The 66,667-nt window shown below is 54.8% G+C and overlaps 2 protein-coding genes and 1 long non-coding RNA gene across 4 annotated transcripts in view; all 3 read left to right on the top strand.

Moving 5' to 3' along the window:
- The first annotated feature begins 8,930 nt into the window (after window positions 1–8,930).
- AKAP17A (A-kinase anchoring protein 17A) lies at window positions 8,931–17,955 on the top strand. The gene is made up of 5 exons (XM_032474420.1): window positions 8,931–9,115; window positions 10,737–11,514; window positions 12,188–12,336; window positions 15,078–15,318; window positions 16,128–17,955. Exons 2-5 carry the CDS (start codon window positions 10,753–10,755, stop codon window positions 17,073–17,075), a joined length of 2,100 nt encoding a protein of 699 aa, XP_032330311.1. The 5' UTR covers window positions 8,931–9,115; window positions 10,737–10,752; the 3' UTR covers window positions 17,076–17,955.
- A 6,104-nt stretch (window positions 17,956–24,059) lies between these two features.
- On the top strand, window positions 24,060–43,825 carry ASMT (acetylserotonin O-methyltransferase). Its single transcript, XM_006192858.2, is given in 9 exon segments — window positions 24,060–24,719; window positions 30,446–30,620; window positions 32,110–32,207; window positions 32,209–32,240; window positions 34,483–34,551; window positions 35,632–35,750; window positions 37,538–37,678; window positions 40,076–40,198; window positions 43,587–43,825. Coding segments are annotated over 9 exon segments (1,038 nt in total). The 5' UTR covers window positions 24,060–24,650; the 3' UTR covers window positions 43,799–43,825.
- Window positions 43,826–60,015: 16,190 nt separating this feature from the next.
- Window positions 60,016–66,667, top strand: part of LOC116661818 — a 55,100-nt gene continuing 48,448 nt past the window's right edge. For both annotated transcript variants that reach the window (XR_004317796.1, XR_004317795.1), the window contains exon 1: window positions 60,016–60,255. This is a non-coding gene — a long non-coding RNA (uncharacterized LOC116661818). The remainder of the gene's footprint in view (window positions 60,256–66,667) is intronic.

Genomic DNA, 66,667 nt, shown 5'->3' with positions numbered 1-66,667 from the left:
CAACCCCGTCTAACCCAAGAAAAACACCAAACACATCCCAAGGGAGGGGCACCCAGCAAAATCCCTGCCCAGCCTCCCTCGGAGCGGACAAGGTCATTACAACCAAGGAAACCCTGAGAAGTGGCCCCAGCCCAGGGGAACCCAAGGAGATTGAAGACTGAATGTCATGTAGGATCCTGGTGTAGGGGGACCCTAAACAGAAAAATGACATTTGGGGGAGGGGAGGAGATTTGAATAAAATACAGACTCTGGTGGATAACAGAGTTCAATGTTGGTCCGTTCATGGTAACGAATGCATCAGAGCAATAGAAGATGCTAATAAGAGGGAAAGTGGGTGCAGTGGGATGATGGGGAGGGTCTGTACTGACTGCACTTCCCTGCTTGCCCTCTGCCCCCCCGGAGCCCTCAGCAGGAGCCGCCAGGACTGGACCTGGAAGTGGGGTCTCCTCTGTGCCCCCAGGTGCAGCTCCTAGCGCTATGGGAGGGCCCTCCCGATGGGCTGTCTCCTCGCCCCCCGTCTTCTCCAAGGGGCTCCCCTAAACCTTCAGCTTCCAGGGCTCGCCCGCTGGAGAAGGGGCCATGGGGCCTCCCCCTGAGTCCCCTGGATCGTAGCTTGCTTTGTGGTTGTGAATGGGTTAATTCTGAGGCACTGTGGGTGTTTGTGGGCCCACCCACAGACAGCGCCCACCCACCCCACTGCGGTTTGGGGTTTTCCTCCAGGGCAGGTGCCGGGCCACCCCTCATCTGATCCCCTGTTGTCAAGGTGAAGACAGAACTTCTCCAAGGGAGGGGCCTCCCTCCTCCTACTCAGACTCCTGGCTCTCCCCATCTCAGCAACTGAGCTCAGGACTCATCTACCTGCCTGTCGTCTGTCTATCTATCTATCTATCTATCTATCTATCTATCTATCTATCCATCCATTCATCCATCCACCCATTTATCTATCCATCCATCCATCTAATTTATCTCTGTCTATCCACCCATCTATCCATCCATCTATCCATCCATCTATCCATCTATCCACCCATCTATCCATCCATCCATCCATCCATTTATCTATCTATCCATCTATCCATCTATCTATCTGTCTGTCTGTCTATCTATCATCTATCTACCTACCTAACCACCTAATCTACATATGCATGCATCTATCAATCAATAGATCATTAATCTAACATATCATCTATTTAAGGTATCAATTTATCAATAGAAAATTGGGGGTGGGGGTGGGAATAAACAGTCTGGGCTCCCAGACTTTTGACACATTGATTGTCAAAAGCATTACTTTGTTGAAACAAAGGGAATGGACGCCCTCTATTCCTGAGGCTACATTTAGTCTTGAGTTATTTTCAGGTATGATTATTTCAGGGTTTTGCAAATATCAACCTTTCCCCACTGACAGTTGCATGTGCAGAGAGAAATAACTGTGTCAAATCCTTTTCGTAAAAAATAATTATTATCAAAGAAAACAGACCCCTGATTTACAGTTTGTGGGATGAGAATATAAGCGCAATTTTTTTTTTCAAAAAAGGTGACTTGAAGGGCATTATTTCTTTAAACAGTTTACATCTTTGATGTCAAACTCTGTATTTTCTATATCGTACTTTGAAAACATATTGTATATATAATAACTATCATGCATAGTATTAATACATTACTATAAACTAATTACAATGTAATTATAACAACACATTGTGTATTTTTATATATTGCACATTTAAATGCCTTTTTTTTTTACTAACCTTTTCATTTTTATGGCCAAAGGTCAATTATTTCGTACCAAATCTTTTCGATTTTAAATTTTAGATCTCAGGGGGAGGGTATAGCTCAGTGATAGAGCACATGCTTAGTATGGACGAAGTTTGGGGTTCAATCCCCAGTATATCCTCCTACTCTTTAAAAAATTTTTTTTATTAAAGTACAATCAGATACAATGTGTCGATTTCTAGTGTACAACACAATGTCCCAGTCATGCATAGACATACATGTAAACATTTTCATATTCTTTTTCATCAAAGGTTATTACAAGATATTGAATAGAGTCCCCTGTGTTGTACAGAACAAATCTGTTTATCTAGTTTTCTCCCACCTATTCCTGCTTTTAATTTGTCTGTTAAGACTTCTTCATGCCTTTGTCTTATTCTTTTTTTAGTTTTTTTTTTCATGGAAGTACTGGGGATTGAACCCAAGACCTCATGCATGCTAAGCATGCACTCTGCCCGTGAGCTATCCCTCCCACCCCCCTACCATTGTCTCGCTCTTGATTTGTCTGATTACTCCAGCCCCGCTGACACCCTGTGCCTCACACTCAGGCAAGAGGTGGTGATCACCGACAGCTTGTTGCAGATCCTCGCAGTGGGTCTACAAAAGGAGGCATGGTCTATGGTGTCTACAGTTGTTCCGAACAATCTCTGCTCATCCTGCAGGGTATCCCAAATTCTCCAGGTCCTCCATGCATTTGCGTCTTTCACAGGCTGCTCTCTGCTCACAGGCAGGTTGGAGGTGGGATGGGTGGGGGACACACGTGCTGTGAAATGTTCAGAGGACCCTGCTCTGCTAACGGGTGTGACCCACAGGGATCGGCCCTCAGCCCCTACAGCAAAAACAGGTAGGGGTCCTCCCACCTCCCAACAGCTCCCTTCCAGAACCGTGCCCCCGTCCCAGGTTTGACCTCTGGCAGACCTGCCAATGGACCCAGAGCAGATGCTGAATTCAAACACCCGATTTGAACTCGGCCAATGAGATGTATAGATAAACAGATTCCTCTTAAGGAATTGGCTTACAAAATAGTGGGGGTTCGAGTCCCAAATCACAGGCTGGAGACCCAAGGGAAGATTATAGGTTGAGTGTGAAGGTTGACAGCTGGCAGAATTGCTTCTTGCTCAAGGAAGGTCAGTCTTTGAGCTTATGGAGTCCTTCAACTGATTGAATGAGGCCCACCCACACTATGGAAGCACAATCTGCTCTTCTAAAAGTCCAACACTTTCAATGTTAATCTCATCCACAAAATGACTTCACAGCAACACCCAGAATAATATATCTGCAGAGATGCAAAGCAAAGGGCAAATGCTATCCCATCCCTAAAAACCCATGGATGACGCCACAATCCCCCTACAGAGAAAAGAGAAGACGAGCCCGTTGGTGAGAAACTTGAGGACGTCCTTTCTGTGAAGGGAGGCACTCTTCCGTATCTCAGCATTGTATCTCTGTCTCCCATTCTGAGGCTGCCCTCTGATCTGATCTTCACGGCGTCTGATTTTTCTACCCTTCGTGTAGGAAATAAGACCTTACCCACCCCCGCCCCCACCCCGATGGCATATCTCGTTAAAATATCAGTTGTGCATCAACAGCTAATGAATTCCTGGAATCTGCACTCCAGGAACCAGCATTTTCTCATCAGAGCTCTGTTTTCAATGAAAACATCCCCCCAGTTGCTTAGCAACAGCACTGATTATCACAGATAAACTATGGAGGTGGGTGGTGGGTCTTCCTACCTGGGTTCCTTCCTCTGGGGCCCATTTGAGTCTTGCGATCTCATTAGTCACAGGGCTGGACGCAGATCGTCCTTGCCACCTCCCCCCCTCCCCAGACCGTTTCCAGTGGGCGGCTTCTGTCTCCCATCATTTACCCCTTAGGTCTCCGTATCTCCAAACGAAAGCTCTGAGATGATTATCATGTCATGTCGTTGGGGAGAGAGGAAGGGAGGGTGGGATTCAAGTCTCCGAGAGAACCGTGAACATAGTACGTGTCCTTCCAAAGACTTAGAAGAGGTGACGTTGGTGCAATTTATTTAAAAAAAAATTACAGCCCTAACCATGCAGATTTGCTGGGGAAGGCACATGGAAATGTTAAGAACACTATTGCAAGGATTTAAAAAATGTTGTTGAGAAATGATGGAGGAGGCACCAAAGCACGAAGAGTCTTTACGCATGTCTACAAAGTGAGAGCCATGCTGAAGATGTAGCCGTTCTGTGCCCAGACTGCGGAGGGCCTCATTAAGCCAACATTCTGCTCCCGAAAACACTGTCTACTGTCTCATGTGATAAGTCACGTAGGCGAGGGGAAGTGGGAGATGAAACACAGTGACATGTAAACCACAGCCTCTACCTGGATGCCGCCAGCAGCTGGTTGTACCGTCCAGCCTCGCCTAGACCCGCCAGAACTTCATTCTCCTGGGGAGCCCGTGGGAGGTCTCTGGGACCTCTCCCATGGAAAGTCCTGCAAGCACAGTCAACCATTCCTTGCTCCCCTGCCTGGGTTTGGCGTAGGGGGTGCCCCTCTGCACCGAGAGGCCAGGTTCCCCTCAACTTCCTGCAGTCCCGCCCTTGAGGCTTCCGCCCTGTTCTCCTGAGGAGACTCCACCCTTGCCCCACCATGGTTTATATCACCTTTTCTCATCTTCCTTCAAAGCATGACCACAAATTGCATCAGTTTGGTGCTTTGTTTTTGTGTAGTGAAGACTTCACCTGACCCAAAGAGAGGTCCGTCTTTGTCCTCTGCTCTTGGGAGGTGACCTCCAGGCCCCTGCAGTGGCCTGCTTCATAGGCATGTCTTTGCTTGGGGGCTTTGGCCACAGGACTGTTAAATGATGTGATTTATGATGGGGACATTGGGACATAACATATTGGTTTCAAACTCCAGGAGAAGATGGAGACTTAAAAATATTACCCTGAACCTCTGGAAGGGGCTGGAGACTAAAGGACAGCCACATGGATACTATGTAGTTGAGTACCAAGAAAAACTGGGTACTGAGGTTCAGGTGAGCTTCTCTGGTGGACAATATTCTGTGCATATTGTCACACATTGATGTGGATGGATGGATGCATGCATGCATGCATGCATTCATGGATGGATGCATGGATGGGTGGATGGATGGATGCATGGATGGGTGGATGGATGCATGCATGGATGGATGGATGGATGATGGATGGATGGATGGGTGGATGGATGAATAGATGGATGGATGGATGGGTGAGTAGATGAATGGATGGATGCATAGATGGGTGGATGATGGATGGATGCATGATGGATGGATGATGGATGGATGCATGGATGGATGGGTGGATGGATGGATGAATAGATGGGTGGATAGATGGAAAAATGGATGGATGCATGAAGGGATGGATGATGGATGGATGAATGGTGGATGGATGCATGGATGGATGGATGGGTGGATGGATGGATGGATAGGTGGATGGATAGATGGATGGATGGATTGGACCCAGTGTCTTCTCCTTCTGCCCTGTATCTGTACCTTCTATATCATGGTTTTTCCTACTCCTAGACTTACCCTGGGCTCCTGACCTTACAGGACAGCTCCATTAAGGCTGCAGGCACCTCGAAGCTAATTCAACCCTACTGGACCCACCTGCCTCCTTCCTACTTCAACCTGCACCTTCTCCTGGTCGGTTTCCCTTCAGTTCATGTCACTGATTTAACCCAGTGGCCAGAGCCTATGACCTCAGGGTCGTTTTTTTCCCACCACCCGTGATGTCTACAATCCAACTGGACACCGTTGATCAAGCTCCAAATCCTCTATCCCACCCTTGTTACCTCTCTCCGTCTTCAACAGGGCTGCAGGCTCCCCGCCCCTCGCTGCTGACCACACAGCCTGAGGTCACCGCTGAATGTCGTATCACCACCACAATGGGGGCAGGTGACACGTCTGTAACATGCGGTCTTCACGTAGCACCGCATCCTGCTGGGTGAGTACTTCTGTGGCTGACTCAGCATAGGGGCTACTTATAACGGCTTACTCGGCACCCTGCATGTGTGCACTGGGGCTGTTTCCAATTTCAGGTCTCACAGTGCCGCCAGAAGCATTAATTGCACATATGCATTTTACACCTGCAGGAACTACACACACACACGTATACATTATATATACATGCTATACATATATATTTCTGCACTATTGCACATACACATTTGTATATTTGTAAGAAATAATTCTATAGGATGAATTAACAATGCTGAGACTACAGATTCAAAGAGAATGTGGGCACATTAAATATGCTAATGAACAGATTTTTGTCAGATTTCTTTTCAAAAATCGGACTGATTTATGCCCCAGGACCAACAGGAGGGGAGAGAGCATTTCCTTCACTGTCTGCACCTCACAGTGTGTCTGTTTCTTTTTGTCATGCTGCTAATGCACAAGAAGTGGCATTAAAACTCCTGGGATAAATGAAGAACTATCTAACAAGTGACTGAATTGCAAAGGGTGGATTTCACAAATAGAGTAAGGTCCATGGGAAACCGAGCTGGTGTCTTTGCTGAGGATGGGTGGCCCCCAGAAGAGCTTGGCTTCAAGAGCAGACCAGATGATTAATATGGGGGGTCTGTCCCAGGTCTCTCTCCCGGCTTCAAGTGGTTAGCTGGCAACCTCAGGTGTCCTCCTTCGGTGTCCCAGGGTGGGTGACAGCCATTGTTCATTAAGGAGGTGGGTGCGCCACCTGGCGGAAAGGAGTCATTTTGAACAAAGTCTTGAGAGGCATGGGTATGTGAGGTGGATGGAGAGAGGGAAGGCTAGATGGGTAGGTGGGTCGATGGGTGGATGTAGAGGTGGGTGAGTGGGTGGCTGGATGGACGAGTGGATGGGCTGGTAGACCGATGGATGGATGGATGGAGAGACAGACAGATGGGGGTGGGTAGAGGGTGAATGGAGGGATGGGTGGGTGGGCAAGGAATGGACACACAGATGGATGGATGGGTGGATGGATGGGTGGGTGGATTGTTGGATGAGTAGACAGATTGGCTGAGGTGGATGGGTGAGTAGACCAATGGGTGAGTGGATGCATGGATGGATGGGTGGGTGGATGGATAGATGAAGAGACAGACAGTTGGGGGTAAAGGAGGAAGGTGAATAAAAGGATGGGTGGGTAGGCAGGTGAATGGACACACAAAAGGATGGGTGGATGCATGCATCAGTGGATAGATGGATGGATGGATGTACTGTTGGATGAGTAGATGGATGGGTCGATGGATGGATGGATGGGTGTGTGAAGTAATGGATGGGTACACAGGTAGATGGATAGATAACCAGGTAGTCAGATGCATGTACACTTATATGCAAACATTTATATGTGTGCATGCATACACTAGGCATTCTTCTTGTAGAAACAGATTAATGAGATCTCTGGACATGGCTCAAAGTGAATGAGATGCCGATACAGAGGGGAGAAAGCATCTAACCTGGGGTGGGGGGCAGTATCCAAATCCAGAGGGAAGCCACAACTGGGATAGCTCTGGGTTCAGAAACAGTCCACCAGCTTGCTGGTCTCAATTCTTGTAGTGCCTCACGGAATGCCTGCACCTGGCATGGACCCAGGTACCCCTGTGTCCACTGTAATTAGTTACATTAAGATGAGGTCACAGTGGACTAGGGTGGGTTTGATCTAAGGTGGCTGGTATCCTTATGGGAAAAAGAGACAGAGAGACAGACACACAGAGAGAGGATGGTCACGTGAAGATGGGGACAGAGATGGCACTGATGCTCTCAGCAACCCAGGGACACCAGAGGTTGCCGGCTGACCACCCGAAGCTGGGAGAGAGGTCTGGGACAGAGCCTTCCTTACAGCCAGCAGAGGGAATGCACCCTGGCCGCACCTTGACTTCAGACTTCTGGTCTCTAGAAAGGTGAGGGGGTACATTTCTGTTGTTTGTCCCCCCCCCCCCACTTGGGGTCATGTGTTAGAGCAGCCTTTAGGAAACAGAGTGATGCTAAGAAAATAGGTGCTTGTTCAAGCACAGAGAGGAAGTCATTTCCTGCAGGGGGGAAAAGAGCACACATTTCTGTGGCTAGGGAGGACTCAGATCCATATGTTCATTCCAGATGTGTTAGTTGTGTGTGGCTCTGTAGCAAAGGACTACGATCTTAGCGGCGTGTCATCTCAGAGTTTTCGTAAGTCAGAGATCCAGATGCAGGCTCACCGGCCTCACCAGGCAGAAGTAAAGCAGTCAGCCATTAAGAAAACCAACATAATATTTTCAGGCAGTGACATGAACTCTGAAGACAATAACAAAAAGCGGTGATGTGAATAAAAAGTGGGGACAGAAGGGAACAGTTAGAGATGTTGGTTCTCAGAGTGCCGTCCCTCGATCAGCTGCACCACCTGAGAACGTGGTAGGCGTTCAAATTCTCAGGCCCCACCCCAGACCCAGGCTGAAGTCAAGCTGCCAAGCTGGCCAGGAGAGGGGGGTTTTCGGAGTGCTCAGGGGTTCAGGGGTTGTTGGAAGAATTCAGTTTCTTGTGTTGGAGCATTAAGACCTTCATCTCCCGGAAGCCATCCGCCAATCCCTGCTGAGGGGTCTTTGCCCCCAGGCAGTGTGGTTCCTCGAGGCAACCAGGCTGTGCCCCCTGCTGCTTCAAATCTCGCTGGCTTCGACACCTGATTAGGTCAGGCCCACCCAGAATAATCTCTCATTTCATTAACTTGAATCAACGGGTTGAGGACTTGAATTACATCTGCAAAATGCTTGCACCTGTGGTCCTGTAATCCTGGGGGTGATATCTCATCTTCTTCCCAGTCTCTATCCACGCTCAACAAGAGTGATATATACAGCCCTGCACATATTACTCCAGGACAAAGAATTGGAGCTACAGATAATAGCTTATGATGAAATTACATTGATATTCGATGTGTGATGCATAATTACAAAAATAATTTAGGCCTAAACACCTGGCCTCTGTCCTAAGTCCGGCGGCCCCGCACTCCGGCCCCAGGTGCAGCCTCTGCTCGGACCTGAACGCAGGAGGAGGCGTGGGGAAGCGGGATGGGCTCGCGCACGCGCAGTGCAAAGCCCGGGCCAGCCTCTTCCCCCACCCACTCGGCCCCGGAAGTCCCGCCTCTGGAGGCGAGGCCAGGGCCGCGAGGAGAAACGGGCAGTCGCCGCGCGGCCGCTTCCGCGGGCCCGGGCGCCGGAAGCGGAAATGCGTCACAGGGGCGGGCTGCGGCGGCGGCGGCGGCGGCGGTGGTGGGTCGCGTCGGGGGCGCCTCCGGCGGACGGTGGCGGCGCCGGGCTGGGAGGCCGCGCCTGCCGGGGTCGTCGGTGCCCCGCTGAGAGCTGGGGCCAGGGCGGCGGCGGCCTGGGACTCAGGCGGAGCCCCGCGCCGGTGAGCGCCGCCCGCAACCGCCCCCCCTCCGCGAGCCGGGCCGGGCCGGCCGGGCGGGGGTCTCGGGGGCGGGGACCCGGGGCAGGGGTGTTGAGGGCCGGGGTCTGCGGGGTCTCGGGAACGGGCACCGGGGGCGGGGAACCCAGGGTTCGGGGGCGTGCGGGAGGCCGGTGGCGGGGCCGTCGGGGCCCGGGCGCCTGGGGTCGGGGTATCGAGGGTCGGGGGCTGCGAGGAGGTGGGGACCGGGACTGGGGTGACGGGTACCGAGGGCGGGGGTCTCCGGGAGTCTTGAGGGCGAGGACACAGGGGCAGGGGGCGGGGGTCCCCAGGGGCTGGGAGACGAGCTAGGGGCGACTGGGGTTACGGGGGGGTTCCCAGCGGGCCACGGGTACCGGGGGGCAGGGGCGGTGCCAGAGAGGCGGACGCGACAGAGGTTGGGGGTAACGAGGCTGTACCGGGGGGACCAAGGTTAATGGGGGTGTACGGGGGTATCGAGACGACCCCCGGGGGGCGTCTGGGGAGAGGGTAGGCCGGAGCTGGGGGCGGCGCAGCTGCAGGGAGTGGAGGTACTGGCGGCGGCGGCCAGGAGTACCAGGGCAGCAGCGGGCTGGGGGTCATGCCCCCGGTACAGGGGCAGCCAGGGTTCCTGGCAGGCAGTGGGGGTGCCAGGTTTCTGGCTCAAGCACCCCCCGTGGACCTCCGGGTCCTGGGGGAGGCTTCTGGTCTCAGCCCAGGTCAGAGCCCCTCTCCTAGCTGCCCAGTGCCCCAGACCTGCCCAGGTGACTCTTCCCACCAACTGGGGCCCGCCCCCCACGCTCCCACCACCTTGGGGCTCCTTCCCGAGCTGGGCAGGCAGCCTCTGAGAGCTCGCTGGTGGGCGGACAGATAGCCGAGGCCACCACCTGTATTGTTTGCGTTTCCCTGGGCTCATCGCTGGGGCCTGGCTTTCCGGAAGTAGCCACTTGTCAGGCCAGTAAGGAAGACGCGGTTGAGGCATAGGGTGCGGACTGCTCCCAGCCCCCGGCTTCGGAAGGGCCCTCTCCCTTTTTCTGCATAATCTGGGCAACGAGAGGATGTGTCTGCCCACAGCAAGGATGTTGAAGTGGATGGTCCTTCGCTGTTTTCTCAGCCTGAAACTTCCTGTTTCTTCAGGGGAAACACAAGGGCTCTTTCTCCCCCACAGACCGTCCCAGAAGCGTGTTCTGGGCCGTCCCTTCCCCAGCAGGTTGTCTGCACCTTCTGGTGGAGGTTGCCAGTGGAGCTGGCCCGTGCCTGGTACACCCAGGGCAGGGAGCTTCCTGCTCCCCAGACCCTGGGAGAGCTGCTTCTACTGTTGGGGGTAGGTCAGTGTCGATGGGGGCTTTGGGCAGTCAGCCGATCCTAACAGATTTTGTCAGTCTAGTTGGTTTTTTCCGCGCTTTCCTGTAATCTGACAAAAGCACTGACATCTCAGGGTATGAGGGCCTTTCGTGAGGTAGAGACCAATGCCTCTGACCTGGCAGAGGAGACCACTGGCTTCCCTTCTCTGGGTCCACAGTGCCAGCCAGCCCGGGGCCGCCTCTCCCCAGCTGGTCTCGGGGTGGCTCTGACGGCTGTGGGTGTCTGTGTGTGTCTGTTCCAGGCCCAAGGTCCCGGCTATGGCCGCGGCTACCATCGTCCACGACACGTCTGAGGCAGTGGAGCTGTGCCCTTCCTACGGCCTGTACCTGAAGCCCATCACGAAGATGACCATCAGTGTGGCACTCCCGCAGCTGAAGCAGCCGGGCAAGTCCATCTCCAACTGGGAGGTGATGGAGCGGCTCAAGGGCATGGTGCACAACCACCAGTTCTCCACGCTGCGCATCTCCAAGAGCACCATGGACTTCATCCGCTTCGAGGGCGAGGTGGAGAACAAGAGCCTGGTGAAGTCCTTCCTGGCCTGCCTGGACGGCAAGACCATCAAGCTGAGCGGCTTCTCCGACATCCTCAAGGTGCGTGCCGCCGAGTTCAAGGTCGACTTCCCCACCCGCCACGACTGGGACTCCTTCTTCCGCGACGCCAAGGACATGAACGAGACGCTGCCCGGGGAGCGGCCGGACACCATCCACCTGGAGGGGCTGCCCTGCAAGTGGTTCGCCCTGAAGGAGTCGGGCTCCGAGAAGCCCAGCGAGGAGGTGCTGCTCAAGGTGTTCGAGCGCTTCGGGGAGATCCGCAACGTGGACATCCCCATGCTGGACCCCTACCGCGAGGAGATGACCGGCCGCAACTTCCACACCTTCAGCTTCGGGGGGCACCTGAACTTCGAGGCCTACGTTCAGTACCGCGAGTACGTGGGCTTCATCCAGGCCATGAGCGCCCTGCGCGGCATGAAGCTCATGTACAAGGGGGAGGACGGCAAGGCCGTGGCCTGCAACATTAAGGTGAGGCCCGGCCCCGTGCCCCGGCCCCCAGCCCCGGGGTGGGTGGGGGGTGGTCTCCGCGGATGCAGTCCCTGCATTAGGCCCGGCCCCTGGAGTTCCACGCGCACAGACAGAAAAGCAGGCGGCCCCCACTCCCCTTTTACGAGCTCTGTCTTGGGAAGCGGGGGAGGGGGGGCGGACTTCGTGACGGTTCAGGCGCTGACGGTCGGGGTGCCCCGAAAGGCACTGTGCCGGGCGTCCCAAACGCGTCTGCGAAGCAGTGGGTGTTCCCTTCGTCAGTCCAGGCTCTGACATGTGGCGGTTTCACAGCAACAAGGCAGCCAGCCTGGCTCGGAGGAGGAGCCGGGGCTTTTGTGGCTGGGAAGTCGCAGGCCGGGTGGCAGCTGGCCGGAGGGAACGGTGCCCCCCCCCCCCCATAGCGGGAGGGGGGAAGCTGTCTTGGAAAACGGGAGACTTTGTTTTGGCAGTGAAGGCGAGTTGTGCCTCAGGGAGCGTCTGCACCCCTGCTTGACGGGGGGCTTGCTGGGAGGGGTTCCGGCCTGGCCGCGGAGTGTGACGCCGGCCCCTCGGGGGGAGGGTGTCCCGGGAGCCCGTTCTCTGAAATGAATCTGGGGGGGCCCCCTCTCAGGAGCGCTTTGGGGTCCTCCTATCCTGCCCCGCTTTACCCCTGCAGGTCTCTTTCGATTCGACCAAACACTTGAGCGACGCGTCCATCAAGAAGCGGCAGCTGGAGAGGCAGAAGCTGCAGGAGCTGGAGCAGCAGCGGGAGGAGCAGAAGCGCCGGGAGAAGGAGGCGGAGGAGCGGCAGAGGGCCGAGGAGAGGTACCTGCCGCCCCGCGCGCCTCGCGGTTCCTGCCCGGCGCCCGGGTGCGCGCGCGCGCGTCTGTGTGTCCGGGTGCGCCTGCACGACCGCAGCTGGAGACTCAGCCCACCTGCCCCTCTCCCCGGAGGTCACCTCCTGCCCCCCACGCCGCCCCTGCCTGGTGGCCTGGCCTGGGCCTTGCCCTCCGAGTGTCCCTGGGCGCCGTGCGCGTGTCCTGCTGAATCGGCCACCGAGTCTTGGCTGTTGTGCGGGTTTTTGCGTTTACACCGAAGTTGCTTTAACGACGTGAAGCCGGGAACGCACGACATAGGGCGGGTTTTATAAAGTCATTTAGGAGGACTTCAATGTATCTGCGGTTCAGGCATCAGAAGGCAGACTCGGGCCACGCTGTTGTTTTCTGTGCTGTGAGAGCAGCATGACCCGTGACACCGCCTGGACTTTGGAGAGCAAGGAGCTGCTCCTGTCCCGTCCTGGCCGCCGTCCCGCTCACGTTTCCATCCAGCTTCGTGTCCTGTGTGCGTGTGCGTATGTGTGTCACAGGCTGGGCTTGTGACCTGCGTCTCGCCGAGTGCTGTCTAAATGTGCTGGGTCTGCCCAGGCCCGTTCTTTCCCCTCTTTCTGTGAATCCCTCGGCTGGGTTGACTCAACTCGTGCCCCGACCGTCCAGCTTCTGTTTTGTGTTCCCTTCTTCACCGACATCAGTAATGGGGATGCAGAGCTGTGTCTGCGTTCAGCGGTTTCCTTCTTTGCATCAGAGCCCTATTCCACAGTAGTGGGTCCAGACCACGCTGTCTTCTTGATGCGCCCCGTGTGGCTCCCCTGCTGCCAGGGGTTGGGGGGGGGCATTGGGATGGACAGACGGGTGGTGTGTGGGAGGTTGTGGGCATGGGTCGGGGAGCAGAGGCCCCACAGGAGCCCCAGAGCAGGCAGGCCGTGCCAGGGGGAGTCGGGGCCGGGGTGGCACTGGAGCGGGGTTCAGAACTTACAGAGGACAGTCCTGGCGTCAGCATGGTCCTCTGGGGCAGAACCAGGGAGGGTGGTGGGGGCTCAGGAGCCTGCAAACCCCCCCCCCAGCTCTCATCCCGGATGGGCCTCGTTCTCCACTCTTCCAAGATGAACTGACCGCTGAGCCCCGAGCTGGGGTGCTGAAGCGTCACCCACTGCATTTCTGAAAGCAGCTCTGAGGTCTCACTAAAGGCAGTTTCCTTGACCTTGATGGAACCCTGAGACTCAGGGCAGCTTTCGAGGACAGACGGCAGAATGTGTCCCAGGGAGGCGTGAGGACACGGGCCCACAGCCAGTGGGACGGTGCCTCTGCTGTGGTCACAAGGGTGCAAAGGGCTGTCTGGGACGAGAATGGGGCCGGGATGGTGGACAGGGCTGGGTGGCTGGGCAGGCGACCCCACTGTGGGCCTAAGTGTGAGCCGGGCCTGGGGAGCCAGGGCATCTCTGCCACGGGGGAGGGTGCTTGAGTCCTTTGGTCTTAAAAGGGATCAGAACGTAACCTGCAGCCATCACGTCCTGGACATGGAGAGTCCTGCTCTGGCTGCTTAGAGCGGTGGTCACTCACAAGTCCCTGCGAGGCCGCTCTGACCCACGGCTCCGGAAGGACACCTTCCTCCTCCATGTCAGGGGAGGTGGGGTCCCCCGCTTCCTAGTCCTGGTGCTCCGTGTCTGTGGGGTCTGGCCCCAGGGAGCAGTGTTAGCTCTTCTGCAGATGGTCACCCTCCTGCCCTCACAGGTGGCACCTGTGTGGTGTCCTGCCCAGAGTGGCCTTGCCTCCCCTCTGCCGGCCCCACCAGTTACTTGGCGGCTGCAGGTGTGCTGTACGGACACACCCCTGGGTTTTCAGACTCGCCCTGTCGGTCGGGGTCTTGGTTGCCTTCGGGGCCTGGTTGCGGCCCCCAGAAGGGGTGCTGTGAGGATGCTGCTGGTGGGCGTGGTGTGTTCCCAGCGCGCTCAGTGACTGTGCGTGGGGTTAATGTGACCTTGCAGGGTCGTGTGCTTTCAGGGACCCCTCGACCGGGGGGACACCCCACAGCACACGGGATGGATTTGTGTTCCCATGTGTTGCCTTTTCTCCAGTTTCCTGTGAAAGGGGCTCCCCCAGTCCAGTCTCTCTCGGTTTGCAGGGTGCTTCCAGAACCCTCCTGTGGCTGGGCATGCGGGCTTCATGCGTGTCCGGGGCCCGGGGTTCTGGTGGTGTGAAGGCTGGGGCGGGAGGGGGGTTCTGTCTCCCCCGGGGGGCTCGTTGGAGAAGTTGCCGTCGGAGCTGGACCTGCCTGGCCAGTGAGCTCATGTGCCCGGCGGCCGCCGTGCCAACAGGCGGCCGAGGGACCGCCGGGAAGCCTGCCGGGACCTCTCTGGGCGAGGCCGCTGCAGCCCCCCTCCTCCCGCCCATCCTGCCCCCACCAGCGTGCCCCTGGTTCATACTGGTTCAAACCACCTGAGTTGCGTCCGCGCGCTGGGTCCTTTCTCCAGACTTTCAGGGTGGGGGTCACACTGGGCAGGGCTCTCTCCCGAGAGGCGATGCCCCCTCACCTGGCACTCCCGCCGCACCTGGGTCCTTGGACTCGCCCGAGGTTTGGTGGCGCAGATCGGAGGACGAATCTCGATGCACAAACCTTGGCGCGGCGGCCCTCCCCCGCTCGCCGCGCGGCCCCTTCCATGCACCCGGGCTTTGCGCCCTGGCTCTGGCGCGGCGTCTCTGCCTCACCGAGGCCTGGTGTGTCTCGCGCAGGAAACAGAAGGAGCTGGAGGCGCTGGAGCGCGAGAGGAAGCGGGAGGAGAAGGTGCGCCGGCGGGAGCAGAAGCAGAGGGACCGCGAGCTGCGCCGTAGCCAGAAGAGGCTAGAGAAGCTGCAGGCGGAGGAGCAGAAGAGGCTGCACGAGAAAATCCGGCTGGAGGAGCGGCGGCTGCTGCTGGCCCAGCGCAACCTGCAGTCCATCCGGCTCGTCGCCGAGCTGCTGAGCAGGGCCAAGGTACCGCCGCCCCCGCCCGCCCGCCCGCCGGTGCGCCCGCCGCCCACGGGGACGAGGCTGGCGCAGGGGATGGCGGCGGCAGCGTCCCCGCCTCGCTCCAGGCCTTAGAGCCCTGCTGTGCTCTCAGAGAGCTGGCCGAGCTGGGATTGGGCATCCCCTGCATCCAGGCTGGTTCAGGTGGGAGGCCAGGGCTGAGCTGGGTTGCCGCGCAGGGGATTTAGGCCTTGGGAAGGCAGGGCGCGCCTCGGAGCCCCACCTGGCCGTGCCCTTTCTCTGTGATTTGTCCTTGTCCGCCACTGCGAATCCGACAGGTCTCAGTGGTGCTGTGTGGACGGCCCTCCACGCACCTCCTGGAGGCCCGACCGGTCACTCCTGCGGGCCCGGGGCGCGCGGACTACCTGGCCGGGTGTTCGTGCGTGGGCAGGCCGTGTGCCCGCGGAGTCAGGCGCGGGGCGACTCTAACCTGTTGTCTGATGACAGCTGTGATCAGTCCCGGGGAAGCGGCGTGGCGCGCGCGGAGACGTGTGGCGGCTCAGTTCTTGTTCCGCGGTGAACGGTGAAGACACTGACCCAGGCAGGCCCCCGCCTCCCGCGACAGCGTGCGTCTGCGCCCTAGTCTGCGCCCCGCGTGGGGGCGACCTCCCCGCCTGACGGCAGGGCCGGCCCGCCCGCCCGCGAGGCCTGCCACGTCGCTTTGCCGCGGGTTTCCTTCCGGCTCGGACGCGTGCACGCGCACACGGGCTGCTCGGCGCCCCACCCCGCGCCCGGGCTCGGCTCCCCGCTCAGGCGCGCCCCCCTCTGTCCCGCAGGCGGCGAAGCTGCAGGAGCAGGAGCAGAAGGAGGAGACGCTGCGGCTGCAGCAGCTGGAGGAGCGGCGGAAGCTGCAGGAGGCGGAGCTGCGGCGCGTGGAGGAGGAGAAGGAGCGCGCGCTGGGGCTGCAGCGCAGGGAGCGGGAGCTGCGACAGCGCCTGCTCAGCCTCCTGCTGAGCCAGAAGGCGGACGGCGGCCCGGGCCCCGGCGAGCGCGCCGTCTCCCACGAGCTGCTGCAGCCCGTGCTGGACATCCTGCACACCGTGTCGGCCGGCTGCGCGGGCGCCGCCGCGCTGCATCCCCCAGCCGGCCCGCCGCCCCCCGGCGTCGCCGAGGAGAGTGCGCCGCGGCCCGCTAGCGACGGTGCGGCCCAGAACGTGAATGGGAGCGTCCCCGAGGGGGCCCCGGGCCCGGAGGCCCCGAGTCCGCGCCTCGCGGCCCCTGACGACAGCCCCTCGGAGAAGAGGTGCCCCGGCATCCTGGCCTGCATCCCCGACAACACCCAGCAGCCCAAGGGCGCGCCCGCCGCCTGCGACCACAGCGCCGCGCCCAGGAAGGACGCCCGCTCCGAGCAAGACAAGTGCAACCGGGAGCCCAGCGGGGGCCGCGGCCGGGCCGGCGGGGACCGCGGCAGCGGCGGCGACGACAGGCAGCAGCGGGAGAGGAGCCGGCCGCGGCGGGCCGGCAGCCGGGAGGACGGGCGGCCGCAGCACAAGGAGCGGCGGCCCCACCGCAAGCGCTCGCACCCGGACGGCAGCCCGCGCCGGCGCAGCGCCAGCCCCGAGCACGGCCGGTCGCGGCGGTCCCACAGCAGAGACCGGCACGGCCAGCGGGAGAGGAGCCGGGACCGCAGGGGCGGCTCCAGCCGGAAGCGCAGCCGCCACCGCCGCGGCGAGCGGTCGCGCTCGGGGTCCCCCGGCCGGCACCGCAGCGCCTGGAACAGGTAATGCCGGGCGCCCGGCCCGTGGAGCCAGCGTACCGCGCCTCCTCCGCTCCCCTCCCGTCCTGCCCGGCACGCCCATGGAGCCTGTCGGTGAGGACGGCGGCGCCCCCGGGCCCCTGCCCTTCGCGGTCCCAGGCATCGCCGTCCGTCCGTCCGGAGCTTCAGTTTCCCTTCAAACTCTTGATCCGATAGCTTTAACGTCGCCAGTGCTCTGAGAGTCAGGAAAACTGCCCAGGCGGCAGGGATGAGGGTCGCAGACCCACCGTGCACGTGGAGCGCAGGATTCGTGCTGACTTCACTGGAGCCACGTGTCTCAGCACTGGGGACGACCGGTGTGGCGGCCACGGCCCTACAGGGCCCTGGAAACAGGAAGCGTTGCCCTGGAGGGGTTTTTTGTTTTTTTGTTGTTTTCCCTTTTTTTCTAAGTTTGAAGATTCGGAATGAAGTTCTGGTGGAGTGCATTTAAGTCACCGGCGAGGAGGCTGTGAGTGGTGTAGGATGGAAACTCAGACCTGCCATCTTTTAAGCTTTGGGCAGGTGGGGAGGTGGAACGGATGATCTGCTGCTCCTTACGTCACCAACATTCACTTTTTACAAATCCAAGTCATTCAGCGTAAAAAAAAAAAAAAAAAGGTTGGTTAAGATTAGCTTTGGTTTCTAGTGAAGGTTAGCCTGTGTGGTTTTTTTAAGAAGCCGTTTTGCTAAATTATTTTTACTTGGAACGTTTCAAACAGACTTATGGCTGCAAACTTGTTAAATTTTATAATTGTTGGCTTCTCCAAGCGAAGCTCAGAAATGCTTAAAAATAGCTGTAATGTTCGCATTAGGAGACGTGTTTATTCCAGTTTGCATTTTTATGGTAAAATAAAATCCTTTTCCAATGAGCCAGTGTTTCCCCAATTTATGTTATTCTCGTTAAGCTCTTTGGGTTGCGTTCTCAACATGAGTGTGACTTAGTGTATATGAAACTGGTGGAGATCACTCGCTGATTTCTGAATGTTCATTTCACGTACTGTGACGACCGTAAAATGACCCCCCCCGGGGTGAACTGGGGTCCTAAGAGGCATTTGACTTGTTTACGCGAAGTTTAGTGAGTTCACGAAAGCAGTCTTCTTAAAGCAAAGGTGCCATTTTATGAAACGGATTAAAGAAAAGTGGTTCTCCTTGGATCAAGGTCTCAAGTAGGCGTCGGTGCTCCTGCAGCCTAGGGTCCCTCTGTCTCTCTGTGTGTGGTTCAAACCCAGATCTTCTCAGAGCCTGGAGGACGATCACGTGCCCCTTCTACCCCAGTCACGTGACTGCCAGAAACTCAGGTGGGCACAATCTGAAAGAGGAGAAGTTTTTCCTTCCCTTCTGTGCGCTGCTGTTTGCCTTGCCTGTCACTGGCCGAGGAATGGGTGCAGATGTGGTCAGACACCCTTGTGCAGCCCAGACAGTGTTTTTTGCCCCATCAGCAGCTCTGAGAAACTGTGCCCAGAATGTGGTTCTGGATGAGACAGGCCCTCTGAACCCTGGGGCAGTACATAGAGGAATGAGAATGGCCAAGTGGCGTTTGTGTGTGTGTGTGTGTGTGTGTGTGTGTGTGTTTGGCGGGGCTCTCTGAAGTCAGGGGAGATCTCTGAGGTCAGGGGAGCGCTCTCTGAAGTCACAGGAGGTCTTGTGGAGGTGTTGTGGAGGACGAGATTCAGAAATCTGAATTCTAACCAGGCCTTCCACCCATCACGCACATTTTACCTCCAGAACCACTGAGCTACAGGACAGAAAGGCAGAAGTACAGCAGTGCCACCCCGGCCGTTCCTCCCTGACTGGCTGACCCTCCGCCAGCAGGGTCTGTCGGTTGCTGAGAAAAGGGTGGTGTTGAAGTCCCCGACCGTAGCAGCAGACACATCCCTTTTTCCTCCAGAGTCCTATCAGTTCCCGCCCTTTGTGTTTCGATGCTGTTACTGGTTGTGTAGGAATTAAGGGTTGTTATTTCTTCTGGGAGAGCCTTCTCCTTGGTCATTTGCAGCGGCCGTGTTTACTTTGATGGTTTTCCTTGTCTGGGAGTCCGTTCGGTGCTAAATGTGGAAGAAAGGAATTTGGTGGAAGTTACACATCTGGGTGTCCAAGACACACACGCCGCATCCAAGGGTGGCAGGGAAAAAGGTTTTGGCGTTAAGTCACGTGTGTTCCCTCTCTCCAAGCCGGGCTCTGCCGTGGAGAGGACAGTAGGGGTTTTGTTGTGACGTTGCAGAGGCTTTAACGAGGCAACATGATTAAGAATGAGGATTCGGGAGCCTGGCTTTGGGGTCTTCTCTCCTGCCCTCCCACTCAGGCGTGCCCCCAGGGTCCGGTCCCCCTCTCCACCCCATCAGAGCACTGGAGCCCAGGTGCTGTGGAGTGAACGTTTGTGCCCCACCCTGCCCTCTGCCCGCATTCCTAGATTGAAGCCCTAACCCCCCAAGGTGATGGGATTAGGAAGGCAGGGGGCACTCTGGAAGGCGATCAGCTCATGAGGGTGGAGCCCCATGAATGGGATGGGTGTCCTTTCATTTTTAAGAAAAAAATTTTGCAAGGGGGTAGGTAATTAGGTTTATTTACTTTAACGGAGGGACTGGGGATTGAACCCAGGACCCCATGCATGTTAAGCACACACTCTACCCCTGAGCTATACCCTCCCTGCGGAGTGTCCTTTTAAAGAGACTCCACAGGGCTCCCTGCCCGTTCCCTCACATGAGGACACAGTGAGATGTGCAGCTAGGAACCAGGAAGCGAGTCCTCACTGGACACTAAATCTGCCCCCGCCGAGATCTCAGACGTCCGCCCTCCAGTCTGAGCTGTTAGAGCAGCTGGAGGTAACTGGCACCAGGCGAGCACCAAGTATGTTCTCACTGAACCCTTCTGCAGTCGCCTTCCATTTTGCTTAAGGGCAGCAGATTAAATCATCCTGCCACCCCAGGCTCCCAACAGACGAAACCAAAAGTTGCTCAATTGAAAAAGAAAACCCTAGAATGGCAATCATAGTAAGTGTGGACAAGGATGTGGAGAAATTGGATCCTGTAGCTGCGGTGGGAAAGGGTTTAGCAGCTCCTCAAAAAGTTAAACCTAGAATGCGCATGGGGCCCAGTCATCTCACTCCGAAGTGTACACCCCAAGGAATCAAAAACACTTGTCTAGGATTGATTATAACAACAGTATTTACAATGGCCAGGAGTGTGCCCAAGTGCATGGATGATGGACGGACGGATGGATGGAAAAATAAAATGAGATCCATGCACACGGGAGAATATTACTCAGCCAGGAAAAGGAGTGAAGCTCTGAGACAGGCTGCAGCGTGGGTGGACTTGAACACAGGATGCTCCGTGAGAGAAGCTGACACAGAGGGACAGACGGTGTGTGATTCCACTTACAGGAAACGCCCCGAACAGGCAAATCCACAGACACAGGAAGTGGGTTTGTGGGGCCAGGGGCTGGGGGAGTGGGAGAGACTGCCCAGGGGGGTGGGCTCTCCTTCTGGGGGTATGAGAATGTTTCAGAAGCAGAGATGATGGCTGCCCAACACTGTGAATGTCCTGAGTGCTCCTGAGTTCTTCACTTTAAATGGCTAAAATGGTCAGCTTTATGTTATGTGCGTAATAACCACGTTATGTTACATTCGTTCCCCCTGAATAAAAACCCAAGGATGTCGTGTTCTGGCTTTTTCCTTAATTTCCCTTTTCCTAGGTTCTGGGGAGGGGGTTATTGGTCTCATTCCCCTGTATGCCTCGCTCTTTGAGAAGGTTTAGAAGCTGGTTTGGTTCAGGGAGTGGACTATGTGACGTCTCCCCAGACATCTGGGCATCTGACTCTGGGAGAAGCTGAGGACGGCGTGGGCCCCCCTCCCTGCCACCCTCTCCTGGCTCAGGTCCACGTGGCTCAGACCCAGGCGGGGCCCATCCTGCTCACCCGTTTTCCTTACACCAACCTCAGTGTTTCCTCAGCCTCGGACCTGCATCCGACACAGCGATGAGGAGCACCCGGGAGAAGGGAGCCGTGCCATCCACCATCAGCTGTGAGTCACGTTACTGGTAAGAATTCTGTGCTGGTTTCCTGGGGGCGGGGGTGACAAATGGCCACAAACTGGGGGCTCTGGAGACCAGGCGTCTGAGGTCAAGGTGTCCCAGGGCCGCGCTCCCTGCCGAGGCTCCAGGGGAGGGTCCTGCCGCCTCTTCCAGCTTCTGGGGGCCCCAGGCGTCCATCCCTGGGCTGGTGGCCGCCTCCCTCCCGTCTCTGCCTCCGTCTCCACGTGGCTGCTCCTCTGTGCCTGCGTCTCTCCTCTTCTGTCTCTTCTGAGGTCACTGTCTTTGGATGCAGGGCCACCTCCTCCAGGAGGACCTCCTCTCAGGCCCTTCACTTCATCCCGTCTGCAGAGACCCTGTTTCCAAATAGAGGTTCCAGGAAATTTAGGGGGACACTCAACCCCATGCAACATCTCAATTTCATTTATTTATTTAATTTTTTTTTCATTTGGAGGAGGTCCTGGGGATTGAACCCAGGACCTCGTGCATGCTAAGCACGCCCTCTGCCGCTTGAGCCATACCGTTTCCGTGTAACATCCCAATTTCAGAGAGGCTACAATGTTGATTTTTCTTTTTCTAATGTGTTTTGGGACTGATGTAGCCATTTCTCACCGAATGACTAGATTTTGTTGAATCCGTGATTCTGTATTTTCCTGGTATGTCAGTCACCCGGCGAGCATTTAAAAATCCCAAGGCCTGACTTCCTGCCTCGGGGGGTCCGCACCAGCCCAGGTGGAGGTCTGTGAACGGACCCTCGCCCAGGCGGTCCCCACATGCACTCAGAGTTGAGGATTGTGCCACGTAAATCTTGCCATTCCTTCCGTGTTTCCTTCAATCCCATTGTGGGTCCCGAGGACAGAGCTGTGTGGCTCACGTCAGGGTGGCCCTCTGAGGAGCCAGATGTCCCCATGGTCCACGTATCAGAGGACCCCACTTCCTGCAGCCACCGCCCCCCCAGCCTTCCTCAGACCTTCTCACAGACATGCCACCCACTCAGCAGACAAACCTGGGGGAGCTGCCTTCCTACAGCGGGAGCCGTGCTGGGGACCAGGGTTTGGGGTTTTGTCTCCGGGAGCAGGGGTGCCTCTGTCCCCGTCAGGTAAAGCCCGCTTACTATTGCCGGGCAGGCAGGAAAACGTCCCTCAGAGGCGGTGTTCCCGGGTGCTCGGGTCTACGTGAGAGCTTTCCTTACACGCCAGTGGTCGTTTGTAGCAAGACAGGATGCTACTTCCCGGCTTCCTGTTGATCAGAAGTAGGGGAGCATCCTGGGTCTCGTCTGCCCCGCACCCGTGTGTCTTAGGTCCTGACGGGGGGGTGGGGATCCCAGGAGACAGAGCCCGGGGTCGGGGAGCCCCACTGCACAGAGCAGCAGACTGCATTTCAAGGCAGCCTGTGTGTGCGGTTACCTGGGGCCAGTTTCCTGTTCCAGACCTTCCTAAGTTTCCACGTACGGGCGGACCGTGTTGTATTGCTCTTTGCAGAGATCATTTGTCCCCACCCCCCCCCCAACCCCATGGAAGGTTTGGGGCCACCCTGCCTCGAACACAGCTGCCAGTGCCATTTTTCCAACAGCATTTGCTCACTTGGTGTCTGAGTCACGTTGGGGCAATTCTCATCATCTCTCTCCAACTTCTAAATTATTATTCTACTTGTTACGGTACCTGTGATTTTGACATTAGGACCAGGATTCGCTGAAGGCTCAGAGAATGGCTAGTTTTTTGGGGTTTTTTTTGTTTTTTGTTTGTTTTTTTAGCATGAAGTGTTTTTAATTATAGTAGCTGCATTCTTTTCTTTTCTTTTCTTTTCTTTTCTTTTCTTTTCTTTTCTTTTTTTTAAGGCAAAGCTGCTGCACAGGGGACAGACTGCAGTCTAGCATAATGGTCAGGAGGAAAGGAAAAAATTCGTGTGACTCACTCCGGCAGTATTTGCTGTGTTGGTGAGGTCTGCAGCCAAGCCCAACATCCCTCCTGTGTATACCTGTGTGCTTTATTCCTTAAACACAGCCTTACTGGGGAGGCAATGCCTGTGTGAAGGCTGGAGGTCTTGCTAAATCTCTGTTTTCCCTTTAAAATTTGCTGCAAACCCAGAACTGTCCTAATAAAAATAGTCTTAAAAAGCAAAGCCAGATATATAGTCCACATACCATAAAATCCACCTTCTTAAAGTGTACAATTCAGTGGGTTTTTTAGGACAGCAACCATCACCACCATTTAGTTTCAGAATTAATTACATTTTTGGTCTTAAACGCACAAGCCAGGCTCGTTTTTAAAAGAGTGCTTGTCAGCGTAAATTCTTTTCTGGCCAGTGAGAACTCCCTGCGGTCAGAATGCCGTCTGTTTTCTTCTGGCAAGAAGTGGGGACCGTCCAGGGAGGGGCCGGGGGTCTGATGCTGACCTAGCAAACAGCCGGACGCCGGACGGGGTGGGAACCTCACTGGCTCCGAGTCCCTCCTGCTTCTGAAAGCCTGAGTCTGAGCAGCGACCTTGAATTTCAAAGGTTATGCTTCCATCTCTGAGAGTGCCCTGGTCCTTCTCAACACCCCACTTCATTACTAAAGTAATCACCTTAACTGAAGACCCCAGACAGAGCCTGCAGCCACGGGGGCGGGGGGGCGTTTAGGCTCAGCATGGCTGCTTGTGCTTTAATCACGCAAATGCACCAGGTGCCCAGACGCTCCATCCTCCTGGAGGAAAGATCTCAGTGTCTCGATGACTCTGCCCACAACCCTATTTTTCCAAAATGTTCAGTCTCCCGTCCGTGGCTGGCTCCTCTTCTGTGTGCGTTATTTTTTTTTTTAATTGAGGCACCGTCAGTTACAATGTGTCAGTTTCCAGCCACTGTGTTCAATATCTTGTCATAACCTACGTGCGCATCAATAGATGAATGGATAAAGAAGATTGAGGGGACGTTTCCGTGGCAATTTTTTTTTTTTTTTTTTTTTCAGTCCCAGAGTTTTTCATTGCTTCTCTGTAAAGCTGTCTGTCCTTGACTCGTGTTGGCCCCTTCTTGGTCTCACGCACCTTGGTCTCAGACATCTGGTCTCCAGCACTTGGGGAGGATGGACGTCTGCGGTTTTAAGCCTCTCAGTTTGTGATTCATTTGCTACGGCCACTGTAGAAAATTAATATGCCCACTCTGTCCACGCAGGAAGGGGCACAGAGGCTTCAGGCCATCAGCTGCGTCATTGGCGCTGGGGACTGGTGAGCACTTTGGAGTTGGATCTGTCCACAGCTGGTGGTGGAAGAGGGGCAGGGCGTGGGGCTGGGAGTACAGGCTGTTTTAGGGCTGTGTGCTCATCAAGGACAGAAGGCTGAGCTGAAACCCAGGTGGGACCCACAAGATTTGTCATCCCTTTAATGAGGCTTATGGAATTTTCTAGAGTGACCTGACTTGAGCTCATTCCCGGGCCTCCAGCAAGGAGCTTCTGACGGCAGCGCTGAGCCCCTGGCCGGCCCCCGCCCCCAGCGTCTTCCTTATAGACCCGTGGTCCCCGAAGCTGGGACAGCCGGGGGGTCCTCAAAGCCAGGCCGGCGTGGAGGAAGATGGGTTCCCCGGAGGACCAGGCCTACCGTCTCCTCAAGGAGCACTGCAACGGCTTCATGGTGTCCCAGGTAGGGCGGCGATCCCCTGGCTCGGGGTCCATTGCAGGGAGCTGCGGAGGCAGAGCGGGGCTTGAGTGCCTAATGGGGACGGGGCCTCGCTTGGGAGTATGCGAGTGTTGTGGAACTATGGCCAAGTGTATGCGCAGAAGGCTGGCCACCGGGGCCCTTCTGGGACGTCTGCTGGTACCATGGACCGTGTCTCAGAATGAAGTTCTTAAGTGCTTAGCCTGAAATAGGTACGAAGAGAAATGAGGCGATGGTCACTAAAACACATGTATCGACGTATTGGAAACAGTTCTTTTTTTTTTTTTGAATTGAAGTCTAGTCAGTTTACAACGTTGTGTCAGTTTCTGGTGCACAGCGTCGTGTGTCAGTCTTGCCTGCACACGCATAGATTCCTGTTCATATTCTTTTTCATTATAAGTTGCTACAAGATATTGAACAGAGTTCCCTGTGCTGTACGGTATAAACTGGTTTATCTGTTTTATACATAGTAGTTAGTATCTGCAGATCTCGAACTCCCAGTGTGTCCCTTCCCACCCCCGGCCCCCACCCCTGGTAATTATAAGTTCATTTTCTGTGTCTGTAAGTCTGTTTCTGTTTTGTAAATAAGTTCATTTGCATCTTTTTAAAAATAATACATTTTATGTATTTATTTTCATTGAAGTCTTGTCCGTTACAATGTTGTGTCCACGTCCGGTGCGCAGCATCGGGTGTCGCTCATGCATACACATACATAGATTCCTTTGCATGTTCTTTTTCATGATAGGTGACCACAAGGTATTGAATATGCTTTAAAAAAAAATAAAATCACATAGCAGTAGAGTAACGTAGGAGTTCTTGTCTGTTCCACACTAAAATTTAAAATCCAGACGGGTGTGGAAGGTTCGCCCACAACGTAGCAGAATCAGCGTGTCACCCCTTCCCGTGGGTGAGTAGATTGTGTGCGCAGTGACAGTGGCAGGCACAGGACACGCGGTATGTGAGTCCGTCTACAGGAAACGCCCAGGACACGCAAACCCACAGACACAGAAAAGTGGGTTCCTGGTGCCAGGGGCTGGGGGATGGGGGTGACGGCTCACGGGGACAGGGTCTCCTTTGGGCGGGCGACGAGAATGTTCTGGATGCAGACAGAGGTGGCTGGTTGCACAACACTGTGAGCTGGCTAAACGCCCCGCATTCTTTAGTCGAAAATGGTTAAAGGTGATTCTCACGCTGCTTGAATTTTGCTTCAATAAGAGAAGGGGAGGCAAAGGGCTGGTTGTAGCTCAGGAGTAGAGCGCGTGCCTGGTGTGCACAAGGTCTTGGGTTCGATCCCCAGTGCCTCCGTTAAAAAAATTAATGAAATTCTCTCCCCAACCCTCCCCCCTCAAAAAAATCAAACAAGTAACAAAGTAAAAAAATTAAAAGTGGAGGCAATTGGAGTCTGGTTTTATCTTTCAAAGGCTCACCGTTGCCCGGTCTGTTGAATGACGTGATGAGCGGTGGGTGGAGGTCTCGGCGCGGGCGCACGCCGGCGCCGTTGGGGATAGACTCGATCCTGTGTCTCGGGGGAGCTGAGCCTCGCCGGCTACAAAGCTGTTTGGGGCGTTTGTTGTTTGAGTGTTCTTTGACGGTGGCCGTGCCGACAGGTGCGAGGTGCTGCCTCGTCGTGGTTTTGGTCTGCGTTTCCCCTGATGTTGGCGATGCTGAGCACCTTTTCGTGCTCCTGTTGGCCGTCCGCGTTTCCTCTTCTGGAAAAAAAAGTCTGTTCAGCGCTTCTGCCCCAATTTTAAATGGGTGGGTTGGTGGTTTGCTTTGTAACTGAAGTGGGGTTGATTTAAAATGTTGGGTTCGTTTCTGGGGCACAGTGTGCATGGACTTGGCGGGCGTTATGCTGAGACAAATGAGTCAGACAGAGAAACACAAATACTGTGAGATGTCACTTAGATGCGGAATCTGAAAGGAAGGAGTGGAGATAACAGTAAAGAAACAGACTCATCGACGCAGAGAAGGAACTGGTGGTGACCCGTGGGGAGACGGGGAGGGGAGGGACAAGGTGGAGATGGAGGATTAAGAGATACAAACCATCAGGTGTAAAATGAGCTACAAGGATGTGCTGTGCAACACGGGGAACAGGGCCAAGCTTTTATAGTAACTGTAAGTGGAGTGTAAGCTTTAAAGCTTGTGCGTCACTATATTGTATAGTGATGTAACGTATTGTAACTTATAATATTGTAAATGAAATATACTTCAATTATAAAAATATATTATAAAATACATACATAAATTAAAAAAAAAATAAGGTGTTCAGAGGCAGGTGGAAGGAAAGGACCCGTGGCTGGGCTTCTCGGGTGGGAGAACGGGGTTCCTCTGGGCTTTTTGGAGTGAACCTGCAATTCTGAGGACACACAGCTTCCCCACGGGGTGGCTGAACACCCTTGGGGCCGAGAGATGCATGTCCGTCAGTAGGTGGGGGGTGAGGCTCCGTGGCAGCATGACCAGGGGTGGGACTGGGGGCTAGGGGTGTCTGCAGCTGGTGGTGGATCCAAACCCGCCAGCACGGACGAGCGTGGTGTCTCACGTTCTCTGTGGCAGCTTTCACGAATGTGATGACGTGGTGGCCTCTGGCCACGCCGCCACGGGTTCTGAGCTCGTGCGTGGTCTGTGCTGACTCCATCCTCCGACGGGGGCGCTCAGATTCAGGGAGAGGGGACTGAAAACGGAAGTGAGATGTCTTCCCCCTCCAAGGGCGGGGTGCCCCGGATTCCTCTCCGGAGACCCCCCCCCCCCGCAAGGGTGACGTCTGCCGCTTTTAGCCCCACTGAGAAAAGGAAAAGGGGCTCCTTTACAGAAAACGGCGTGACCTGGTGCCTTTCCCTTGTTCGACCTCGCCGTGCTGCCAGCCTGCCCCCAGCCGGTGGGGCTGCTCGCTCACGGGGGCATTCGTGGGCGTGTAAGTCTTGGGAGGAAAGTCACTCTGGTCCATGGGATTCCACAGCATTGGGCTGTCACCATTCAGCAGAGCAATAGCCAATGCCATCTTGCTGGAATAAAACTTAATTACCTTAATAGAGCAAGACTCAATACAATGTCAGTAGAACCAGAGTTCATCCAACATTAATAGAATAAGACGTCATGCAACCTTACAGAGTAAGGGTCCGTGAAGGTTCCTTATACGCGGAGTGGAAGCGACCTGAACCCAGGGGCTCACACAACCAGAACAGGGTGAGAGTTAACGCCGACTTCGCAGGATAGGAATAGACACAATGTTAGCGGAATAAACACTAATGCATCGTAGTAGCACACAATTGAATACAACTTAATAGCACGAGAGCTAATAAAATCTTCATTAAAAAAAAAAAACCCAAATACAACTTTAATAGGATGAGTGTTAATAACATCTCAGTCGAGCAAGAGTGATTACAGCTTTTTTTACTTCTTCTGTTTTTGTGTGGTTTTTTTTTTTTTTTAGGTGGAGGTGGTAATTAGGTTTATTTCTTTATTTTCTTTTAATTTTTTTAATGCAGGTAAGTGAGGATTGAACCCAGGACCTCATGCAGGCTAAGCACATGCTCTGCCCCTAAGACACAGCCTGCCTCCCCCAGGGGTTACAGCTTTGATAGAATTAGACTTAATCCACCTAATGCCATCTTAATAGGGTAGAACTAAATGCAACCTTAATACAATATGAATTAGTGGGACCTTAACAAGAGTTGATACAATCTTAACAGAATAAGGGTGAATGCAACATTAACAGAACAGGATTGGATACAATCTTAAGGAGAGTGAAGGCAACCTTCGCAGAGTAAGAGCTGATGGAAATTTAGTTTCATGTAGTGGTTCTCGCACAGGGACTGCGCGGGGCCCCGGGGGGGCACTTGGCAAAGTCTGGGGATGTTTGTGGTTGTCACAACTGTGGGAGGTCCTGGCATACGGCGGGTGGAGACCAGAGACGCAGCTCCACACCCCGCTGTGCACAGGACGCCCCCCATCAGAGTCCTGTAGCCCCACATGTCACAAGTTTGGCTGCCTTAATAGAGTAAGAATTAATAGTATCTTAGGGGGAGGCTGTAGCTCAGAGGTGGAGTGTGTGCCTTGCATGCACGAGATCCTGGGTTCAGTCCCCGGTGCCTCCATTAAAAAAAAAAAAAAATAACAGAACCATAATCAAAGAATTCAGAGTTAATAGCTTGACACTTCCCTCCCTGACATGCATTTTGAGAGCTTCCCAGTGTTGGCGGCAAAGGAAGCATGGAGTTCCCTCGTTAACAAAGAGGCGGGTCTTTTTCTTACGTGTGTCCCCGTGGGCAGGACGTCTGTGACCCACCTCTCACGGCTAACATCCGTGTGGTGGCCCGGGGCCTTGGCACCCACCCAAAATGAGTGTGCCAGGGGACAACTGCATTAGCAATTTGTTCTTTTTTTTTTTTTTTTAATAATCTTTTCTGTGTTATTTGAAGGCGTGACCTATTCACTTCTTTAGACAGAGAAGGAGAAAAAAAAAATAACCAACCGATCTTAAGACTCAAACACCACCGTGTAGGGAACACCACTGACATCTTTAGAAAAAAAAGTAATATATATATTTCCTTGTTTGGAAAATCAAAATGCATAGGGAAGGGCTTGGAATGAAAATGCAGAAGGCGCTCTCTGTCCCCCATTCTCCAAATCCCTGCTCCCAAGGGTGACCCCCGTTGACCCTGAGAGACAGACGGCCTCCCTCATCTTTGCTCACTCATCTTTGCTCCCCCATCTTTGCTCCCCGCCGGCCCCCCGGCCAGTGAATGGCCCTGTGGGACCCTGCATCTCCGGGGGCAGCCCCCACTACGCCCTGGTCCCCACCCTCCCCGGGGACCAGCCCATCCAGTCCCTGCAGGATGGGGCAGTATTCTGGTTTAGCACTTAACAGAGCAGGAGCAGTTGCTTCCTGGGTGCAAGGTGGAAGCATCATTAAAAAATATTTAAAAAAAATTTTTTTTATTGTGTTAAAACAGATGCAGTGTAAAACTGACCATCTGAACCGTTTTTAAGTGCCCATGTCAGAGGCATCAAATTCATTCCCACTGTTGTGCAGCCGTCCCCACCATCATCGCCAGAACGCGTCCATCTTCCCAAACTGAGGCTCTGTCCCCATGAGGCACTCACTCCCCCTCTGTCTCCCCCCAGGCCCCAGCCCCCACACTCCTAATCCTTATGAATCTGATCCTTCTCATGTGAGCCGTCAGTCCATCCCGCTCCCCCAGCCCCGGACAACCCCGAATCCGCCTGCTGTGTCTGTGGATCTGCGTGTTCTGGGCGTTTCCTGTAACTGGACTCACACCCTGTGTCCTGTGTCTGCTTCTCTCTCTGAGCATCCTGTATTCAGGGTCCGTCCGCATCGCAGCCTGTGTCGGACCTCCCTTCCTTTCTAAGACTGGACGCTACAGTGCATTGCGTTTATGCTAGATTTTGTTTGTCCACCCACCGCTCCATCGGTGGACACGTGGGTGGCGTCCCCCTTTGGGCCGCTGTGAGTGCTGCTTCAGTGAGCACGGGTGTCCGCGCTGTTTGCTCCAGCCTTTGGGGGTCCGCACCCCGCAGAGGGATGTCTGGATCCTACAGTCCTCCCACGCTTAGGGCTTTGAGGAACCACCGTCCTGTTTTCCGCGGCGTTTCCGAACGCACCCCCACCACCCACCCCGTGGCCTGTGTGCCTCTAAGCGTGTGGCTCCGAACGGGATCAAAGCTGCTTTGGTTTCTGCCCCCGCCCCGAGGTGCTGTTCTCCGCCTGTGAGCTGGGAGTGTTCGACCTTCTGGCCGAGGCCCCGGGGCCCCTGGCGTCGGCGGAGGTGGCCGCACGCCTGGCCAGCAGCCCCCGAGGGACAGAGCAACTGCTGGACGCCTGTGTGTCCCTGAAGCTGCTTCAAGTGGACGTGAGGAGAGGAAAAGGTCAGTGTCCTTCCTGTTTCGAAGAAGGTGTTTAAAATAGGCACACGAGGCACGTCCTTTTCTGTGAAGGGCCAGAGGCTCAGGGCTCTCGGCGCTGCGGGCCGGCCCCGCGGCCCCTGCCGCCGCCTCGCGTCTCTGCTCTTGGAGCATCCAGGCAGCCGGAGACAGCATGGAAACAAACGGTGGGGCTGAGTTCCAATAAACCTTATTGATCAACTAGCTGGTGGGGCCAGGGTGCTGATAAAACTTTACTGACCAAACAGGCAGTGGGCCAGGGTTCCAGGAGCGGGTGCCAGGCCAGTGGGAGGCCCGAGGGGTGGGCCTTCTGCTTGCCGCAAGGACTTGAGTCCCCGCCGGACTTCGGGGGTGCAGAGACGGGGGAATGGGTTACCTTGAGCAGGAAGACGTCGCTGGGGCGTGGCCGGTGCTCAGATAGCCCGGCTTGGAAACCAGGTAGGTGTCGGGGTGCACGGCGGCCAGAGCCACCGGCGGCAGGCACGGCGCGTGAACAGCCTTTGCAGAGCACCCCCCACCCCGTTCCCCTGCCGGTACTGCCACGTCTGGACCTGCACCCCGTGCTGACCTCGGCCAGGGGGCACCTGTGCAGGGTGCGGACGGTGGGAACCACCTCGGGGGGGGGGCCTGGGGTGCCTGCCGACACTCAGCCCAGGCCGGTGAGGAGCTGGGCAGGTGGGCAGGAAGGAGGCGCTCGGACGCTCACCTCGGAGGCCAGGTGGGCGGAGAGCCTGTTCCAGCTCTGCCGTGGGGTCCGCATAAGAGACCCACAGCATCCGTCAGGTGTGATGGACTGTGCGGAGATGATGAGAGGCTGGAACGTTACTCTTGGCGAGCGGGGCAAGCGTGCTCCTGCGCTAAGAGGGAACAGGACCACAGTGGGGTCCCAGGCACCACGGCTGGGTCCCCAGGAGAGGAGAGGAGGATGCAGGCTCGGACACCAGAGAGGCGCCCTGGACGTGCGGCCCTGAGCTGCCCAGAGCCACCCTCCTGATCGGGACGAGGCCTCCCTGGGTTGGCAGGGCAGAAGCACGGGGCAGCTCGGAGCCCAGCTGAGGGCCCGCCCAGAGAGCACGGCGTCCTCTGCAGCCTGGGGGCTGCACGCCCGCCCGCACGTTTTCAGTGAAGACTGTGTCCTTCACCCGGCCGGGCCCCCTGCCGCGTAGCTGAGCTCGGCCAAAAAGCCCCCCGTCCCTCCCCAGTCTTTGTTTCCTTTTCACGAGTCGGGGTGTTGCCCCCCCCCATTTGTTGAGTGTTAAACCAGTTATTAAGAATCCACAGACTGCAATAAACACTTCCACCTGCTCCACAAGGTCTCCCACAGCATTTGCCAAAGTTGAAGCCGACAGGTGCGCCAGGTGCCCACCGGCCGGGACCAGGGGCCAGCCACCCGGAGGGATTTTGTGCAATGCACGTCAGCAATGACGTGACGTCTGGCTCATGTCTGTTTTCTGTCCTTTCTGTTTGTTTGCAGCCGTCTATGGGAACACGGAGCTTGCCAGCACCTACCTGGCCAGGACCGGCCCCAGGTCCCAGCAGAACATGCTGCTGTACATGGCCAGGACGACCTACAGCGTGCTGGGGCCACCTGGCTGAGGCCGTGAGGTGCGTGTGGCATCACCGAGTCCCCAGGGCTGCCTGGGGGCTGCTTTCGGGGCGTCCCCGGGGAGACAAAAGGCGGGCTTTGCCAGAGAATCAGACACGGCATCACTCGGTTCAGAAACGCAGAGCAGGTGTCTGAAGTCGCCTGGGGGTGACCGACGGGATTCCTCGAATGACGCCATGATGAGAACCCCTGTGTTTCTCGGGTCTCCGAGGGGAGGGGGAGGTGGCCCAGAACCGAGGGTGGGAAACCTCACAGGCTGATGTCACTGCGATGGCTTTTGTGCACACGGGTTCCCAGCCCACAAGACTGACCCCAGGGCTGGAGGACCCTCTGATGGGGTGGGGGTGTCCTGTGCCCCGTGGGACGTGGAGCTGCGTCCCTGGTCTCCACCCGGCACACGCCAGGAGCTCCACTTCTCCAGTGGTGACAACCGGAAAAGTGTCCAGATGTTGCCCTGTGTTCCCTGGGAGGACGGAATTGCCTCCCGCTGACAACCGTGGCTCTATGTTTTCTCTTTTATTTTTTAAATTTTTTTTTGGAGGGGTGGAGATAATTAGGTTTTTATTTAATTATTTTTATGGAGGGACTGGGGAGGGAACCCAGGACCTCATGCCTGCTACGCACGCCGCCTACCCCTGAGCTGCACCCTCCCCACCCGCGCGTTCTCTTTCTGAACTGTTTCACCTTGAGCCCCGCCTCGAGCCTGGCGGTAGCTCATTAGCCGTGGAAGTCTCAGGGCCAGGCTCTACCACTGATTTCGGAAAAGACACCGCTCAGCGCCTTCGTGGTTACCATCACTGTCCGACTCCACATTTCTGCTCCCAAGTCACGTGCAGCGAGACTGACCTCCAGGGCAGCTGGGGATGCAGTTCTGAGTGTCCCCAGGCGGCCCCGGGGCAGAGCTGCAGGCGGGGGATCCCCCGGGGCTGGGGCGTCAATTGCATGAGGGACAGGCCTGAAGCTTGGGGTCCCGGGGACTCGTGGCACGTCTTTGCAGGAGACCAAGGCGTCAGGGGCCTCGTGTCACAATCAGCCAAGAGGGCATGGTGGGGACAGAGGCAGAGCTGACACTGAACGCCCGTCTAAAGGGCCAGCCTCCCGTGAGCTCCCACCGCTGCGTCCACGCGGCAACGTCAGGCCACGGCTGCCACAGCTTCTGAGGTGTGTGTTTTCCAAGAAGCAGGCTGTCGGGGGGAGGGTCTAGCTCAGGGGTAGAGCGTGTGCTTAGCATGCACGAGGTGCTGGGTTCAATCCCCAGTCCCTCCATCAAAAAAAAAATGAATATATAAACGTAATCCCCCCCAAAAAGCCCCAAGAAACAGGACATGTAGATTTTAACAGTGATCTCCGAAGTGTTTGAGGTTGGAACCCATTCAGTTAAAAAAAAAGAAGCTGGGAGGCCGTTAGGGTAGATCTCAGTGGTAGGGCTTGTGCTTGGCATGCACGAAGCCTGGGGTTCAATCCCCAGTCCCTCCATTAAATAAATAATAGACAAATAAACCTAATTACCTCCGCCCCAAAATAAAAATTTAAGAATTGGGGGAGCTCAAGCAAGCACCGGGTGAAAGGTGCCCGAGGGGACAAGAACGAAAACCTCACCGTCTCGTCCCTCTTGCAAAAAGGAAGCCAGCTTTGGAGCCATGGAGAGTGACCCTCCGCTGCTCACCTCTGCCCTGTGCTTCCGTACGAGGCTGCCTCGTGTTGGTTTAGGATTCCTGCTCTTAGTGGCCTTTCCACCGCCATCTCCTGAAGGTCGGGCGGACAGGGTGCCTCACGTGACCAAAGGCTGGCTCATCAATTATCCGTGAAAGGGGAGGGGGTTGATTTCGGGGCTGCCAGGTTGGGAGGGGACAAGTCACAGGGGGGCAGCTCACCTGGGCATCGGGGGAGCTGGCCAAGGTGGGGTGAGGACCCGGAAATCTTTCACCCTGGCCGCCACGGAGGAGGGGGCGGGCCAGCTGGCTCTCCAGCGGCAAGGAGGTTCCAACTGCCCAGACGCCAGGGGACCGCTCTCCTTAGACGGCCCCTCCATGGCTTCTCCGCTCGCATCGGGGAGCCTGCGGCCCCGAACGTCCAGCTCGCGTAGAGCACGCGGGAACGGAATTCCGGAGCGTGCTGGGTTCCCGAAGGAGGTTCCCTGCGTGCCGTGAGCAGGGGTCTGGGGCCACCTGTGTGCATCCTGGGTAGTCGCCTCTCAGAACCCCAGTGACCGCCTACCCCCCCCCCCCCCCCCATTTTCAGAGAAGGGAGGAACCAGTACCTGAAGGCCTTCGGCGCCCCTGCGGAGCAGCTCTTCACCGCCATCTACAGGTGACGCCAAGGGCCAGCTCTGGGGGGCCGTGCTTGGTTCTACAACTCAGGGCTGCAGAATTGGGGCCAAACAGAGCCAAACAGAAGAGAGCTGAAAGTTGATACTTAATTTATCATTTCTTAAAAAAAAAAAAAAAAATCCCCAGATTTGGCAGCTCTGATGTTTGTCTGGGTCCATGTCCCGCATCGATGCCAATATTTTTATCTTTGTTTTTCGGTAGAAAAACGAGGCACCCCTTTTCCTGTGGCTGCAGTTACCCAGGGAATACGTCTGTCTGTCTGTTTGTTTTCTGTGCAAAGACACGGGGCTCGTGCTTTGCATGCAGCTCTGCTGTAAAAATTCTGAGATGGTGATGCCCCGAGGACTAGGTGCCGGGTGTGTAGCTGCCCAGAGGGTGTGGTGGGAAAAGGAGGAAGGATGTAGAGAGCTGGTGGTCCTGAGAGGAGCCGGTGCCCTCCCCACCCCTCCCCTCCCCTCCCCGTCTTCCTACAGCGACACCAAACCCACATAGCAGACTCCAAGAGCAGGCAGAGGAGGCAGGGGATGCAGAGGACCCCCAGGCACCCAGCACCGTTGCCTCCTTCTCACCTCCGCCCCCTTCCCAGACCCCTCCTGTTCCCACCGTCTCTTCCCCATCCCCCTGAGTCCCCACCGCCTGGAGCCCTCGCCCCAGCGTGGGTGGACTCCCTCCCGGACTTGCAAAGCAGAGCAGACCCTCCTTCTGCCCTGTGGGGTGGGGGACGCTGTCTGAATTTCCCTGATTCAAGAGCATCAGAGCTCCTTTGACGGTGGAAAGGGGCGAGACCCCCTTCTCCATCCATGGCTTCCAGAGACAGGTGATCCCTTCCCGCTGTGCTCACGGTCTCCTGGAGCTGGGCGTCTGTGGGCGGCTGGCCCGGGGGCACCCTGAGCCCCGCCATCTCCAGCAGCGCAGACTCCAACCCGCAGACGCAAGGCTTACACGCAGGCCTGCGGGACACGGTGCTTTGCTGGGCCCTGGGCTCCCCAGGTTGGGTTGCTGCTCACGCGGCCCACCGTGGGAGTGATGCGGTTCTGACGGGCGTGCTCTCACGGGCCAGGTCGGAAGCCGAGCAGCTGCTGTTCATGCGGGGTCTGCAGGAGGTGTGGAGCGTGTGCGGGGGCAGCGTGCTGGCCGCCTTCGACCTGTCCCCCTTTCCGCTCATCTGCGACCTCGGTGGTGAGTGTCTGCCCCCGGTGTTGGGGCTGTACTTGGATTCAAGCCTATGAACCCTTGTTTTTTTTTATTGTTGAAGTCGAGCTGATTTACAAGCCTGTGTCGGTTGCAAATGTGCAGCTGAGTGATTCAGTAACATGATTTTTTTCAGGTCTTTTTTTATTATAGGTTATTACAACATATTGACTATAGTTCCCTGTGCTGCACAGTAGGACCTTGTTGTTTATTTATTTTATATATAGCAGTTTGTATCTGCTGATGTCAAACTCCTAATTTACCCTCCTACCTCCTTTCTCCCCTGGCAACCATACGTTTGTTTTCTGTGTCTGTGAGTCTGTTTCTGTTTTGTAAATAAGTTTATTCGCATCTTTTTTTTTTAGATTCCACATATAATTGATACTACAGTATTTGTCTTTCTCTGTCTGACTTACTTCACTTAGTATGATCATCTCCAGGTCCAACCATGTTGCTGCAAATGGCTTTATTTTCTTTTTCATGGCTGTGTAGTATTCCATTGTATAAATATACTGCAGCTTCTTTATCAACTGTTGATGGACATTTAGGTTGCTTCCATGTCTTGGCTAATGTAAATAGTGCTGCTGGGAACACTGGGGTGAGTGTATCTTTTTATGTTAGAGTTTTCTCCCAATATTACGCTCAGGAGACGGATTGCTGGGTCACGTGGTAAGTCCACTTTCAGTTTTTAAGGCACCGCCACAGTGTCCTCCGTAGTGGCTGCACCCGTTTACGCTCCCACCAGCAGAGCAGGAGGAGAACCCTGGTTGTGCCGGCTCCCCGAGAGCTGATGACAGAAGGAGATGGGAAACCCATGCAGGACCGTGGAGAAAGCCTTTCTTGCACACCCGACGGCTGTCCTGGTCCTAGTTCCCCAGCGTTGCCAGCGAGCAGTGGCCCCAAGGGCGAGGGCGTGGGGCAGAGAGGCGGGTCTCCGTGTGGACAGAGGTCAGAACTCCCCGAGGAGGTGGAGGGGTAGGATCTGATGAAACTCCAACAGCACAGCCTTGTCGTGCTGCCTTCCTGGCGGAGGCAGAAGGCCGTGCGAGCCTGCAGGGATCGGCCGCACGTTCTGGGGTCCTGTGGGGGGCACGTGCCACCACCCCTCGCTTGGGAACCTTGTGTTCTGTCGCCGACGGGGATGGGAAAGGTGGGTAGCCAGGTCTGCAGGTTAGACGCCAGGCTTGGGGCGAATCAGTAGAGCAAAGGCGGGCGGGGCGGGTGGTCCTCCTGCCCATCTTACCGGATGGGGCTCCTCTGACGTAGAAATGCCGGCTACGCCACGGTCTGTTTTCGGCAAACCCTCTTGCTCCCACAGCAGAGGCACGGAAAGCTGCAGCCACCGTTCGGTAGGGATGAGGGGTCGGGAAACCATCCCTGGTGAGGAAGGCACGTGTTTCTGAAGGTCCACCGGTGTTAGTGGTCACTCAAAGCAAGAGTTCAGGGAGCCGCTGGGGATGAAAACACGAGCAGAAGCCCCAGGGCGTGCACGCCGGTGGCAGTGGGCAGGCTCCCCCTGATTTCTCATCAGGGCATTCCCTGGAGATGTCCTTCATGCGTGTCTCGCTCCGGCCCCTGCTTGGCTGTTGTCTGCCCTTGGCGGGGACAGACGCCCTGGCCCAGGACGACACGGTCAGCTCACAGCGTGTGTGGAAGACGGGCGTACGGGCCCGTCCAGCCGGGAAGACACCCTGGACTTCAGGGGCGCACGGACAGTGCAGGCATGAAGACCGGAGCGGGGCACCCCCATGCGCCCGTCCTGTGTCCACCCGCAGGCTGTTCTGGGGCTCTGGCCAAGGAGTGCGTGGCTCTGTACCCCGCGTGTCGCGTCACCGTCTTCGACATCCCGGAGGTGGTACAGATGGCGGAGAAGCACTTCTCCTTCGCGGGCGAGGAACGGATCAGCTTCCGTGAAGGTGGGTTTCCGTGCGCTGTGTCCGCGGGGAGCCCGAGGCAGTGGCGGTGGGGGGCTTCGGAGAGGCCGGCAGCGGACGGTCCGCGTGACTTCCCCCACCCTCCAAATGCCTGCCCTCAGCTTACTCGTGATGGACGCAAAACTGGGAAGGCGCGCTGTTTTTTTGCAGCTAATTCCTGAGCGTTGTATTGCAGCTCAGTAGTGCCCCTGAAAATTAACATCCATTCAGAACTCATGAATTAGAATTTACATGGAAATAGCATCTTTGCAGATGGGATGGAGTGAAGGACCTGAGAGGAGGTCCTCCTGGAGGAGGTGGCCCTGCATCCAAGGACAGTGTCCTCAGAAGAGACAGAAGAGGAGAGACACAGACACAGAGGAGACGCCACATGGAGACAAAGGCAGAGACGGGAGGGAGGCGGCCACCAGCCCAGGGATGGACGCCTGGAGCCCCCAGAAGCTGGAAGAGGCAGGGAGGACCCTCCCCTGGAGCCTTCGGAGGGAGCGCGGCCCTGGGACACCTTGACCTCAGACGTCTGGTCTCCAGGACGGGGGAGGATGGATGCCTGTGGTTTTAAGCCCCCAGTTTGTGGCCAATTCCTTCGGCCGCCCCAGGACCCCCCTGCAGGTGTCTGAATCCAAGTCATTTATCAATGACCGTAAGTGAAGTCGGTTGACGGCAAGATGAGGGGACAATGACCGACTCAGCAGACTGAGAAGATTCTGAGCTTTCAGGGGCTCAGAGACCAGGGTGGCTTTGCCGGGAGCCAGAAGGGACCCCCTCTGGCCACGGAAACACAGGGTGTGTCTCCCCGGGACGGGCTGCATTCTGACCTGCAGATGCCATGTCTTCCAGTTTACAGAGGAAACCGGCCTTTGGTGGGGTTTTTTTTTTTTTTTTTGCTCACTCAGAAGGAAAACACCATTTCTGCCCACTCTTAAATCTGCTATGAATTCGCTATCTTTTGTTTAAAAAAAGTCACCCCCAAGTTCACGGTGTCTCATGGGACAGGCCACCACCGCTGAATCTGGGCTTGAGTACGGGGCCGGCAGTCCCCAGATGTTGACGGGACCACCTCCTTCTGACCTGCTCTGGATCCGAGAGGCTGAGCTCTGGGTGGCCCGGGTGTGCAGGATCGTGCCCTTGAAGGGCTGAGTACCGTTTTTATTTAAAATTCTGACCATCACAATTTTTTTTTGGAGGATGTAGTTAATGTTGATTTTTTAAAAAATGATTGCATTAAAATACCATAGGGTGAGGGGTACCTCAGGGATACAGCGCACGCTTAGCGTGCACGAGGTGCTGGGTTCAATCCCCAGCGCCTCCGTCGAAAAAATCAATTAATGAATAAATCTAATTACCTGCCCCCCTCCCCCAAAAATTTTTTAAAAAATATTCTGAATCCCAATGACCAAGTTTTGGGGCCCCTTATATTTTCTGCGCGGAGGAAGAGCTTCAGCCTGATCTTCGCCTCATCTCACCGCTGGGGAGACGGTCTCCGCTTCTTGGAGACTCACGGCCAGTCTTACTCCCATGGCTCGTCTGGAAAATGCGGTGAAGGAGCAGATTTCGGAGGTTGGGGGGATTAAGGCAAATGGCAGGCTGCTGTGAGCTGCTCACGGCTGAGGTTCGGTGTCTGCGGTCGGTCACCAGAGGGGACAGAAGGGGTGTGGACCCTCGTTCTTGGATCTGACTTCCCTCCATTGAAGGCTGCAGGCGAGCAGACGCCCGGCCGAACTTGGCCCTGGGGCCGCAGTTTCCGGAGAAAGACCCTGTCTCTCCTCACTGAGGGGAGGAAAAGCCATTCGGAGGGCTCTCGTTTCCCCTGCCCTACCTCCCCGGCACCCGTATTTCCCGGGGCGCTCCGCGCAAGGAGGAGACGCGGGGAGCAGCCTAGGTGTCACGCAGGACACGCGCCCCAGCTGCTGTGCATTTCAGAGCCAGCCGAGTGACCCCGGGCCCACCCAGGCCCACCCAGGGTCCCTCCCCACGCCGGTGGTTTTTGTGGGAAAAATGGTGCGAGAGTTGAGCGTGTGCCACCGCCTACGAGTAAGGGTCTCTCTTGGGCATTTCTGTTCAGCCAGCAAATCGTGTGTGGACAGTCGGTCCAGTTTGGCTCATCGCGCAGGAGCTGCTGACCGATCGCCAGGGGCCTCCTGACGCCCGTGGCGTGCGTCCGGGTCCCGCAGGGGCTGGCTGTTGACACGGGGAGCTTAGGAACTTAAATTAAATTAAACTAAATTAAAACCACTTCCCAGACATCGTTTCTTTGGTTGAAGTTGAGGTTGGAAGGTCAGTAGCTGGGGGATCTGGTGGCCTTTCCATGCCGGGTGGGTGGGGGGGCGTCAAGTTGGGCGGGGCTGCAGGCTGACCCCCGGGCACCACCCTGTGTTGCAGGAGATTTCTTCACAGACCCCCTTCCCCATGCGGACCTCTACATCCTGGCCAGGGTCCTGCACGACTGGAGCGACGAGAAGTGCTCTCAGCTGCTGGCGAGAATCCACCACGCCTGCAAGGCAGGTAGGTGGTGGGGCCGCGTGGCGACGTGCGTGTGGGGTCCCTCCATCGTGGTGGCCCACGAGGACGTGAGCACAGCCTCTGTGTGTGACGGGGACAGAGCCCCAGCTGTCCTGTGAGGTCCCTCCATCCTGGTGGCCCACGAGGACGTGGGCACAGCCTCTGTGTGTGACGGGGACAGTGCCCCATCACACTTCCAATCCAGCCGACACGACAGGGCAGGCTGCTCATTGTTCTGGAGTCTGCATGTTGTCCCACAGCTGGAGGCTTGGCTGCGAATGCCCTCAGTGTCCCTTGTCTGTCTCGCCCTGAAGCTTCCGTGATGGCATTGCAAAGCAGCTCACCCAGGCTTGGACACACGGTGAAGCTGCCGGGGGCCGTGGTGGCCTCCCTGCACTGTTCTGTGTTGCATGTCCCACAGCCTGGCTTCGCCGAAGTCGCAGGAAACGTGATGCCCAGTGGTGTCCCCCACGCGAGTCCCAGCCCGGCTCGTGGCCTTCGGTTCGCTCGCAGGGCTTGAGAGCTTGCCTTTTCTCTTTCCTGTTTTTGTTTTCAAATGGGTGAGACTCTTGCATAATTTGGGAACCCAGCGCTGCGTACAGACGTATCTGCAGGGAGGTCTGGCCTGAAGTGCAATCCCCGCAAACCTGCTTGTCTCTGGCTCTTGGAAGTGAGCTGTTTTGTGATGGGGGTCTGCCTGTGCCGGCTTGGTGAAAACAAGAGCATAGATGTCTGTGCACCTGTGTGTGCGCGTCGTGCGTGTACAGATGCAGTCGTGTGTGTGTATATGTGCACAGGGATGTATGCGTGTGTGGGGATCTGTGTACATATTACAGATGTGTACGCATTTGTTGGAGTGTTATATACACACATGCACACGTGTGTGCAAATACGACTGCATGTACATATGTGCATGTGGGCATACGTGCATCTGCACATGCAGGTACACGTATACGCAGGGGTCACGGATGCACTGTGTGTATAGGTATGCATACATGTACGTGCACGTCTACACAGACACATGGATTCGCACACAATGGTACACACGTATGTGTGACCATGTATATGGATGTGTGCATGTATGTACACGTGCATGTGTGTCTGTACATGTATGCATGCGGATATATGCACACATGCATAGGTATACATGTGTACGTGTGTGTTATGGCTGTGCACCCAGGCAAAAGTGCCTACGTTTGTACATGTGGATGTAGGGTTCTGTGTGTGTGTGCATGAAGCGTGCACAGGTGTGGATGTGTGCGTATACGTGTGCATGTGTATAATATATGTGTACAGATGTATGTGCACAGGCATGTATGACTGTGTGTAGGTGTGTGCACGATACATGTGAATGCATGAACACGTGGGTCTATGTGTGCCTTGTACATGAGCACGTGGGTGTGCATAGTTAACGTGTGACCATGCACATGCACACATATCTGCATGTGATATGGACATGCACGTGTATATGTTTTTTTTGTGTGTGTGTGTAATGGCCACCATGCATGTGCATGTGTGTGTATGTATCTTTGCATGTGTGTGTGTTTATACACATACATGTACATGCACGTACGTGGGCATGAATGTGCATGTGTGTTTATGCACATGTGTGCACAGACATCAATATGTGGGGGTGTTTGTGGACATATACACACATGAGTGGACAGGTGTATTATGCACGTGTGTGTACACACGGGAATACATGGGGATATGTGTGTGCGTGTTTATCCCGATCAGGTTATGAAGGTGATTTCTATGTGCGTTCCAGTCTGTTCTATTAGGTGCTCGCTCTTCAGAGATCAAGTATACACGTACGGGACCCTGCATGACTGTATGGGTGTGGATGCGTGCGTCTGTGTGTTTATGCACATACCCGCGCATACACGGATCTGCAGGGCACACCCGGATGGTTCGTGCTCTGTGTACCACCATCCACGTGCCCTTCTTCCCTGGACCCCGTAGCCAGGAGCGCTGCCCACATCTGACGGGACGGTCCTCACCGGCCCTGCTCCGCGGCGCTCTGTCTGTGAGCATCCCCGTGTGTCTGCTCCCGAGGCCGGGAGCTGCACCGTGTCCGCACCTTCGCCAGTCAGGGCACATAGAGCGCGGGTCTTGGTTTGGTCCCTGGGGGACTCGCCTGCACTTGGGGCTCGTTGTGGCAAAGGACCCATGACTCGGTAATTGGCAATGAAGCCCTTTTTTTCAAGTCATGCTTATTGGATTAAGTTTTCTTTGAGGATCAGGCACCTAATAAAATGGATTGGAGCTTATATAAAAGTCACCTTCCTAACCCGACGGGATGCTCTCTGCGCTTTTAGAGAGCGCGCTGTGTTCAGTCACCTTGCGGCTTTGTTTCCCAGCGACGCCGGAAGCGCCGAGAAAGACAGCCAGGGCGTGTGCTGGCTTCAGGCCCCGCGCGTTACAGCGCTGCGCTTCGGGGGTGGAGGCTCTTCTGCCCTACCCCGCCCCTCCCCAGTCCGGAAAGCCGGACACTTCGTCCACGCCGTCCTGTGTTCCCTGTTTCATGCTGGCGTTTGAAAGGTTGAGGACATCTTGACACCCTCTCTTTACGAGACTTTTGATCGGCCATCTGCAGCGTATACAGCCGGTGCTTGAGGCAGTTCAGGGCGTGGCCCGTGCCCCTCACTCTGTTGTCTTCAGCATCTTGGTTCTTTACGTGCGCGTCCCGTCTTTAACCGCATCTCCACCACGGCTGTAGTTGCCCAGTGTGTGCGGAGTCAGAATTAAAACCACATGAGGCAGTCAAGTCGCCAAAGGGGGGGCATTGCTCCGGCAGAGCGGCTGTAGCAGCTGCAGGGGCGGGGCCTCGACCTTGTCCACACCCCCGTGCTCCCTGCACGTCCCCAGGCGCGCTCAGCACGTCCCACGTTTGTGTGGAATACGTGAAACACTTTATGCCTTGCTTGAAATCTGGAAAGGACCGTCAAGTCGCTCCTCCCAGCCCACCGCCCAGGCATTTGTGAAGCCTTGTCTTCGAGACGAGTCAGTCGCTCCCTCCTAGGGTCCAGGTGGAGCAGACTCGCACCCACCTGTGTCTCCCGGGGGCTGGTCATCCGTGGTGATGACGCTGGTGACTCCCATGCCCCCGCTGGCTTAGACCCCGAGTGGCCTGGAGAGGTGGTGGCTTTGCACACACATATGCACACACACAGACAGACACGTCTGGTCACTCGTGCAGACCTGTCCAGCGTCTCAGGGCCACCCTCGTGTGCTGGGGCTGAAAGCAAGCGAGGGTCCACAGCTTCAGGCCCGCCGTGCAGCCGACGAGGGAGGATGCCTGGGCTGGGGGCTGGGAGGGGGGAGCCGGGAGGAGCAGCGGGTCCTCAGTCTTGGGGGACCCTCACTCACGCCCCAGCTCTCCGTGTGGCAGGCGGTGGCGTCCTGGTCATCGAGAGCCTCCTGGACGCAGACGGGCGGGGGCCGCTGACCACGCAGCTCTACTCCCTCAACATGCTGGTGCAGACGGAGGGCCGGGAGAGGACGGCCGCGCAGTACCGCGCGCTCCTGGCGCCCGCCGGCTTCCCCCGCGTCCACTGCAGGCGGACCGGGGGCACCTACGACGCCGTCTTGGCCCGGAAGTGACTCCCTGCAGGGGCGCAAAACATTGCAATAAAGAGGTGGTCTCTGTGACGTCTCCTGTCTTGTCTTTGTTCCTGGAGGGCAGGTGACATGGGGTTTCCGCTGGCGGCCGGCGACTGCCTGTCACTGTGTGGATTTTATCTTCTTTCCTTTCCTTTCACTTATTTCTATGATTTCATCCTATTTCGTTTCATTTTCATTATGTGATGACGTTAAGGGCCTGAGAGGAGGTCCTCCTGGAGGAGGTGGCCCTGCATCCAGGGACAGTGACCTCAGAAGAGACCGAAGAGGAGAGACGCAGACACAGAGGAGACGCCACGTGGAGACGGAGGCCGAGACGGGAGGGAGGCGGCCACCAGCCCAGGGATGGACGCCTGGAGACCCCAGAAGCTGGAAGAGGCAGGAGGGACCCTCCCCTGGAGCCTCGGGAGGGAGCGCGGCCCTGGGACACCTTGACCTCAGACGTCTGGCCTGCAGGACGGGGGAGGATGGATGCCTGTGGTTTAAAGTAGTCCATCTGGGGGTCTCCTGTTTCTGCCACCGCCGCCGGCCACTCCCACTCAGGGAAACCGCGCGCTGGTGCACACATCTCAAGTTTTAAGTTTGGAAAAGCCCAGAAGAACCTCTGCTCCGTTTTGCTCCGGGTGGTCTGTGCCGGGGGACGTGTTTCTCAGAAGCGGGAGAGACTGTTCGGGAATCTGGGGGGTGTACATGACACCTTTTAAAATTAGATCGAAAACGGCAGAAACAGAGGACTGGGTTTGTTCTCTGCTGACACGTTGTCAGAATCTACACCATCTCATTTCAGAATGTCCCCTCTGATGTCGGGAGACCCCATCCTGCTAACAACGTGCTTGGGACCCTGGAGGGAGTGGCACTGGGTGGTCCCTCTGGGCGGGGTGCATCAACACGAGTCCGTGGGGCCCCGTTCGTGCTGGCAGTGAGCGGGTTCCTGTCCTCCGAGGTGGCCTGAGTGTCCTGTGGGGAAGGGGCTGAGGACCCTGGCCCCACCCCGGGCCGCCGACCCCAGCATCCACCCACGGTCACCCTGACTCTCACATCTTGTCTCTGAGATGCAAACGCTGCGCCTGCCAGTTTGGATATTTCTCTGAACGTCCGCAGCTCGGCCAGGGAACCCAGAGGGGATGCTGAAGCCAGGGTGGCCCTCAGAAGCCGGGGAGCGGGGCACGGCTTCAGGGTCCGGAATTCCTACTCAGCAGGGCCCTGACCTCGGGCAGGCCGCCCTCCTTCTCTGGACCTTCCCCCTTCCAGTTTACCAGCTGAGGCTGGCTCATCTCTAAAGTCCTGTTCGCCTTAAACCCGCTGCGATTCCTTGAAAACGCTGAACCCAGTGCTCCTCGGCTAGGCTGGCTTTGTCCCGCTGGGACTAACACCGGGCAGTGTCTGGAGCCGTCTTGGGCTGGTCACGGCGGACTGGAGGGAGCTGCTGGCGTCTCTGGCTGGAGACCAGGGATGCAGCTCTACAGCCCACAGGGCATGGGACACCCCAGCACGGAGAGTGGCCCGGCCCCAGATACCCGCAGTGCCAGGGAATGAGAGCAGAGTCAGGAAGTGGTCACACCGGGGCTTCAGCGAGCTTCATGGCCAGAGGGACCAGGCTGGCTCTTAGGGATGTGTTTATCTCTCTTTCTCTCTTTTTTTTTAAATTGAAGTACGGTTGATTTACAATGTTGTGTTAGTTACAGGTGTACAGCACAGTGAGTCAGTTACACATACATATATAAATTCCTTTTTCATGTTCTTTATCATATAGGTTATTACAAGATACTGAACATAGTTCCCTGCACTGTACAGTAGGACCTTGTTATTTATCTATTTTATATACAGTAGTGTGTATCTGCTCATCCCAGACTCCTAATTTATCCCTCCCTCCTTTCCCCTTTGGTAACCATAGTTTGTTTTATGTGTCTGTGAGTTTCTGTTTTATATGTTCACTTGTATCATTTTTTAGATTCCACATATAAGTGACATCATATGGTATTTGTCTTTCTTTGTCTGACTTACTTCACTTAGTAGGATCATCTCCAGGTCCATCCATGTTGCTGCAAATGGAATTATTCTTTTTCATGGCTGCATAGTATTCCATTGTGTAAATGTACCATGGCTTCTTTATCCAGTCATCTGTTGATGGACATTTAGGTTGTTTCCATGTCTTGGTTATTGTAAATAGTGCTGCTGTGAACATTGGGGTGCAGGTGTCATTTTGAAGTAGGGTTCCTTCTGGGTATATGCCCAGGAGCGGGATCCCTGGGTCATATGATAAGTCTATCCCTAGTCTTTTGAGGAATCTCCATACTGTTCTGCACAGTGGCTGCACCAGCCTGCATTCCCACCAGCAGTGCAGGAGGGTTCCCTTTTCTCCACAGCCTCTCCAGCATTTGTCATATGTGGACTTTTGAATGATGGCCGTTCTGACTGGTGTGAGGTGACACCTCATTGTAGCTCTGATCTGCGTTTCTCTGACAGTTAGCAGTACTGAGCATCTTTTCATGTGCCTGTTGGCCATCTGCACGTCTTCTTTGGAGAAATGTCTACTTAGGTCTTCTGTGCATTTTTCTTTTTTGGTTATTAAGCTGTTGAGTGTCTATCTCTCAAGAGTCCACTTGAGCTGAAGGCTCTGGGTGGGTCATGCTCTCCTCCTGAATCTCAGGACAACCTGGAGCCTCGAAGGGAGGCATCTTCCTGATGCCACGGTGACGCTGGACCATTTAGGGCAGGACCGGAATGCCTGTCTCTCAGCAGGTGGCGCCGTCGGGTGGCTCATGGACGCCAGCTGCAAAGTCCAGGCAAAGTCACCCACCCACTGGGGGCGGCGCGGGGGTGGGAGGGGTGGCCCTGGGCGGAGAGGACAAAACTGCTTTATGCCTTTGCCTGTATAAAATGTTATTCTTCACGAAAATAAGTCCAAAAGCTCGCTTTTCATCACCTTCCCTGTGAAGAGCGGATACAAATTAAGAATAAGAGGCATCAGTGTCCAGGATGTACGTCCAGGAGGAGACCCTCCACCTTGCCCCCACCCCACCTCCCTTTTCTGAAGGCATTTATTTTAGAGGGTTCTTTCTCTGCCTCTTCCAAATGTACCCAAATCTTTTTAAACCAACCTCAGGCTGGTGCCCCAGCTCAGGAGTGTTTCCTGCAGGACCTGGGAGCGTCTCTGAGATGTGAGCAGGGGAGAAAATGCCCCGATCTTCCACTTTCTTGGGAGGAGGTGGAAGTCCCCAGGGTGGCTCACGCCCTCCCAGGGCCTTTGTACGAGGCGGGGAGGAGGTGCGCAGGCTGAAGTGCAGAATGGACATGGTTTCCATGGATTCCCCAGAATCTGATTGCTGTTTGATGAAATGAGGTCTTGCTAAAGCGTCTCCCGGGGAATCTGTGCAAGACAGGCGCTGATGCAGAGGCCGTGGGGGCCGGCTCCCCGCCGTGGACGGGCTCAGGCTCCAGGTCTTCCCTTTCTCCTGTGTTTTCTGCATCTGATTCATGTTCTGTCTGAGCGGAGCCCTCCAGCTCGCTGACCGAGAGACGTGACGAACGCGTCTGGACAGGGTGAGCCCCCTGGACCGGATCCGGCTTTCAGAAGATGCATTGTGGGGAATGACACCCGATGAGCATGTCATCATTGCGTTTCAGGTTTCACCCATGTGATCGTGGGCGGTGTGGGGACACGGACGGAGGGACAGCTGGCGTCCGTCTGGTCAGGGCAGCGGGCTGGGGAGTGTCATGGACTCTCGTCCCTCCTTCATGGGCCGATGCTGGGATTCCCAGTTTGTGGGAGACAGTCAGATGCTGTGAGGTGTTGGAAGTACACGGAAAGGAGTGAAGCTCTGACACGGGCTGCAACATGGGTGGACCCTGAGCACAGGCTGCTCTGTGAGAGACGCCGACACAGAAGGACACACAGGGTGTGATTCCACTTACATGCAACGCTCAGGACAGGCGAATCCACAGACACAGAAAGAGGGTTCGAGGTGCCAGGGGCTGGGGGAGGGGGAGTCACTGCTCCTGGGGGATGAACTTGTCCCAGACCCAGACAGAGGTGGCGGTTGCACAACCTTGTGAATGTGCTGAGTGGGGCTGAGCGGTGCGGTATGAGGAGGTGAGTTTTGTGTTCTGTGGGCTCCCCTGCGGCAACAGACAGCACACCCAGCGGTGGTGATTTCCCAGCTCACAAAGCCCCGTGCCGATTCCGCCGTCCTCTGCCCTCCCCAGCCCTCTCCCCCAGGGCCGTCTCTCGATGACAAGCCATCAGGATCCTGGAGGGGGTGGGGGGAGCCTCCTGTCCTTAACCCTGCCTGCAGCTGGCAGCCCCGCCGGCCACATTCCCCGCGTGCCTGCTTCCCCGAGCAAATGTGTGAACCGTCGTCCCCCAGCGAGGCCCAGGGCTCCAAGGACAGTGGACGAAGGAGCAGGAAGGGAGGCGTCCCCGCCTTGGGGAAGGGGCCATAGACAAGATAGCCTGGGTAAGGTCGGGGGGGGGGGGTCACCGTGCTGGGCAATGTGGAGGCGGCCCGAAACGCTCATCCCCTGAGGGCACCAAAGGCAGGCGGTCCTGCCCCACCAGACCGTGCGCAGGTGGGATGCGCGGCGCCCGAGGGACACAGGTGTCCCTTCCAGGAAGCCCCACCCCAGCGGACTCCAGCGGGTGAGAGCGTGCAGTTCTCCAAACGGACAGCAGGGGGAGCTCCCGCGCCATCGTCGCCGCCAACCTGCTGGTGACCAGCCGCCCAGCCGTTCATCACGGGGACAGGATTCCTGTGAGTCCCAGGTGAACAGATGCAGCCTGGGTGAGCCCCGCTGTATCCGCGGGCTCCCCGTCCCCTTGCAGATGGCTGTGCTGAGGCGTCACAAACCCAGATTAGCCGGGGCCGCGCGGCCCCCTCTCCCCAGCCCTCGTCTTCCCTCTCCTCTGCACAGAGCTGACGGCTCATGTTGGATTTTCTGTGCTTGAAAGGACTTGCAGAGAAGCCGTCGGGTCCGGGGCCACAGAGGCTGGGGACGGGGTCGGCTCCTCGGCTCGTTTTAGCCCTTGTGTAGGAAACGTGCCATCTGTAGCTTGGCTTCCCTTTGCTGCGTCCTGGGGGCTGTCCCGTCCACCCAGCTGTCCTGTCCACCCTGGGTTGGGGCGGGCAGGGGGCTTGTGATGGTTACATTTTCCCATCAGCATCCGTGCTGTGTGTGGTCATCAGCACAGCCTGACCCGTGGGTTCCACCTCGGGGACGCATCACGGTCCCCTCCTGTGGGCGGCTGGCAAGGGGGGACATGTCCTCATGACACACAGAAGGAGGTGGCCCTGGGGGGCACCTGCGCGCTGGCGGGAGACCCAGGTGACTTTTCCAACAGTGACGATGCTGGAAACTAAGGCGTCTTGACATCATGTGGGGGGGGCACAGTTGGAAACCTGGAGGGAGGCCCCACACCCACACGATGGCCAGGCGTCACGCACCTGCAGGAAGGTAATGGGCCGACAGCAGCCCCACCGGCCCCGAGGAGAAGCGCCCGGTATGAGCACTGTGTCCTGGAGCGTCCCCGGCCCCTTTGTGCAGGTGGAATTGAGTGTCAAGCTGAAGCCGTTACGGAAGAAAGATGCCCCGTGAAGGTGCCTGGGGACACTTGCTTTGCCACCGGGAGTCTGGGTTGGAATTGGCTTCCCGTCTACTCATGGCTGAGTTATGCTTCGTAATAACAACGCTGCTGCTCTGCGTGCAGACTGCAGAGGTGTGACTGTGGCTGTGTGGCTTCTGTTCTTACGTGTACGTGTCCTGTCGTGTATAACCGAGGGCTGCGTGGCTCTCCGGGTATGTATCTCTCTGTGTTGATAACCACCCCCATGTGTGTCCCTGTCTGTGACCGTAAGACTGTGTCCCTGTCTTGAGCCATGACCACATGTCTGTCTCCATCCAAATTCTGTGTGCAGTCCAAGTATAAACAACCTATGCGTTTTAAAAACATACTGAGATATGTCATTTCAGGAAGCATTTCCACCCCCTCTTGAAATTATAGAATTACCCTAATTTTAATAATGATTGTTTTTTAAAAAAGGTGCTAACATCCCCTTTCCCCTGGTAACCATAAATTTGGGAGTTTGAGTTTTGCAAATGTTAGCCACTATATAAAAAAAACAAAAATTTTTTTCTGTGGAGCACAGGGAACTACATTCAGTATCTTGTAATAAATACCCTTCAATGAAAAAGAATATGGAAATGAATATATGACTGTATATGCATGACTGGGACAGTGTGCACCAGAGATGGACACATTGTAACTGACTGCACTGCAGTTTAAAAAAAAATTACAAAGTGTAAAAAGAAATGAAGGCGCTAACAGCCCTGTGGGGCTCAATCTGCCCGGGGCAGCGTCCGGTGTGTTTTTCCGTATCGTGCTGTGTTCATTGTTTTCAGCCTTCTTCTGAAGCAGGCATTCTTTTCCTCGCGTTACAGATGGGGAAACTGAGGCTCGGACTGCCCCTGACTTGCTGGACGTGAGCATCAGAGCTGAGATTTGAGCCTGAGGGATGTTGCAGGTGGGGTCTGGGGTCTGACTGTGGAAGTCACCCGGTTTCTGTGTGGAGGAGAGAATGGCGTGTGGATTGTTTTCAGACAAATGTCACGATTCTTTGTTTTTTGTTTTTTTTTTTCTCCAAAGCAAGGGAGCCTGAGCTGAGGGCCCGCATTTGAGGTTGGCTAGCAGAGCATAAAGGATGCTTTGTAGGGGACGATCCTGGGGTCTTTAACTGTGCAATTTTTTTAATAGCTGCATACGGATGTTGACGCGTGTCTCTCTGGGGAGGACACTGACGTTATTCCTGAATTTTTTTTCACTCATGTAAATAATGCATGGCTGTCCTCACCCACGGGCAGATGGATTCAGTCCTTCGGTAAATGGATTACGAGTCAGACCCCAGGCTGGGCCCCAGAGAGGGGACGTGTGGTCCCCGGAGAGGATTCAGGGGTGCGACTGTCCATCCCTGGGGCGTATGATAAATCCCATAAACGGTACTGGTCCCCGGAAGCCACCAACAGTGAAACTGGTTTGAGCCACGTGGGTTGAGAAATAGCTGTAAAAGTCTCATTCCTGACCCAGATCTGGGCATCCAAGACTCACAGACGTGGACAAACTTGCACCCAGAAACATTGTGCCGGTCAAAGAACCACCCACCTGCGTCCACGTGACGCATGAAAAAGAACAGAATAGCCCCGCCTCGGTTTGCATTTCCTCCGTAACGAGCGAAGCTGGCTTTTTACGGGCCTCTTGGCCCCGAGCAGTTCTTTCCCAGAGCGGATCCCCAGTTCCCAGTCTTCGTGCTGGCTTCCGACGACGGCTGCGTTCGCATCTCCTGGTTAACGCGAGCTGTGGGAAGACTCCATTCTGCCCTGGTTTTTCAGCCCTTCCGATTTTTGCCTCTGTATGGTGGTTCTGCATTCTTCTTTCTTTCTACCTGATGCTTTTATTAAACACTTATCTCTATGATTTACGGATAAGATAGTTTAAACTTCTAAGTGGTAACTATTCCCATGTTATCTTTTTTCATTGTATCTTTTTTAAAAACTGAAGTAGAGTTGATTTACAATGTTGGGTTAGTCTCTGGTGCACAGCAGAGTGATTCAGTTACACATAAATGTATTCTTTTTTCGTATTTTTTCCCATGACAGGCTGTTACAAGGTACTGAATATAGTTCCCTGTGCTCTGCAGTAGAACCTTGCTGTTTATCTATTTTATACACAGTGGTGTGTATGTGCAAATCCCAAACTCCTAATTTACCCTCGCCGCCCCGTTTCCCCCCGTTAACCGTAAGTTTGTTTTCTATGCCTGTGAGTCTGTCTCTGTTTTGTAAACAAGTTCACTTGTGGAATATATTTTTAGATTTGACATATAAATAATATCGTACGATATTTGTCTTTCTCTGACTTAGTTCACATCGTATGATCACCTCCAGGTCCATCCATGTTGCTGCAAATGGCATTATTTCATTCTTTCTCTTTTTTTTATGGCTAGTATAGTTCATGCTTCTTGAAATAAATCGTAGCCGATTATTTGCGTGCTGGTAAAAGGGATCATGCTCGTTCTAAGAGCTTGGGGAAAACGGGAGTATTTGTAATGGGTCCTTTCCACCCCGAATGAATGCCTGCTGGTCAGCCTCCTTCATCACCGCGGTGTGGCTTGTTCGTGCCGACCCTGGCTCTGGGATGCAGTGGTCCCCTCGCTCCTGCAGGCTGGGTGGGGCCGCCCGCCCTGCGCCCCCCCCGACCTCCGCCCTCTGCTTTTTCATCTGCATCGTGTAGGACCTGGGTTACACGCTGTCTCGCTGGGCTGCTCGCTGTCCCGTGCGGGGGCCCAGGTTGCACCAAGAGGAAGCCACACCCTTGGACCACGGCCGCTGCCAGGGGCTGCCCTTCCCTGGGGGCATTTTCAGGCGCAGAGAACAACCCCACGAACCGCACCTCCGGGCTGGCGGCCTCCAGATGCCCCACGTCCAGCCCTCGCTCCTCCAGAAACCGTCTGGGAGGCACTTCCGAATTCTGCCCGGGGGGTGATGGCAGCCCCGGTCCCCAGGGCTTCCCCAGGGCTGCCCCGGAGTAGAGTCTCCGCTTACAAGAAACGAAGTCTATCTCCGAATGAGCACAGGTGATGTCCAGCAGTAGAAGGGAAGGCGGTCCCCGTGGACAACACCCGGCTGCACGGAAAGAAACGAAGGATGAAAAATGCCGTGAGCTTTCCTCCAGGCAGGCGGGACTCCTGTCAACATTGTGTGTGTTTTTAATACCCTTTACCCGCTCAAGGAGGGTGCGGGGGGAATACCTGGTCTTCCTGCACGGCACGACGTATTTCTGTTTGCACAGTCACCCCCTTGCCTGCTTGGCCTGTTTACAATGAGGTGGTCACTTGCCACTTAATTTTTTTTTTTTAATTTGCCATTTTAACTCTGATAGCAAAGCCAACCGTCCAACCTCTCTTTGCAGTGTCTACCGTTGCCCGTTTAGAAAGACGTTCCTTTGCAAAGTTATAAAACTAGGTTCCCTTCTCTTTTTTTAGGACGTGATTTTACTTTTTCTTAACACTTAAAAATGTGTGCAGTTACTGCGTGGGATCGATGGTGGAGGGGGGGGTGTGCCCTAGGAAGCTGCCTCTTGGATCCGTTGAAATGGCTTGTTCCAAATTTTTTTAAAAAGCAGAAACAGTGAAATAAGATAACCCTCTGCCCCTCACCGACCCCACAGAAAAGGGTCGCGATACATAAGAAGGAGCCAGGTGAACGCATCCCAAAAGAATGACCAGATTAAAAGGGAGTCAGGACCCAAAGGACACAAGGTGTGATTCCACTCCTAGGAAAATGCGAATTTCTAGAAATTGCACGGCTAGAAATTTCTAGAACTTGGAAGGAATGTCACGGGGACCAACCACGGATCAGAGGTTGCCTGGGGTTGGGAGCGCAAGGAGGAGGCGCTTGGGGGAGCCGTGCTCGGGGCATCTCCTCGGTTGGCCCTCTGTGGTCATTCCCTGGGGGACGGAGGCAAATCCTGTGCTTTTTAAGTCAAAGGCCGTGACATTTGCTGACCATTAGGGGACAGATAAAAGCGGAGGAAAAGGTCATGTGTGTCTAATGGGGCAGGAGAGGGGTGGAGGCGCCTTCTCATCCCCATGGGGGCTCCGCGGATGTTGGAACCCTGACCTTTGATTCTCCGCAGCGTGTGTGTCCTGAGTTCTCATTAGCTCTGGCTTCCGTTTCCTTGGGTGACGGTGCCCCCTGGCCCTCCCGCTTCATCTTCGGCAACTTGAACGAGGAGATTTCCTGAGCAGGAGAGGCTGCACCAGGCCAGCCCTGGCTTCCCCGTGAGACGTTGCAGGTGAGCATCTCGGCTGCACCGCGACACCCACCCTGCGTCCTCACGTCCTGCTTTGAATTAATCCACGAATCCACGCCGCCCGCTTTCCGGGGCTCCCGGCCTTCCCACGTCCGCCCGGTAAACCGTCTTCCTCCTGAGCTCGGCCACCCTCTTCCAAGGTCCCTTTCCCACCGACCTCTGCGTTTTCCCGTTAAGAGGCTTTTCCTGATGAGCCGGGCACGGGCAGCCTTTCAGGTACCAGATGTGGCTGTCATGGCCGGAGACCCAGCTCTGGGAAAGACGGAGACAGAGAGTGTGTGGAGAATTCATGGTGCTGGGATTTCCTTGCGCCAGTTTTCATGACTGACACCGGGGCTGGAGGACCTCTGGGATGGGGCGTCCTGCGCACTGTGGGGTGTGCAGCTTTGCCCCTGGTCTCCCCCCGCCACGTGCCAGGAGCCCCCTGCCCAGTGCCAGAGGAGACAAGCAACCATCTGCAGACTTCACCAGGTGTCCCTGACTGCTCCTCCTAGGAAAGCCACCTTGCCGGCTGGCCCCGGTTAACGTCGGAGATATTCGGAGGGTTCGCGTCATTCCCTCAGTGATGAGTGTGACCCCTTGTGCATAAATGATTTGCACAAACAATGCGGCTTGTGCTGAGCACCTGGTGTTCCTCTGGGAGGCGGGCGTGCTGGTGGGTCCCAGGCAGCAGGTGCCCACAAGACCAGCTCCCAGTGCGAACCCCACGCGCCGTCTCCCAGGACCGTCCCTGCCGACAGCATTCCACAACTGTCATCGCCACCCGGAGCTGGAGGAATTCAGTGCCCCCTGTGTGACTCCATGGGGATGGGACACTAGACACTTGCACCAGGAATTCCCTCAGACTCCACACACCTTTCCCTTTGCTGATTTTGCTCTGTCTCCGTTCATGGGAGTAAGTCATGACCGTGAGTGAGTTCCCCTGTGTGCGGAGTCCGAATCCTTCCAAATAATTGTAAATCCTAGGTTTGGGGGGGCGGGTCTTGGGGACCCCTGATGCAACATCTGAATTCGCATCCAGTTCCCGGTCTACATAGGAGCCTGGGTCGGCGGAGGACCTTCCCCAGGTGAGAGGGCAGTGACAGGGGAGGAGACACCTGCTTCTACCCGGACGCGTCCGTGTGCTCTCAGCGCACCTGCCTGGTCCCCAAGCCCGCCGTGTTGACTTCCAGAGAGGCAGACACTTCTGTGGCGGCGTAAGTGCTCCTTCAGCTTTTCTCCCCCCTTTTTTAGACTTCGAAGTCTGCGTGTTTCATTCTCTGCTCCTTCGGGCTTTCTGTTTGAAGGACCCCATCCCTGAAAAGCAAGGTTATTTATGTCTGGAAACGCTGCGGCATATGGTTTGGGAAAGGAAATCTATTACCGCCGACCCAGGTTTTGGAATTTATTATTTTTTTTTAAATAAGCAGAAAATGAATGATGTTTCAATTTCTGCTAAAGTGGAGATTTTGTTACCGCGTCCAAACTCATTCTGCTTGCTGCACGACAGGCTAATAAATCAGGAGACGAGGTGTTGGGGCGAGAAGTAGTGATTTTATTTGGAAAGCCAAGAAGATGGGGGACTCATGTCCCGAGAGCCATCTTCCCCAAGTCGGCATTCAGGCTCTTTTTATACTAAAAACAGGAGGGGTTGTGGTTGGTTGTTGCAAATTTCTTAGTGTGGGAATTCTTTGTTCTTAGAATCCTTTGTTCCTGCAGCCGTCCATGTGTGTTAAGGTCATGGGGCTCTGCAAAACCTCCAACAAGACAAACGTGATTTTCTATTCTGCAGTTTGTTATCTTCATGTAAGTGCAAAAGTATTAATACCCCTAAAGGTCAGAGCCTCGAGAATGGGCTCTCTTGTCTATTTCAGGCTCGAGGCAACATCCTTTCACAAAAGGTGCAGAACCAGCGAGACTAAAGCCCAGGAAACAGGGCACAGGGTTAAAGCCAAAGGAACAGATCTAACGTGGACTCAGATTGGTTCTTTTCTATCACAGTTTCATGCAATCACGAGCTTGTGCGTCCGGGAAGGTCTAAACTCACAGGCAGGTGCGTGTCTGAGACGAATTTCCCTTCTGGGTCTTCGGAGGAGGTGCCGACCACCGGGGCTCCTGCAGACAGTGTGAGAACCTCCCGACTCACCGGCCCTGTGGGTGAAACTTGGCAATACCAGGACGTACTGGGCTCAGTTGTGGCTTCCCTCCCCCTACCTCCCCCGAAACGTGTCCGCATCTTTATCTCCAGACCCTGTGAATGTGACCTTGTTTGGAAGCAGGGTCTCTGCGGATGGGATTAACTGGACCATCTCAAGATGGTTTTGTCTCCCTGGATTATCGGGTCGGGGGACGCACGGGGTGTGAATCGCCTGCAAGCTTGTCTACAGATCTGGTCTAGGTTTCAGAAACATCCACGGACACTCAGAGCAGAAGGAAAGGGATTTTTTTTGTTTCTTTTTGGCACCAGATGTAGTTTACTTAGCGGAAAGAGAATCCTCTGTCCTTGTACAAACCAGGCAAAGTGGCCCCAATTCGCCTGCCCACTGTTGCCCCTTGTATATAGGAATTGGATGATTTCTCAGGATTTCTGAGGAGTGAAGCCCATAGGAAGGGACCCCAAGAGTTGACCACAGAGATGTTTGTTCCCCTAAACAGCATCTCCCAGACGGGAAGGGAGAATGTTTTTATTTTGAATTCTGCCTATTGACAGAGCCAAGGGGGATTCCCTGCGAGGAAAACGGGGACTTCACATCAAAGTGCCCCGAATGAAATGGCTTCTGTCGTTTTTATTTTATTTTATTTTATTTTTTTATTTTATTTTATTTTATTTTATTTTATTTTATTTTATTTTATTTTATTTTATTTTATTTTATAATGAGGGGGTGGTAATTAGGTCCATTTATTTATATTTGGAGGAATTACTGGGGATGGAGCCCAGGACCTTGTGCATGCTAAGCACGTGCTCTACCACTTGCGCTGTACCCCCCCACCCCCACCCCAGTTTCTCTCCTTTTGATGGGGATTTATTACATCAGGTGTTTCCAACACGTGACAGAGGGAGGAAGGCGAGAGGTTTATTTGACATCCTTGCCATCTTGGGGCGATGTCTCTATAGGATGTTCTCAGACGGCACCCCCCGAGACGGGAGACAGTGACGTCTCCAGGCAGGATGATGCGTCCAGGAGGGGCCACCAGAGCCATGAGCTCTCCTCTGGGCCCAGCTTTGTGCAGAGACCAGCAGTGTCCACTCCGTGTGTCTCCCCTCCTCCGTGCAGGTATTGCTTCTGCTCACGGGGCTGTGATGGTTAAGTCTGTGTCAACTTAATTTTGTGGATCGCTGGGAGGGGCCCAGATAGCTGGGTAAATAGGATTCTGGGTGTATCTGGGAGGCGTGATTCTGCAAGAGATGCGCAACTGAATCAGTGGACAGAGTGAAGCAGATGGTCCTCCCCGGGGTGGGTGGGCCTGGTCTAATCAGTTGAGGGTCTGAATAGAACCAAAAGATGGAGGGAACATATATGATTGGTATCCATCTGTCTAAAATCTATCTGTTTATATATCTAACCACATCTATTTACCTACCTCTGTCATCTGTCTGTATTTATCTACCTATCTCTACAAATACCATGTATCTAAAATCTGTATATGTAACTGCATCTAGGCATCTAACTGTATCTATTTTTCTCTATCATTTGTCCCCCTATTTATGTATCTAACTCTATTTCTTTGTCTCTATCTATTATCTCCTTATCCATCTATTTATCTATGATTTATCTGTTACCCACCTGGGTCCTCGGACCCCTTACTCCGTGGAAATGGATGAGGCCAGACAAGGAGTTCAGGGGAGGCTTTGCTGGGACTTGTGCTGCAGCAGGGGGAGTGAGAGCAAGAAACAGGGGCCATTGGGGGTGCTCGGAGAGGGAGGGGGTGAGCAGGACCCTTAAATGGGGTGAGGGTGGGGGCGGGTCGGGTCGGGCAGGAGGGGCGGCTCACCCCCTTGGTGGTGCTGTGTGCAGGGATCACACCTGACACCTGCTTTTGCTCAGAAGTGGCAGCTGGGTTTGGTCTTTTTGTATCTTGTTGTTCATAACCTGCCACAACTGCACATGCCTGTGGTTATTTTTAGTCCCTTATCATTTATTTGTGTCTGTTACTGGAGGAGACGCAGCTGCAGGTGCAGCAGCAAAGGGTCCCGGGTCCCAGCTGGTCTCATATCTAGCCTCTATCTATCCTTCCTTCCTTCCTTCCTATTTATCTATCTATCTGTTTGTCCATCCATTCTATCTATCTATCTATCTACCTACCTACCTACCTACCTATTATCTATTATCTATTTGCCTTCTTTCCATCCACTCATCCTATTGGTTCTGTCTCTCTGGAGAGCCGTAAGGAAGCAGCTGGGGAAGGGCCAGGGGAGGAAAGAGAGGACTGTGTCGATGGTGGGGGAGGCAGGACGCAGGGCCCATGGGCAGGACAGTGAGGGGAGCTGGGGGTGCTTTAATTAGTTAATTTAAATTAATTAATAGAAATTAAAATATAAATATAATATCTTGTTTACAGTGATATAAGTATGCACAATTATAACATAATGGTTACATGATTATACAATTATTCAGAGTCATATATAATTTAGATATATAACTATAATTTCATATGATTATAACATACAAGTAATGTATCTCTATACATTATATATCATATAGTTTATAACTAATAAGTAACATTAATCTATATACATCATATAGTTTCTAACTCTATATACTATATATAATCTATACATAATTGTATTATATATTTATATACTTGCATGTTATATATATTATAATCTATATAATTAAAATGATACTAACATATGAAAGTACCTATAATGGGTGCTGTATAATTTAATACATTTATAATTATATATACAATAATGCGTGTATAATGGTCAAGTCGGCTTGTCCACCCAGTGGAAGGCTGTCTTCCACTGTCAGAAAAGCAGTTCTGTGTTGCAACCTCCCTCCGCAATTGCAGGGGAGCCCCGGGGAGACGCCGCCTCCTCGCCTTTGGGAAGGCGGCCCTGGGACCCCAGCCCCGGGCTCGGGTTTGCAGGGCTCACGTGCCTGGCTTCCTCTGCATCTCCCCACCAGTGGCCGGTTTGGACCCGAGGACACGTTGTCTGTCTGCATTACGTGCAGTGTCTTCAAAGTCTGTCCTTGGGGAGAAGAAGCCAGTCCGTTGATTATTTCATCCGGCCTCTGACCGCATCCCTCGGTCTTGCCAGCTGCACCCCCACTGCTGGGCAGGAGCCTGTGGGGACAGGGGCATTTTCAGCACTTTCTAGTCTGAGAGAATGGGAGGCGGGGGACCCCTGGGTCTCTTCTAACTCTGGGATTCAGTACACATCTCCACTGCAGCCTCTTTGCTAAGCCTTGCTGTTCTGGTTTGGTCCTTTCTGGGTGGAAATCAGCATCTTCATCTTCCCAGGGGGTTTCTAGGGGTCAGAGCAAGTCCCTGCCTTCCATGCACAGGAGTGCTGGCTCCAAGGGGGTGGGGCAGGTGCATTGTGGACTTTGCACCCTCCCAGGGGAGCCCCTAAACATTTGCCTTTGTCTTGTCACTTTTCCACAAATTTATCACCATTGAAGAAAAAACTGTATTTAAGCCCCCAGGTCTAATTGCTTCTTTGAGGTTAAAAAATTTTCTTTTCTGTGAGGCCTTGTAAGCATCTGAAACAAAACTATTCTCCAGTTGATCTGGAGGGGGAAAAGAAAATCAGTTTAATTCACATGCCCCAGGTACAGAACCTAAGAGGGTAGAAGGAAAAAAATTTTCCCCCATTCCTGCAATGGGTTTGAAGGGCTTATAAGTGAAACACCTTTTAATAAAGCAGCTTCCTGGGCAAGTGTTTTGTGATAAATAGGTATCCATTTTACTCTTTGTCTCAAGCCTCAAATAAGTCAGTGGAGGAGAATGTTTTGTTGGCTTCAAAGCCTGTATTTTTTTTCTCAGAGTGAACTGAAAACCAACCCAAACCCACTTTGGACATCAATACCTGGTGTTACCAGGGCTCTCCTGCCCCTGAGATATGCTCTGGGTCAGGACTCTTGGCTAAAATAATACAACCGTGTCCACTGGTCAGCTTTGCAGACCGGAAGCCAACTCCTTGACCCCAGAAGCTCTGTTCCAAAGCTGTTGCTCCAAGTGTCTTCCTTGGAAATGACCGTCCCTTCTTCCCCCTCCCTCCCTTCCTTCCTTGTTATTCCTAACAAGCTCATCCACACCTGAGTTTATGCTAATGCAGTGGCTCTTGGGGGTGGGGCTGGCAGCCAGAGGAACCAAGCACGTGACCAGAGGGCTGACCTTCTTAGCCACGCCCCCAGCCTCCGCGGAGGGGAGAGGGGCTGCGGGCTGAGCGGCCGAGGGTTTAACCAGTCCTGCCTGATGGCACCTCCATAAGAAAGCCAAAATACAAGGACTGTGAGAGCTTCCGGGGTGGGGAGCACGCCCGCAGGTTGGGAGGCAGCATGCCCCCCAAAGTCCACGGAGACTGAAGCCCCAGCACTCGGGACCCTCCTGGACCTCGTCATCTGGAGAATCACCCCCGTCTTCAGCATAAACGGTAAGAGAGCCAGGTGTTCCCAAAGTTCTGTGGGGAGGGGGTCGTGGGAACCCTCAGTTTGCAACCGAGCCGGACAGAAGTGTGGGGGACCTGGGGACCCCCCTTGTGCTTGGTGTTGAGTGGGGGCCGTCCTGGGGGCCTGAGCCCTTAGCCCCTGGTGTCTGCACGAACTCGGGGTCGGTCGTATCAGAGTCGAACTGAGTCGCAGGACACGCAGCTGGTGTCCGACGAGAACTGGGTGTGGAAGACGCACCACTCGGGGTCGGAGGGACTGAGGGCAGGGAGACGGGTTTCCTTTAGCAAGTGCGCTTCTCTTACTCCTTCAGAGCAAACCCCTCGTCCTGGCTGACTCTCTGCTCTTGCTGTTTTTCTTGTAAGCCTGTCTCCTCCCTGTAGTTGGAGAGAACTCTCTAAAACGCCAATTAGAGCGTGTCTGTACCTGCTTGAGGCCCTGCGTGCTTTTCCATGGCTGTTAGAGGGAAAAAACAAACCCCTTCACCTGTCCTGCCGGCCGAGGGGGCGCGGCCGGCGTGAAGGGCGGTCACGGAGGGAAGGAGCCCGTTCTGGGGCTGGTGGAAATGACGCCCCGCGGCGTGCATCTCGGGGTTTAGACTCTGTGTCCTGGTGCTTCCAGACCTTGGAAATTGTTTCTTACTACTTGGCTTTGGCAGAGGAAAAATATTAAAATATTTGGGGACTAATCAATGTGCCCGGCCGGCTAAGAACAGACCCGTTTCATTTTCCAGGGCAGACCCCTCATAGCATCTCTAAATAAATGCCATGAACCGTTCGCCTCTTTTTCACGACAGTGTGCGTCTCTGAAATTTAATTTCGTGCTTTTGGATGCTCATGTGAGTTAGAATGATACCCGTGATTTGCTTTCTTTGCACCGCAAATTGGTTTCCTGGGGGTGGTTGTCATTAATGACCACAAATCAGGTGGGTTAAAGCCGCAGGCATCCACCCTCCCCTGTCCTGGAGGCCAGACATCTGAGGTCAAGGTGTCCCAGGGCGGCACTCCCTCCCGAGGCTCCAGGGGAGGGTCTCTCCTGCCTCTTCCAGCTTCTGGGGGCTCCAGGCGTCCATCCCTGGGCTGGTGGCCGCCTCCCTCCCGTCTCTGCCTCCGTCTCCACGTGGCGTCTCCTCTGTGTCTGCGTCTCTCCTCTTCGGTCTCTTCTGAGGTCACTGTCCCTGGATGCAGGGCCACCTCCTCCAGGAGGACCTCCTCTCAGACCCTTCACATCATCACATCTGCAGAGACCCTGTTTCCAAATAAGGTCCCCTTCTGAGGTGCCAGGGCTGGGACTCGAACCTGTCACCTTGGTGGGGGGGGGCACAGTTCCGTCTACAACACCCCCCCTCAGGCAGCACCTGATACGCATCTGATTTGGGTGAATTTCCACGGTTCACGGGCTGCGAGGGAGCGAATACACGCGGGCGTTCTCCGCCCTAAAGCGTCAGGTGCTCCTTGTGAAGGAGCAGCAACTGTTTATGCCTTTTTCCCAGCACAGGTGAGACCGCCTCCCATTTTAAGTGGCCCATCCCTCACTCAAAACGCTGAGATCAGAGTTGTTTCGGCTAAAAGTGATCAGGGGCTCTGCCTTTGAGAATCGCCCCACGGATGCAGGTGCCCCAAACCCACGTGGTCCCCGTGACCGAGGCTGAGTTAACGCAGGGCGTGCAGGACGGAGCTGCTGGCTCAGGCCTGGGGACACTTGGATCCTAGAAAAAAAAAAAAAAGAAGTGTTTTGTGAGCACGAGTTGCTTGGTGTGTTCCAAGTGTGAGTCTGAGGAATTGAGAACCGGGGAGGGGGAGAGTCCTGCAGATTCTCGGCGTCCCTGAGAATTCCGGGACCCGATGGAGTTCACGGACCCGCGTGGCCGCTCAGGCCCCTCGCTTGTCTTCTTGGCTATACGACTCCCTGGGGAGGGTCTCCGTGTTTCCGCAGTTCGTGGGTGGTCTGTGTCCCCCTTCCTACCGTGGGCGTGTGTAGAACTTTGCTAAGCCTCAGAGGAGCCCAGAGGTTAGCTTTTAGCAGACATGGCAAAGCGCCTACTGTGTGCACGGAGCAGCCCTGCTCCCTGGAACACCGGGAAAGGGAGGGATCTGCTTTCTTCCCGTCGGAGGAAATCACAACGGGGAGATGTTACCAGGCTTTTTCACCGACAGGTCCCCCCCCAAAGTGCACAGAGAGTCCGGGCCTCTGATCGAGCTCTCTTCCCCTTCGAAGGAGGAAGTCCTCCCACTTGTTCTGAAGGCGCGTGCGGGCGGCGGCGGTCCCGGAGCTGTGTGTCTGCGTGTGTGTCTCTGTGTGTTTGTGTTAATGTGCCCCTGTCCTGGTCTTGCCTCTGTGTGAGTCTCTGCAGTTGTAGGTCTCAGTGTGTCTGTTTATTCCTGCATCTGAGTGTGTGTCTGTGTTCATTGGTCTGTGTGCGTGCGTCTTGGTCATGCACCTGTGTGCCTGCATTTATATGCCGCTGTGTCTGCATTTATTCCTGCGTCTGTGTGTCTCTGTGTCTACGTACGTTCCTCGGGCTCACCGGAGGCAGCTGCCCCTTTTATTTTTCTTTTACCGAAGTCTAGTCAGTTACAATGTTGCATCAATCTGGTGCACAGCACAGTGCTGCAGTCACACATACACATACATATATTCCTTCTCAGATTCTTTCATTGAAGACTATTACCAGGTTTTGAATATAGTTCCCTGTGCTGTACAGGACGGCCTCCTTGATTGATCTATTTTACAGGGAGGCCGCCTCCTCTCAAAGTCCCCAGCCCCGCCCCGCGGCCCTGTTGTCTGGGCCTGTCCCCTCTCTGCCACCAGGGAGGTCGGTGCCAACAAGCCTGATTTAGGGGCAGTTATGCATTTCATCCAGAACGTAGCCCGCTGGCTGTTTCCTACGGGGTGCGGTGTTCATATTTCAGCATGTGTGATCATACCCGTGGCCGGGGTGGGGGCGGGGCTGGAGCAGACACAGGTTAATTCGGATGTGATAGAAGCAAAACGGGCTCCCCTCCTCAGAGAACCAGACGCCCCTACACAGAGCCCACTGGTCTGCAGCAGTGATGCAGGGAGAACAGCCGCGGGGGCGGGAGGACCAGCTGTGGCCGCAGCCCCAGGGAGGATTTACGAGGCCATAAAGCCACCGAGGGCCTCGCACTTTGCATATTGTTTTTTATGGCACCGCGGCTGCTCTCGTCCCGGAAGAATTTATGCTCATGAGTGAGCATCAAGAGTATCATAAACTGGAGACCGTGCCGGTTTCCAAAAGGACTTTTATTCTCTTGGTTAATAGACCTGGGTCTGAAAGCGCAGTTGGGGTCCTGAACTAAAACAGCATCCGTGCACGGGTTCTAAACACCAGATTCCCTTTTTTTTTTTTTTTTTTTTTTTTTGACAAAAAGGCCTCCTTGATCCAGTGGGTCTCACCAGGTATTGAAATAAAACCTGAAGATGTTTTATGGAAATCTGAAACCTGCAGGTCTTGATTAAAAATGTCTACGATCCTAAAAGCTGGAGTGGAAGGATGTATCCGGCCTCTGCTGTGATGGACCGTTTCTGGGGGCCTCGGGGCGCACGGACAGAGGGTTGCACTTTTTGCAATAATGACTCATTGGATAAATATTTTATTTTGTTTTTACTTTTGGCTCCTTGTGGGTGGATGAGGGTTGTTATCCGTGAGTGACAGCTCGATTAGTAGCTAGAAGCTGGTTCTGCTACACATTAGGTCCTTGTGGTTTATCTATTTTATATCTATTTTATACGTTCTTCTGTCATTTCCCTGAAAGAAGGGTCTCTCGGTCAGAACCCAGACCTCATTTGCTCCATGGAACCCAGGGAAAGAAGATCTAATTCTGAGGGCGTTCACTTTGACTCAAGGCGATGTTCGGAGGCGTGTTTTTTTTAAACTCCAGGGAACGGTTGCCTGGGTTTGACTCTATGGCCAAGATCCATCGATTCTCATTTAAATTGATTTTGGCTTCTAATGACTTTGAAGAGAAAAAGGTTCGTTCCTGTACATAGAGGGCAGAAGAGTACCCTTGTCCGCACAATAAACTGGGTGACATGGTCTCCCGTGGAGCGTGAGGAACTCGGGCTTGTCAGCAGAGAACCTGGGTGTCCGGGGAGCAGACCTCCCAGCACAGTGAGGCCAGCCAGCCCTGTTTCTTCTCGGTACTTAGTAACCTGTGGTGACAGAGAACACCTGCAGGGAGAACTGAAAAAGAAAAACCCAGAAAACAAAAAGCGCAAAAGGAACCAGAGTAGGATGATTGTGAAAACTCTCAGCCTCTCCAGATGGTGGAAGATGGCGAAATTCAGAGATGGCTGCGGAAACCACACAAGTGGCTGAGAGTGGGGCAGAAAGACTTTTGGCTGAAAGTTCAGAGATTATGAAGAGGTCCACGGGGGATGTAGGTACCAGGAGGTCCTCAGAGAGAGGCAGGGTGGTCTCCTCCGATCCCTCCACCCAACCTGGACCTGGAGGGGACTATACCACGCGAGAGAAGTCAGTCCGAGAAAGGCAAATACTCTGTTACTACTTATATGCGGAATCTAGGAAAAAACACAACAAACTGACGTGGCATGGTGTGGGTGGGCCACATCTAATCAGTTGATGGCCCTAAGGTCGTGGGGGGGACACCTAAAGTCCCCCAAGGAAGAACGAATTCCACCCGCCGACTGTCTTCAGGCTCACAGTACAGCATCACCTCTTTCCTGGGTCTCCAGTTTGCCGGGCTTCCCGGCAAATTTTGGACTTGCCATGCTTCATAATCTCATGAGACAATCAGTTCCTTAAAATCAGTCTCTCTGTCTGTCTCTCCCTCTCCCTCCAAACATCCTCTTGGTTCTGATTCTCCAGAGACCCTAATGTGCCCTCCTAGGTACCTCGGGAGTCTGGCTGAGTTGCCTGAGGCCTTCCTTACCTAAATAACCCAGCGGTGAGTGAGCAAGGCCGAGCGGGTGGTGTGGGGGTTGATGTTTGGAATCGTACCGGGCACAAGGGAGATTATTTGGATATAAGAATGAACAGGGCAAGGGTAAGATATGAGCTGCTACCAGGGCAGCAGCTGCAGGGTCTGGGGACCTGGGGGAAGGGCGAGGGGACGGCCAGCCTTCCCACAGCAGTGTCAGAAGGTCCCTGCCTGCGTCATCCAGCTCAGTGGGTCTCGGCTGCCCCAAAGCCATAAGTATGCACACGTGTGGAAGCAGGTTGGCACCAGACAAGGAGGGTGAGCGGAGGGTTTGAGATGGGCATTTTTTTTTTTAATGATCATACTCTGCTTAGAGTGATTGCAAAATATGGGCTTTATTCCCCGTGTTGTACAATGTATCCTTGTAGCCTATTTATTTTATACATAGTAGTTTGTACCTCTGACTCCCCTCCCTCTATCGTACCCCTCCCCCTTCCCTCCCCCCACTGGTCACCACTAGCTTGTTCTCTGCACCTGTGAGTCTGCTTCTGTTTTGATATATTCACTCATTTGTTGTCTTTTTTAGGTTCCACATATAAGTGACATCATATGATATTTGTCCTTCTCTGACTTACTTCACTTAGAATGACATTCTCCAGGTCCATCCATGTTACTGCAAATTGTATTATTTTATTCTTTTTCGTGGCTGAGTAGTAGTCCATTGTAGAAATATACCACATCTTTATCCCGTCGTCTGTCATTGAACATTTAGGTTGCTCCCATGTCTTGGCTGTTGTAAATAGTGCTGCCGTGAACTGGGTTACATGCATCTTTTTGAATTAGAGTTTTCACCTTTTCCAGATATACATGCCCAGGAGTGGGATTGCCGGATCATATGGTCAGCTTTCTGTTTCTTGGTTGAATTAATGACAGAGGCTTGAAAGCTAAAATGAGCACATCTTTTTCTATGCACCATCTCCTAATTTTTTTTGTGGGGGGAGGGTTTCCATGAAACATTCTGCCTTCTCGGTGCGTTCTTTGTCATCCTTCCCTTCCTCTGTCCTCCCCTTTGCCTCCCCCCCTCCTCTCCCCCCTCTCCTCATTCTCCCCTCCCCCTCCTTTTAGGAATCCCCACTCCCATCACTTCCTCCAACGTCCACTCTTACGACCTGGAGTCTCCGATGTTCTGGATTTCCTGGAACTGCGTTTGCATCTGTCTCTCTGCAGTTTTGCCCCTGATCCCAAAGGGCAGAGGCTATAGTTCGTAAAGGACCTGGACGACACCAGTGCTGGGTGCTCGCTGTGGTGCCTGGGTCTCTGCTCTGCTGTTGCTACTGGGCAATGTACAAGCTGTTGTCTCATTTTAGCTTTTTAGCTAAACCTCCTTGAGAGACAGGGAGAGAGAATCAATGTAGATGGATAGAAAAGTAAACAGGTAGATAGACAGGTGGGTAGATAGACAGGTAGACAGGTAGGTAGGTAGGTAGACAGGTCAATA

This window comes from Camelus ferus, chromosome X (genome assembly GCF_009834535.1).
Source record: "Camelus ferus isolate YT-003-E chromosome X, BCGSAC_Cfer_1.0, whole genome shotgun sequence".
In the NCBI taxonomy this organism is placed as follows: domain Eukaryota; kingdom Metazoa; phylum Chordata; class Mammalia; order Artiodactyla; family Camelidae; genus Camelus; species Camelus ferus.
The sequence above is the reverse complement of the archived record's forward strand: the minus strand, read 5'-3'. Positions and strand labels throughout refer to the sequence as shown.

Excerpts from the sequence above, each read along its gene's own strand:
- AKAP17A (XM_032474420.1), top strand. The coding sequence starts at position 10,753 with ATGGCCGCGGCTACCATCGTCCACGACACGTCTGAGGCAGTGGAGCTG. Across the intron at positions 12,337-15,077 it reads CGGCAGAGGGCCGAGGAGAG|GAAACAGAAGGAGCTGGAGG; the intron begins GTACCTGCCGCC and ends TGTCTCGCGCAG. Across the intron at positions 15,319-16,127 it reads AGCTGCTGAGCAGGGCCAAG|GCGGCGAAGCTGCAGGAGCA; the intron begins GTACCGCCGCCC and ends TCTGTCCCGCAG.